Below are 72,089 nucleotides of genomic sequence, written 5' to 3'. Positions count from 1 at the left end.
ATTTCCTAAAATTCAACATCTATTTATTAATTTTAAAAAACCTTGATAAACAAAAATTAGAAGGGAATCTCCTCTGAAATGGGCAATATATGAGAAAAACATCCAGCTAAGTTTTTGTTAAATAATACAACATGGAACATTTTCTTCTTGGCTTCGTAATAATGCAAAAATTCCCACTAACACAACTCTATTCAACATTGCACTAGAGATCCTAGCAAGTTAAATAAGGCAAGGAAAAAAAAGACAGACACAAATATCTGAGACAAGGAAAAATGCTTTTATTCTCAAACATAATTGTATTCATAAAATATCCAAAAAAAGTAGCATGTTGTTTTGGTTACTGTAGCCTTGTAGTATAGTTTGAAGTCACGTAGCATGATGACTCCAGCTTTGTTCTTTTGGCTTAGGATTGACTTGGGAATGCGGGCTCTGTTTTGGTTCCATATGAACTTTAAAGTAGTTTTTCCAATTCTGTGAAGAAAGTCATTGGTAGCTTGATGGGGATGGCATTGAATCTATAAATTACCTTGGGCAGTATAGCCATTTTCACGATATTGATTCTTCCTGTCCATGAGCATGGAATGTTCTTCCATTTGTTTGTATCCTCTTTTATTTCATTGAGCAGTGGTTTGTAGTTCTCCTTGAAGAGGTCTTTCACGTCCCTTGTAAGTTGGATTCCTAGGTATTTTATTCCCTTTGAAGCAATTGTGAATGGGAGTTCACTCATGATTTGGCTCTCTGTTTGTCTGTTATTGGTGTATAAGAATGCTTGTGATTTTTGCACATTGATTTTGTATCCTGAGACTTTGCTGAAGTTGCTTATCAGCTTAAGGAGATTTTGGGCTGAGACAATGGGGTTTTCTAGATATACAATCATGTCATCTGCAAACAGGGACAATGTGACTTCCTCTTTTCCTAATTGAATACCCTTTATTTCTTTTTCCTGCCTGATTGCCCTGGACAGAACTTCCAACACTGTGTTGAATAGGAGTGGTGAGAGAGGGCATCCCTGTCTTGTGCCAGTTTTCAAAGGGAATGCTTCCAGTTTTTGCCCATTCAGTATGATACTGGCTGTGGGTTTGTCATAGATAGCTCTTATTATTTTGAGATACGTCCCATCAATACCTAATTTATTGAGAGTTTTTAGCATGAAGGGCTGTTGAATTTTGTCAAAGGCCTTTTCTGCATCTATTGAGATAATCATGTGGTTTTTGTCTTTGGTTCTGTTTGTGTGCTGGATTACATTTATTGATTTGTGTATGTTGAACCAGTCTTGCATCCCGGGGATGAAGCCCACTTGATCATGGTGGATAAGCTTTTTGATGTGCTGCTGGATTCGGTTTGCCAGTATCTTACTGAGGATTTTTGCATCCATGTTCATCAGGGATATTGGTCTAAAGTTCTCTTTTTTTGTTGTGTCTCTGCCAGGCTTTGGTATCGGGATGATGCTGGCCTCATAAAATGAGTTAGGGAGGATTCCCTGTTTTCCTATTGATTGGAATAGTTTCAGAAGGAATGGTAACAGCTCCTCCTTGTACCTCTGGTAGAATTAGGCTGTGAATCCATCTGGTCCTGGACTTTTTTTGGTCGGTAAGCTATTAATTATTGCCTCAATTTCAGATCCTGTTATTGGTCTATTCAGAGATTCAACTTCTTCCTGGTTTAGTCTTGGGAGGATGTATATGTCGAGGAATTTATCCATTTCTTCTAGATTTTCTAGTTTATTTGCGTAGAGGTGTTTATACTATTCTCTGATGGTAGTTTGTGTCTCTGTGGGATCAGTGATGATATCCCCTTTATCATTTTTTATTGCATCTATTTGATTCTTCTCTCTTTTCTTCTTTATTAGACTTGCTAGCGGTCTATCAATTTTGTTGATCTTTTGAAAAAACAGACTCCTGGATTCACTGAATTTTTGAAGGGTTTTTTGTGTCTCTATCTCCTTCAGTTCTGCTCTGATCTTAGTTATTTCTTGCCTTCTGCTAGCTTTTGAATATGTTTGCTCTTGCTTCTCTAGTTGTTTTAATTGTGATGTTAGGGTGTTAATTTTAGATCTTTCCTGCTTTCTCTTGTGGGCATTTAGTGCTATAAATTTCCCTCTACGCTACTGGCACCAAAACAAAGATACAGACCAATGGAACAGAACAGAGCCCTCAGAAATAATACCACACATCTACAACTATGTGATCTTTAACAAAACTGACAAAAACAAGAAATGGGGAAAGAATTCCCTATTTAACAAATGGTGCTGGGAAAACTGGCTAGCCATATGTAGAAAGCTGAAACTGGATCCCTTCCTTACACCTTATACAAAAATTAATTCAAGATGGATTAAAGACTTAAATGTTAGACCTAAAACCATAAAAACCCTAAAAGAAACCCTAGGCAGTACCATTCAGGACATAGGCATGGGCAAGGACTTCATGTCTAAAACACCAAAAGCAATGGCAACAAAAGCCAAAATTGACAAATGGGGTCTAATTAAACTAAAGAGCTTCTGCACGCCAAAAGAAACTACCATCAGAGTGAACAGGCAACCTACAAAATGGGAGAAAATTTTTGCAATCTACCCATCTGACAAAGGGCTAATATCCAGAATCCACAAAGAACTCAAATTTACAAGGAAAAAGCAACCCCATCAACAAGTAGGTGAAGGATATGAAGAGACACTTCCAAAAGAAGATATTTATGCAGCCAAAAAACACATGAAAAAATGCTCATCATCACTGGCCATCAGAGAAATGCAAATCAAAACCACAATGAGATACCATCTCACACCAGTTAGAATGGCGATCATTAAAAAGTCAGGAAAAAACAGGTGCTGAAGAGGATGTGGAGAAGTAGGAACACTTTTACACTGTTGGTGGGACTGTAAACTAGTTCAACCATTGTGGAAGACAGTGTGGTGATTCCTCAGGGATCTAGAACTAGAAATACCATTTGACCCAGCCATCCCATTACTGGGTATACCCAAAGGATTATAAACCATGCTGCTATAAAGACACATGCACGCATATGTTTATTGCAGCACTATTCACAATAGCAAAGACTTGAAACCAACCCAAATGTCCAACAATGATAGACTGGATTAAGAAAATGTGGCACATATACACCATGGAATACAATGCAGCCATAAAAAATGATGAGTTCCTGTCCTTTGTAGGGACATGGATGAAGCTGGAAACCATCACTCTCAGCAAACTATCACAAGGACAAAAAACCAAACACTGCATGTTCTCACTCATAGGTGGAAATTGAACAATGAGAACACTTGGACACAGGAAGGGGAACATCACACTCTGGGGCGTGTTGAGGGGTGGGGAAAGTGGGGAGGGATAGCATTAGGAGATATACCTAATGTAAATGATGAGTTAATGGATGCAACACACCAACACGGCATGTGTATACAAATGTAACAAACCTGCACGTTGTGCACATGTACCCTAGAACTTAAAGTATAATAAAAATATATATTAAAAAAATTTAAAAAAATTTAAACACTGGAAATAATGCTATTTTAGGAATATTATTGGGTTGAAGATTATGTTACTCAGGGTTCCTCAGAGAGACAGAACCAATAGGAGAGGGATAGGTAGATACACAGATAGATAAGATTTATAAGGGAATTGACTCATGTAATCATGTGGAGTCTCAGAAGTTCCACAAGAGACCATCTGCAAGCTAGGGACCTTGAGGTATGGGTAGACTGACTAAGTTCAATTCCAAAAGCTTCATAACTAAGGGAGCTGGTGGTGTATGTTCAGCACAAAGCCAAAGGCCTAGAACCTGGGGGGCCACTGGTGTAAGTCTTTAAAGGCCAAATAGCCTGAAGTTCTAATGTCTAAGAGTAGGTGAAGAAGAGTGTTTCAGCTTCAGGAAAAAGACAGAAAAAAGAAATCACCTTTCCTCTGACTTTTTGCTCTATTCAGGCCCCCAACCTATTGGATGATGCCTGCCCAACTGAGGGAGGATTATCCCCACTTACTCACCAACTCACATGTCAGTCTTCTCTGGGATATTTTCACAGACATACCCAGAAATAATGCTTTACCAGATCTCTAGGTATTCCTTAATCCAGTCAAGTTGACACCTAAAATTAATCATCACAAGTCCATCCCTTATCAACTTGGCACTTATATACATCTCCTTAAACTATACTTAATCTCCAAATAAAGACAGTAAAGAGGCAATTGGTCTGCCTATCATGATACAATTATCCTGCATACAACAGAAAACACTAATCTCTTTCCCAGAAAAGGAGGTAAAGTTCTTTGGGTGTTTATTCTTCTCCTGATATCCCATAACTTGAATACCATGATGTAAAATTAACAATAGCTAAGTACTGATATAAAGTCAATATATCTTATGTTACTTGAGAAAATAGTAAGAGGAATAAAAACAAAGATATTTGCTTAATATATGTATATATAAACACAAATGTAATCTAACAAAACAAGGAGGAAATACTCATGCCAATTAGTCCTAATTTCTGCAACTGGTCAGAGGGTAGTAGCTGATATTTATAACTACCTTCTTCTACTACCTATTTTGTATTTCCTGTGTCTTCAGCAGGCACCTCAGCTGGTTGCGGTTCTTTACTTGCTGCGGCGATGCAAACCTTCATTCCTAAAGGATCTTGGCCATTCATAGTCTTACCTGGATTAGGTTGTTGTAATTTTCCATTCACCTTAATCACAGGGCATGGTAATAATAAGAGAAACCCTAATGACTATCTTGCATTCTAGACATACTCTTCCTTACCTCCACTGTGGAGTAGTAGTTCAATTTTTGCTTGGTATCCTAAATCAATCACTGTAACCAACACTGTGACTCTATTCTTAGCCTGTTGACTAAGGCATGAGGAGTCCAAAATTGTCAGGTGGCAGTTTTAACTTCCAGTTTAATTAACTAATTACTGTATTTAATTAAATAATTATTGTATCTCCTAGTGGAAGCATTCCCTCTTCAGGAATCAAGACTTCTAGGCCAGCAGAGCATACACTTGTGGAACTGTATTTCCACATTCCTCCATTCCCCTTGCAGGAAAAATTTAAGCCAAACACCTCCAGAAGCACTCATGACCACCACAGACACCTGCACTTCTTGCTACAGGAGTATCTAGCAGTCCTAACAGACCCTGAGCCCAACTCAAGAAGCTGCTTGGAGCTCACACAGCTGCATTGCTCTAGAATAGGAGCCAATGTTATGCATTTCCCACTCCCTATGCATGACCCAAGATGCTAACAGCACAGCACTATCTTCAAACTGGAGCCACTAATAGAGCATGCCTTGCTCTAGAGACTCTGCCACTACTCCATCATGTTCACACATGTGGGTGCAGCACCATGACTCTAGCTACTTGAAATCTAGGCCCATTGGAATAGTCCTAACTCTTGGGCTGCATGCCCAAGCCAATGCAGCCCCCTAAGAAACATGCAGTCCTGCACAACAGGGAGGCCAACTCTGGGCACACCAAAACCCTATGCACAAACACAAGCCTAGAAGCCCCATCCATGGCAAGTCTGGCACCAGCAAAGCTGCATAACTGTTGCCACAAACTCCTGCACCCTAAGCCACAGAGGCACTTGCAGATATCATCACTGTTATGTATAACAGCTGAAGAAACTTCATGAAGACTACACTACTGTGTCCACCCAGAACCAAAGCCAATCTGTCCTACCCAACAATCAATCTAGTACACTTATACCAGAAAAAATTTTTCCCTAGGAAAGCTACTCCATAAAATTGCAAGAAGTGACTGTTCCAATAGATGCACGGATATCAAGGTAAGGATACAAGAAATATGAAATAACAAGGAAACATGACACCTCCAAAGGAACACAATAATTCTCCACTAACAGACCCCAATGCAAAAGAAATCTATGAAATGAATGAAAAGGAATTCAAAATAATGTTCTTCAGAAAACTCAGTAAGATACAAGAGAATACAGATAAAGAATTCAATAACAGCAGAAAAACAACTTATAAACTGAATTATAAATTCGACAGAGCTAGATATTATTTTTAAAAAAAGAACCAAACAGAAATTGTTGGGCTGAAGAGTTTAATAAAAAATACAGTTGAGAACTCAACAACAGATGAGATCAGGCAGTAGAAAGAATTTCTGAACTTGAAGACAGGCATTCTGAAATAACCCAGAGTGGGGAAGATGAGAATAAAAAAGAATGAAGGAATACTATGGGAATAATGGAATAAAATTAAGCAAATATTTGCATTGTAGCCATTTGATAGGGAGAAGAGATAAATAAAGGTACAGAAAACATATTTGTCAAAATAATAGCTGAAAACCTCCCAAGTCTTGGGAAAAATATAGACACCCAGGTCCAGAAAGCTCAAAAATCCTAAGCAGATTCTACCCAAAACAATCCTCTTCAAGGTACATTGTAACCAAATTATCAAAAGTAAAAGACAATGAGACAATTCTATAAGCAGTAAAGGAAAAGCATCAAGTAACATAAAGGGAATCTCCATTAGACTATCAGCAGATTTCCCAGCAGAAGCTTTGTGGACCAGAAAGGAATGGACTATATTCAAAGTGTCAGTCAAGAACACTATGCCTAGCAAAGCCATCCCTCAGAAATGGATGATAAAGGAAGTCCTTCATAGACAAGCAAAAGCTGAGGGAAATTATCATCACTAGAGCAGCCTTACAGAAATGCTTAAAGGAGCACTGCAACTAGAATTAAAAGAATAATAATTGTTATCATAAATACACATGACATTATAAAACTCACTAGTAGAGGCTGGGCGCAGTGGCTTACTCCTGTAATCCCAGCACTTTGGGAGGCCGAGGCAGGCAGATCACGAGATCAGGAGTTCAAGACCAGCCTGACCAGCATGGTGAAACCCCCATCTCTACTAAAAATACAAAAAATTAGCTGGGCATGGTGGCACGTGTCTGTAGTCCAAGCTACTCAGGAGAATTGCTTGAACCCAGCAGGTGGAGATTGCAGTGAGCTGAGATCACACCACTGCACCCCAGCCTGGGTGACAGAGTGAGACTCAGTCAAAAAAAAAAAAACAACTCGCTATTAGAAGTAAATTCATAATCAAAATCAGAATATTCCAAAATTGTACATGTGCTATGTAAATATTTCAAATCCCTAGCATAAAGGCCAAAAGCAAAAATGATAAAAATAAAAAGTACTACAATTAGTTAAGTAACTCACAATATACAAAGATGTAAATTAAGGCAACAAAAATATAAATTGTGGGGTGAGATAATAAAAGTCTAGAGTATTTTTATGCAACCAAAGTTAAGTTGTTATCAGCTTAAAATAGTCTATTAAAACTACAATTTTTTTTATGTTAGCCCCGTGCTAACCACAAAGAAAGAAATTGCAGCTAACACACAAATAAAAGTGAGAAAGAAATCAAAGCTTAGCGCTACAGAAAACCACCATACCACAAAGGTAAACAGAGGAGGAAAAGAACAAAGGATCTACAAATCAACAAGAAAACAATAAATAAAATGGCAGGGGTAAGTCCTTGCCTATCAGTAATCATCTTACATGTAAATGAATTCAATTCTCCAATGAAAATATATAAACTATATGAATGGAGCAAAAATAAGATCCAACCATATGCTGCCTACAAGAGACTCCACTTTATCTGTAAGGACATGTAGTTATTTACTGTAAACCAAAAATAGATTGTAAGGTCTAGTGAATAGAAAGATATTCCATGCAAACTGAAATCAAAAGTGAGTAGAAGTAGCTATGCTTATGTCAGATTAAAAAATGACCTTACAATCTATTTTTGGTTTACAGTCAAAAATTATTTTAAAACCCCAAAAGGTCATTATACAATGTTAAAGGGAAATAACAAGGAAGAGGAAATAACAAGATAAATAATTCAGGAAGAGGATGTAAGAGTTATAAATATATATATACATCCAACATAGGAGTACCCAAATATATAAAGCAAATATTATTAGATCTAAAGGAAGAGATAGACTTCAATGCAATAGTAGGGAACTTCAACAACCCACTTTTAGCAATGAACAGATCATCCAGACAAAATAAACAAAGAAACATCACATTTAAACTAGACCAGGCTGGGCGCGGTGGTTCATGCCTGTAATCCCACCACTTTGGGAGGCCAAGGCGGGTGGATCACTTGAGCTCAGGAGTTCAAGACCAGCCAGGCCAACATGGTGAAACCCTGTCTCTACTAAAAATACAAAAATTAGCCAGACATGGTGGCACACCCCTGTAGTCTCAGCTACTTGGGAGGCTGAGGCAGGAGGATTCCTTGAATCCAGAAGGTGGAGGTTGCAGTGAGCCAAGATCCTGCCACTGCACTCCAGCCTGGGTGACAAAGTGAGACTCTCTTTAATAAATAAATAAATATTAAAAAATAAACTAGACCAAATGAACCTTACAGACATTTACAGAACATTAAATCCAACAGTTACAGAATGCACCTTCTTCTCAAATGCACATGGAGCATTCTTTGGGATAGATCATATGTTAAGCCTCAAAGCAAATCTTAATAAATGTAAGAGGATAGGGATCTTATCACATGTGTTTTCTGATCACATTGGTATAAAACTAGAAATCAATAAAAAGAGGAACATCAGAAACTGTACAAATACTTGGAAATTCAACAACATGTTCCTAAATAATCAACAGATAAATAACAATATTAAAAGGGAAATTTTTTAATTTCTTGAGGTAAACAAAAAAGGAAAAATGACATACCAAAACTTATGGGATACAGCAAAAACAGTTATTAGAGGAGGGTTTATTGCAATAAATGCCTACATCAAAAAAGGAAAAAGACCTCAATTTAAAAACCAATGTTGTAGGCCATGATAAAGATTTCATGATGAAAAATTCAAAAGCAATTGCAAAAAAAAAAAAAAGCTGACAAGTAGGAACTAAGTAAACTAAAGAGCTTCTTCACAGCAAAAAATAAAATAAAAATAAACAGATAACTTACAGAATGGGAGAAAATATTTGCAAACTCTGCATCTGACAGTGGTCTAATATCCAGAATCTATAAGGAACTTAAACAGAATAACAAGCAGAAAACAAATTACTCCATTTAAAAAATGGATAAATGACATGAACAGACACTTCTCAAAAAAGACATACATGTGACATAAAACCAATAAGGATCCCATTTTTTTCTACAAATGCTTTCATTTTAACAGTAGACATTTCACAAAGCTGAGAATTCAACTTTAGTTGTAATTCTCAGGAAATATCCCCTTCATTTACATAGAGCATACACCAAGTAACCAATGGAAACATTTACAGGGTATTTAAATCTCAGAAAATTCAGTAATGGCATTCTTGAGCCCCCATGCTTGGGCCTACTCCCACCCTGTGGAATGGTTTGTGTTTGACTTTTAGCAATTTCAGCCCTATGGCTACAGGAGAGATTCTTCTCTACAGCATACATAGAAGCTCTTTGGTTATATATGTGTAGATGAAGCCAGGAATTTGAATCCCTGAACTCAAACTTTTCTTTCGTTGCTTTGTCCAGCAACATTAGAAGAAACCAACCAACACCATTATATTCCCTGGTTTTACACAAATGTTTGAAGTGTCATATACAGAATTACCAGGTTCATTGCCTTTTGTAAATAGCTGATTTGCATATCCTATACAAATATTTTGTGTATTTCTATAAACATTTCACACCATGGACTATGAGAGTACAGAGTGCTTTCTATATATTAGAAGTAGTGGCCAGGCAGTGGCTCATGCCCCTAATCCTAGCACTTTGGAAAGCTGAGGCAGGTGGATTGCTTGAACTCAGGAGTTTGAGACCAGCATGGGCAATGTGATGAAACCTCATCTCTACCAAAAACACAAAAATTAGCCAGGCATCGTGGTGCATGCCTGTAGTCGCAGCTACATGGGAGACTGAGGTGGGAGGATGACTTGAGCTTAGGAAGTTGAGGCTGCAGTGAGCTGAGACTATGCCACTGCACTCTAGCCTGGGCAACAGAGACCCTGCCTCAAAAAGAAAGGTAGTGTCCTGAGCATTTTTAGGTCTAATCATATTAGAGAGAAAATTCCAAAAACCCCAAAACCAATTATGAAAATTCATCTTTAAAATTCTTTTCCCCAACAACCATTCCTGGTACCAAAATCTTTATTAGTCAGGGTTCTTCAGAGAGACAGAACTAATAGGATATAGATAGATGGATGGATGAATAGTAGATAGATAGATAGATAGATAGATAGATAGATAGATAGATACATACATACATACATACATACATACATACATAGATACATAGATAGATACACAGTTACATAGATAGATGAGAGGATTTATTAGAGTAATTGGTTCATGCAATTATGAAGGCTTAGAAGTCCCACAACAGGTTGTCCGTAAGTTGGAGATCCTGAGATGCTGGTGGTGTGTCTCAGTCCAAGTTCCAAAACCTCAGAGCCAGGGAAACTGACAGTGTAACTGTCAGCCCAAGGCCCCAAACCTGAGAGCACAAGGTGTTACTGTGAAACCATCCTCACAAAATTAATAAAAAGAAATTGTTAGAATTTTAACAAAGGCAAAAGCTTCGAATAGAAGCAATGCTAAGCATCAACCAGCTTGCCCTATAGCCCTCTTCTGAGGCAGCAGAATAGGACCTGGAGGCAGGAAACCTAAGGACTTCGTAGAACTAAATCAAATGGAAACACTTCAGCTATGACAGGAAATATCCCCTTCATTTACATAGAGCATATACCAAGTAACCAATGGAAACCTCTAAAGGGTATTTAAACCCCAGAAAATTTAGTAAAGGGATTCTTGAGCCCCCATGCTTGGGCCTGCTCCCACCCTGTGGAATGTACTTTTATTTTCAATAAATCTTTTCTTCTGTTGCTTCATTCTTTCCTTGCTTTGTTTGTACATTTTGTCCAATTCTTTGTTCAAGATGCCAAGAACCTGGACACACCTGCACCAGTAACATATTTTGGCAAACCAGCCAGGAGGTAAGCCCAAAGTTTAGGATTTGTTTCTTTCATTTTCCTTTCTGCTCCATACAGGGGAATCTCATACTCTCTCTCTCTTTTGCTTTCAAACTTGGGACCCTTGGTGGGTAGCAGCTAAACACAGAGTAAATGGCAGGTTTCTGGCCAGGGCCACTCTGAAGGACTATCTTTTCCGTTGGTGGTCCCTGATCCCTACATGTGGCACAGCTCGGGGTGAACTCACACATTTCAAGTGATGTAAACCATTTCTTATGCTAAATTCTTCCCTTAACCAACTCAGTTGGCTAAGGACAAAAGAAACCTACCCAGCCTCCAGTTCCTATCATTAGTTCATGGCTATCACTAGTGGAATGGGAAGCATGGGAAAGCATGGCCTTATCAAATTATAAGGATGCTGTAAGTTGAGGCCTTCATCCAGGGACAAAAGGAAAGCTCATAGTAGGCCATTGCCTCTGGAGGGAAAGTGGCACTGGTGCCCACCAAAGGTCAGACTGGACCCCAAAGGGGGACACCCTAGGGCATCCTCCAGACCTCAACCTTTCCAAAGGGGATGCCGTCGGCAGAGGTTCTGTGATCTAGTACTAAGCCCTTCTTAGAATTTTTTCTCACAGTTGCAATACTGTTTGGCTCCAATATTGTTTGGAATCTGGAGTTTGCTGTTGAGTCAGAAAGTCGGATGGAGTTGCATGTATTCAGGCTTTTGTGCTGCTGTTCTCAGCAGGGAACCTGGTTGATGTGTGATGCTCTCCTTTGGTGCTGTTTGGTTCCAGTGTTCTTTGGAGTCTGGGGAGGTTTGTCCTTTAAAAATAAAACTGCCATGGAAACTGCTTTACCTGAAATTTTGGTTCACAGCCTTCATTGCGTTATCTATTGGGACAAACAAAGTAATACCAGCAAAACTTTATTGCTATCTCATGTCTAGGATTCCAAGGTAAAAGCTATTGAATCTTCATTTGTGTATGTATATACATGTCTAGATGTGTTTATTTGTATGCACACTTATTGTTATATGTTGTGTCTACTGAATTGGCTTACAAGTAAGAGTGCTCATAAATTAAGTAAATCAATCTAAGCAATTTTCAAGTTCACATGACTTAAGTATAACTTTACTAAACAAGCTGATTTTAAAAATGATTGGTAAAATAAAAATGGAAATGTTTTCAGAATTGTCAGCATACATTTTTGTCTGGATTTTATATTTGTCTCTGCTAGATATTTTAAGATGTCAGGGTTTGGCATAGAAGGTTATAAAACTACAAACCCAGCCAAAACAAAATGATCTTGGTTTGCATGCCTCTTTTTGACAAATGAGAATAATTTAATGTTAGCTAAATCTTCTGAGTTACTGGCAAAATTACCTATATATTTAACTTTGAGACTGTTACTTAGGTTTAGGTGAGCACCTGATGTTCACTGGCTATTAAAAACATGGTTAACAAGGAAGTAACTAACTAAATTATAGTGTCTAATGTCTCAGTTTACAGAAGTAATCTAGATAAACTGTTTAAAGTGAAAGAATTGAGTACAGTGAATGGGACAAATATTTTAGGCAAACTTTTTGTGTAAATTAAAATCTTAAAATTATTTTTGATGCTCATTTAATATCTGGATCATTTCCAATTAAAAAAGAGTTATGATATGAGGAAATATGTTTCTAAAAATTGTGGAATTATTCTTATCTATAAATGCCCATAGGTTACAGTTCAGGACTTCTGGCTTCTTATGGTTTCGCTAAAGTTTTAGGTTACTAAGGATCAGAATTCTAGTTAATACATAATTCTGTATACAAAATGTGTCAGAAAGTGTTGTGTTATTACTGAGAAAAAGAATACTTTTGCCTAATTGAGGAGCTATCTAAAAGTTAGTTCAAATTACAGATTTGAAAAGGTTATTTTTGAAACAATGTATTAAGGGACCAGTAAGTAGGGGAGGACAATGTGGAAAAGTTTAGATAATAAAATATTCTTTAAAAGCTGACAGAGAATTGAATATATTTGCTTAATTAATATTTTCATAGTTAAAGCTTTTAGTCTTGATTAAAGTAAAATGAGAAATATTATAAAGAAATGCATTGGCAGTTTGGCAATCGTTTTTTTAAACATAGTTAAGCATGAAGCCAGATTTAGTGTGGAGCCAAATTTCACATACACGCTCGCATTGCTTTATACTGTGTTTATAGTTTTCTGTGGATAGTGCTGGCACTCGAGTGCTTATTGGTCATGTGCCTACAGTGAATTTCCTGATTGCACAAGATGTATGGTAATATTGGTAGGCTTATGGCTATTGAATTGTGTATCAGGAATAAAACATTCACTACGTGGATTTTTGGGGGCCCTGGGTAACACTGTAACCTCCAGGGTAGATTGAATAGGAAAAACTTAAGGTTGGCTTCCTGTTTGTTTTGTTTTTGTTTTTAATTTTCATTCATTTGCTGTTTATTCTCCTTTGGGCTTTGCTTGTGTATGTATATATACAAAACCATGATTTTTTTTTTTAGGTTCTAATGGAAGGTTTTTATTTGGTTCTGTGAGTAGTTATTTTGTCTCCTATGCATTTCTAGCAGGTCATCATTTGTTCTATTTATCTGGAATCCCTAGGCTACCTTTGTCAGGCCTGCAGGAATTAGCAGCTTTTTAACTTTTTGGAGTTTAAGCTTCCTGATATGTTAAGTGTGTTGAGTATACTTTTGTAAATAGAATTTGAGTCATCTCTCTCTCTCTCTAATTTCTCCAAAATTTGTAAATGATTTATGAATGTTCTTAATTCATATCAATGTGTTTGTTTGCATACAGTCAAGGCCTGCTAGATCTGCTAGGTCTGCTCAGGAGGAGAGAACCCAGAAATGGAAGATGCTGGCAAAAGGGTAAAAATTTTTTACCATTCAGACTCTGGCCTCTCTCTCTCTGTGTGTGTGAACTGGTTAAATGAAAGGTGAAAGTCACTGTTTACCTCCTCTGTAAAATTTTTATTAATACAAAAAAGAATTCTGAGGCTAGTCTTAAGCTGTAGTAAATCTGGTGTGCTTTGTGTACCTTTCTGTATTGTTCTGTCACACAGAGGGGTACCTTAGGATGAAATGTGTACCTAGGACCCCATAGGTCCCCTATTTAAGACAGCCCGGCAAACTGGTCAGTCATGTCCTTGGGAGCTTGACCTTGTAACCATGTGGCCATGCTTTCTCTTTTCACAATGGTGGCCCAGGTTTAGGGTTTAATTCTTGGCTTAGGGAATGAGTCATTTATCATCTGTCTGTCTGTGTATTTATATGTGTTGTATATATAATATAAAAGAGGTTTAATTAATTGGTTTAATAATAAGAGCTTAAATCAAATATTTTTTCAGAAAAGTAAAAAGTGTAATGTATTTTAGTTATTTCATGTTACTTAAATAATCTTTGGGAAATAAAGACAGTTTTAAAGATTATTAGTAAAATAAAAATATCTTCAAAATACAAACATTTGGTCTAAATTATGCAGGTCAGATATTAGGTTTGTTAAATGCTTTAAGGTCATATACTGCTTCTTCGACTTTTAAAAATTGTTCAGTTTATTTTGGAGCAATTGATTCTAGATAAGACCTGGGGACATGTGAAATTAGCCATGCCCCCTAGCTATGCAAAGAAGGTTATAAAGAAAAGAAATTTTATATAAGAAAGTTCTTGTATGGTAAATTCTTGTCCTAAAGTAAAATAACTGGATGTTTCAAATGGGAGATGTTTAGGACAAGCCAGAAAGTCCAAGCATGTTATAGGTGGTCTGTGTAAGTTGTGAAATCATTTATAAAAGAGAATTTATGCAAGAAATGTTGTACAATCTAAAGGAGATTAGGCCTCCTAAATGCTTCATAAAATGCCACTATGACTCTTAACTGTCCAACTTGCCTGATTTACAGCTAAGTAAGGCCTAGGACACATGGAATTAGATGCTGGAAAGAGATAGACCTTATCTGAACTTCTCTGTGGGTCCTGGGCTCCACACCTAGTACATAATTAAAATCCTGAACTTACCAAGGTTTTCACCCAAAGTAAAAGTTGCTAAGAGTTTAACACTGTAACATGTAATTGAGACTACTGAAGAAACAGTTTTACATGAACAGTGTGTAAGCATAGTGAAATGCATTTTTGGTAAAAGGTTATGAGAAGACATGGGAACATGGATTTTTTTTGCAAATAGTTAAATGGTTAAAGCATTGTTTTAAGTTAGGATAAAGCTAAAGGTTTGAACAAACTGTAGAAGGTTTGTAAAAAAAAAACTCATAAAAAATTCTGTGTGTGAACATATTGACTAAATTTAAAGGGGTATTTTCTGTTTTTTACATAAATTAAACATCGAAATAAAAGCACAAACAGGGTTTTCTTAAAGCACTGATGTGCTCTTTAACAAAAATTTGCAAAGGGTTATAAAAGGTTTATGAGAATCTCACCTTGTGGTCAAACTGATTAAGACTGGAAAGATTTGTCTATAAAGTTTTATTGAAAATTGGGGTTAACATTAATAGTATACTAATGCAAGGGTAAAATTTAGCTTTCTCTCTTGAACAAGATTTTCATGTAATATTAAAAGATAATGGCTGGGTGTGGTGGCTCACACCTGTAATTCCAGCACTTTGGGAGGCCAAGGTGGGCAGATCACCTGTGGTCAGGAATTTGAGACCAGCCTGGCCAACATGGTGAAACCCTGTCTCTACCAAAAATACAGCAATTAGCCAGGCATGGTGGTACATGCCTGAAGTCCCAGCTACATGGGAATTTGAGGCAGCAGAATTGCTGGAACCTGGGAGGCAGAGGTTGCAGTGAGCCAAGATCATGCCACTGTACTCTATCTTGGGCAACAAAAGTGAGACTCTGTCTCAAAAAAAAAAAAAAAGATAATTAAAGATTTGTGTTAGCCCTTTGAATAAAACTACTGAAATAAAGAAGGGAAAGACAAGAGACAGATTGTTTGGAAAGCCTTCCAAACAATTCTATCAATGAGTAAAGGTTTTGCCTTTTAAAAAAATTTTGAGTCGTTATTTTGGCTAAATGAATGACTTGTAATCTGGAATTCTATTTCATAATATCAAGTGTTTTAAACTTTTAACATATTTGATAGGCTTCCCAAAATTAAATTTTAGCTTCAAAGTTGTCTTTTTCTGACTTTTAACTTTGAGATGCTGCAGAAGGCCCCTGAAGCTTCCAAAAGAGAGGTAAACAGAATTACTTGACATGTTTAGTTACATGAGAAGCAGTGTCAAAAATAATTTTTAAAAACATTTAATGTTCTCATTGGGTTTTAGTGAATTATATTAATATATGTTAAAAATTGTATAGGATTTCTAAAATTATAATATGTCTAATTATATGCTATCAATCGTAATTATGGATATTATGTTATTGTAAACCACAGAAATAACCAAATTTCCTTGTCAATTGTATTTTAACTATAACTATTTAAAGTCATTTCTACAGTTAATTACTTAATACTGATGCAGTTTCTGAAAATTTCACAAGCACAAAAATCCTAGGATATGGTGTCTTTGAGAAGGTTCATGAAAGAAAGAAAATAACCCTAAAAAGCACTCTTGAATACAAGTTTCTAATAACTTTATAATCATATCATTTGAACTGGGTAAGAATTCCTGGAACTTTAATGAAAAGACTGACTGGGTTATAAAACTGCTAACCCAAGTAGAACAAAAATTAATTAAATACCAAGAAAATACTTTGCCAGATTTTCATGCTAAATCAGCTGATACTGAAATTGTTTAGGTACACAATTTGAATGAACTCCATGGTCTAAGAGTCAAATTACCTATGATAACCCATTAATTTATGATAACTTAATTAACCTTAATGTTAATTAAGCATGGACTCATGAAGAACCAGGATGGCCACCTTGTCCTTCCTGAGTCCTTAAAGGTTTTATTATTAAAAGTTCTGCATTCCCTCACTCATTATGGAAAAGATAAAATAATACAAATTGAATATATTGGTGTGGTGACTTATAAATTGTTAAAATAGTTTACAACCAATGTTTCATCCCATATTACTGGGAAAACAATCAAAGCTTCAGATACATTTGGTCACCTGATGGACCATTCAAACATTTTATAAAGGGATTTTATTCCATTTTTACCTTCAATGCATGTTTTCTGGTTATATAAGTGCTCTCCCACACAAGAGGGCTGATGTTATAACACTAAGTTATTATGCCACAGTGCATTTTCACCAGGTAAAGAAAGCTTTTTATGATTCACTGAAGATAATCAACCCTTTCATAATCTAGAACCCAAAAATTTGATCTTCTGAGAACATCAGAGAAAGACTGTCCTTGCCATCCACATTGCAGCCAAACTTTGGAAACTTGAACTTTGGGTTCCTAATCTCAAATTGAGAAGTGTCCCACCACACTCTTGGAACTGTACACCCATTGGAATCCTTAAGGTAAAACTAAGCAGGGAAGTCTCTCCTCAGAAGAAGATGACATCCTTGATGTGAACAGCTTTTCTCAAGATCATGGATCAAGGCTTCTACTATCATGAGACACTTATCTATGAATATTTTTTCTTGTTTATGTTTCTATGAATGATAGAAATGAAAAAGAGGTCTGTTGTGTGCATTTACGGGGTATATTTTTATTTGTGAAGGATTTTGCAGGCAGCCTTATACATGGATAAGCTTATAATCTGATAGAGAAAAGATTAAGGCCCAGTATAGGTCAGAAACTTTAGTGGTACATATGCTGCTTCATAATCAGTCAGAAACAGAACATTGGTTCACTCCTCTTAACCCACATTATGGGTTAAAGAGAACATTGCCAGGAGGCCTTCACTCTTGTAGAAGGGCATCATTTGTTAGGACCTTTTTCCATGGTTTAGAGTAAAAGAGTCAATGATTACAATGTATCCCTCATAATAGGCTCTGCAGCAGATTCTAGTGTAAAGGCTATGGTTACACAACAGACTTTAAATGTTCTTGTGAAAGTTATGCTAAATAATAGAACTGGCTAAACAAAAAGTGTCTGGAGAAAACAGCAGATATTATAGAGATTCAGTTGTAGCAGATTAACAAAGAGACTGCTTAGTTAAGTGAGTAGACTCTTTATCTAGCTCATTCTTTGATCTCTGATTTTAGGAGGTTTGGTTTATGGGGACCCTGGGTAAGGAGCATACTATCTCCAAGAGGACAGCATTATATAATCATATTATAGTCATAATAATAGTCTCCCTGGCATGCTGTATTCTCTCAAAGGCTTTAAATGTTTGTATGCAGCCATCTCTAAGATGTCAAATGGTCTCTCTTCAACTGGAATGACAAGAGCTGAAAGAAATGTGTGACCATGAGAACACTGTAACCTATGAATGATGTACTGAGACCAGAAACCCAAAATGATGGTAACTGAGAGTAGTGCTAAGGCCCTAAGTTGTGGTCATACTCTCACTATGTGAGGACCTGACCAAAAAGGGAGAATTTTTTTTAAAAAAATTATGGGAGGCCATTGTTTTGGACTGAGCTCATGCACTGTCCCCAACAGACCAAACCAAATCAAAATGGAGTTTCTTGTGCTAAGACTTTAAGGAAACACATAGATCCTAGAACAGACCAGGTTTTGTTTTTCTCCTGCAAATCTCTACAACAAACATTCCTGACAGCATAGGTATCCACCCCCTGAAATTCCATTAAATCTTTTAACCAAATTCATTTTATCTCACCTAGAGACCATCAAGCTTCACATGATCATGCGACAAGGGTTCCAGCCAGTTCCAGGTGAAGACACCACCCCTGGCCATCAAGGAGCTACACTGTCTCCACTAGACAGAACATGGCGAGAGTTCTGTGATCCCCAACAGGTAGGGACTATGCTCCAAGCCAGCATGAAGCAGTTACAGAAGAAAGAGCATCAGACCTGCCACCTCCCATAAAGATTTATGGAGATCACATCTTTAGGGAGGGAAAAGAGGAAGGAGAATAGGGCCTGGAGACAAGGAACCTTAAGACTTCCTAGAACAAAATCAAATGGAAACACATCAGCTATGACAGGAAATATCCCCTTTATTTACATAGGGCATACACCAAGTAACCAATGGAAATGTCTAGAGGGTATTTAAACCCCAGAAAATTCAGTAACAGGGCTCCTGAGCCCCTGTGCTCGGGCCCACTCCCACCCTATGGAATGTACTTTCATTTACAATAAATCTCTGTTTTGGTTTCTTTATTCTTTTCTTGCCTTGTTTGTGCATGTGGTCTAATTCTTTGTCAAGATGTCAAGAACCTGGACACACCCTACTGGTGGCACTTCTTTATAGCTTCTTACTGCTTAAAAGTCACATACTCCTTGTCACCAGGTTCTAACTTCCCTTAAATGTTTCTATAGCTAACATCTTTAAAGAAACTTCAACTTTCCCATTTGAGATATTTCCCAGATTCTGTATTCCAATGGGTCCACTGACACCAGCCAGTTTGAAAACCCTCTCTGAGGAACTGACTCAGTGCAGGAATGCAGTTTCTATGTCTTTATGATTTCCTCCCCCATTCCCCAACCAATCAGTGACCCCACCTCCTTTTCCTCTACCCATCGAAATTATCTTAAAAACTCCAGTTCAAAACCCCTCAGGGTGGCAGATTTGAGGTTTCCTCCCGTATCCTCATTTGGCTGCCTTATGATTATTAAACTCTTTCTCTGCTTCAACCCCTGCTATTTCAGTGTATTGGTATGTTATTGTGCAATGGGTAATCCAACCTGGTGATCTTATAACAGCTGGTATAAGTCTTGGAGTTCAAAGGCTAAACAACCTGGAGTTTGGATGTGCAAGGGCAGAAGAAATGTGTTCCAGCTCCAGGAGAATGAGAGAGAGAGGAAATTGTCTTTCCTTTTTTGTTCTATTCAGACCCCCCACTGATTAGATGGTGCCCACCCACATTGAGAACAGATATTCCCCACTCAAACCCCAACTCACTAATCAATCTCCTTGAGAGACACCCTTACATATGCACCAAAAAATAATGCTTTGCCAGTTCTCTAGGTATTCTTTAATCCAGTCAAGTTGACACCTAAAACTAACCATCACAAAGGTCAAAAATTAAAAGTTTATTATATTAAAATTTATATATATATATATTTTAAATTGTCAATAGACAAGTTAAAAATCACATTAAAAATCTCATTTACTCTTTACCTTAAAAAACTTATGTATAAATGTAGAAGGATTAATAGTATTCAAAATTCACTAATTCCCAACCACCATAGTAATAACTTATTCAGGCAAGGAATGAAAGTACAATAAAGAATAATATATTCACAAAGTAAATGTATTGCTTCAAAGTATTTCTCCACAAAATACTTATCAATTACAAAGAGAGAAATGGTAACTCTACAGTGGGGAATCTTTGTAGATATCATACCAAACTAGTTATCAAATTAACATATGATAATAATAGAACCAATTGATATCTTTTGCCTCCTGATTTGACATGCTCAAAAAGAATCTAAAATTATTTTGATGGTATTTCCAAGTATGCATAATCTGAATCTAATCATGATAAACATCAGGGAACTCAAATGGAGGGACAATACACACATAGCTATCTTACGTTCTTTAAAAATGTAAAGGTCATAAAAGGGAAAGACTAAGGAATTGCTCCAGAGTAAAGGAACAGATTAAGTGCAACTGGTAAACACAATCAGTCATCCCTTTAAAAAGGACTAATAAAAATTTAAAATATTAGCAGTCTGCTTAAGAAGAGAAAGCGCAAATTGCTAACATGAAGAATGAAAAACTGGACTTAAATCAGAAAGACAAAACACTTTACAAAAGAAGATATCCAAAATGGTACTTAACATCATTAGTCAGCAGGTAGATGCAAATTAAAGCCAAATGAAATACTATTATACATCCCTGAATGGCTATTAAAGAAAAATGAAAAATGCCAAGTGATGAAAAAATAGAACAAGAACTCCCATATACTGTCACTGGGAAGATAAATTGATACCGCCGCTTTGAAAAACTGGCAGTGTTACTAAACATGGAGAAATATATACTTGCAAATCAGAAATTTTACTCATAGGTATATAGCCAAAAGAACTATATAAATCACATATTAACAAAAGACATGTAGTAGAATGTTCACAGAAATTTTTCATAACATTTGTCATTTAAAAAATTCAATGTAGAACAAACAATAAAATTGTCATGTAGTCACATACAGCCAATACTATAGTATAGCAATAATAATTGATGATCTACAATTACACACACACACAAATGTTGAATGAAAGAAGCGTGAAAGGAAATTAAATTTTGGGACCCCAAACTCATTTAGCCAAACGGAAGAGTCAAGCTAGGAGCTGGGTTGTGCAAACCTGCCTGCCGCTTTGGTTCCTAAATAAGATGGCTACAAGATGAAAAGCTACACACCTCTCCCGTATTTTGTTCAAAAGGAAATTCCTAGTGAGCTGTTAAAATTTCACCATGGCAATGCAAATTGACAGCTTATCTTTACAGGTGCAGTCACCCATGGGCCACCAAAAATAAATTCATATCTGATTGTTCCCTTGCCACATTTTGTCTATGTTATCTTTTTTTTTTTTTAATTGAGACAGAGTCTCACTTTGTCACCCAGGCTGGAGTGCAGTGGCGCAATCTTGGCTCACTGCAACCTCCACCTCCCGGGTCAAGCAGTTCTCCCACCTCAACCTCCCGAGTAGCTGGGATTACAGGTGCCCACCACCACATCCGGCTAATTTTTTGTATTTTTAGTAGAGATGGGGTTTCGCCATGTTGGTCAGGCTGGTCTCGAACTCCTGACCTCAAGTAATCCGCCCACCTTGGTCTCCCAAAGTGCTGGGATTACAGACGTGAGCCACCACACCCAACCTGATCTATGTTATCTTATGTAAAAGGTAGATTCACTGAGCCAAAACAAAGGCATAAATGACTATTTTTCCCTACCCGACTCTTGCATGAAAATTGCATACTTCTCAATATCCCACCCCTTCCCCTTTAAATTTGGAGCCCTCAAAATCATCTGCAGAAAAAGGCATAGACCTGTCTCCAGGTGTGTCCTTAACTTTGGCAAATAAGTCTCCTAAAACGATTAAGACTTGTCTCATTATTTTTCTAGATTGACAGAAGCTAGACACAAGAGTATATATACCATATACATACATATATATTTCTATACATTTTATACATTTCTCTACATAACTTAAATTGATCTACATTCTTGGAAGTCCAGACCTTAGTTATCCTTGATGAAAGATGGTAATTGCAACAGAGGACATGGAGTATTTTTCATGTTCTGCTTCTTGATCTGGGTTTTGGTAACACAGGTATGTTTCATTACAAAAAATTTATTGAGTTATTTATATTTTTTCTTTATGTATATTTTACTTCAATTGAAATTTTTAAATTATATATTATTTATTTTACCTACCAGATTTTCAAGATAAAAAATTTAATAATACACTGGTCTACCAAGGATACAGAAAAATAAGCATCCTTATGCTTGTTGGCATGAGGATAATGTGGTACAACTTTGGTATAGAGAGTGTTAACATAGAGAAGTGCCAAGATGGCTGACTAGAAGCAGCTAGTGCATGCCTCTCACATGGAGAGGAGACATAGTGGCAAGTAAACACTAGTTCTTCAAGTGGTTCATCCAGAAGGTCACATTGGGATTCATCCAGGAAGTATGGCAAACCATGGAGAGCAGAGTGGAGTGAAGCAGGACAGCCACCCACCCTGGATTGGCACAGAAACAGAGCAGGCTCCCTACCATGGGAAAAGGGTGAGTGAGAGCCCCTGGGGACCCGCATCTCCACTATGGACCTTTTCAATCATGAGCACAGGAGATCTCCTTTGATCCTCCTGGACCTCCACACCAACATGGAGAGCTGCCTGGAGTCTGGACAGAGCCACGACTCAGCCCATGTTGAGCCCCACAGGCCTTGGATCCCTGAGCACCCGAGTGCCAGCTGCTGTAGCCTCACCAACAAGGGAGGCCAGACTCCCTTGTACACCCCTAGTATAGGGGCCACATCCACAGTGCTGAGGAGTAAATGGACTTTAGGCCCCGCCTCTGCTGTACCTTACCAAGCAAGGCCCTCTGGCCTGGGCCCCCAGCACAGCCACCCTACCCCAGCCTGATCATTCTGGCCAATTACGGCTCTCCATTTCTGTAGGACATAGGTCCCAGAGGTGACAAACAGGTCCACTGTAATTGCCACTATCACAATCCCTGTCCCTGCTGCCCTCAGGATGGGGAGGGAGCGAAGAGCCTGAGAACTTTCATGGGCCTCCAACATGCCACAGCTGCCATACAAAAAGGCAGCCAAACTGTCTTCCATGTGGGTCCCTGCCCCTGCTGCCCCTCCCAGCCTGGGCTCCCAGCACAGCCACCCCACCACTGCCTAATCACTTCAGTTGGTGGTGGCTTATCATTTCCCTGGGATGGGGCTTCCAGAGACCACTGACTGGACTTCTGCCATTGCCACCATTGTGGTACCAACTCTTGCTTCCCTGTGCTGGAGAGGGAATAAAGAGCCTGATTGCTTTGCTTGCACCTCCGACAAGCCACAGCTGACCTGTGGAGAGCAGGCCAGATGTCTTCCTCTGATTGCTTTGCTTGCACCTCCGACAAGCCACAGCTGACCTGTGGAGAGCAGGCCAGATGTCTTCCTCACAGCCCCTCCCCGCCACCCCCCACTCTGCTTTTCACCAAGCAGGGCCAGCTTGGGCCTGCAGTGCTGTTGCTCCACGCCCAGCTTTTCATTCCAATTGGTTGTGGCTCTGTGTTTCTCTGGAGTGGAGCCCCCAAAGGCAATTGACAGCCCTCTGCCATCACCACCACTGTGGGTCCCACTCCTGCTATCCCCAAGCTGTTGAGGGAACAAAAAACCTGAACTTGCCCCAGAGCTGTGGTGCATAGCTTGGGAGTGCTAAGCAGGGATCTGTGGTTAGCGCTGAAGCAGCAGCCCACACTCTCAGGCACTGAGAGGGGTGAGTCATGCAGGCTTGTAGGCTGCTACAGGAGCAAAACAAGCCTGCCTCTGCAGGGCCAGCCTGGAAAGTGTTGGCCTGTCTCCCTGCTGTGTCCTCAGCTTGAGGGAGCCCAATGGCCTGGAACACCTAAAATAGAAATGCAGACACAATGCCAATGACCAGAAGGGGCTTCCCCAAGGTGCAGCAGCAGACCTGGTGAGGGGGTCACCTCTCTCCCCACTGCACTGTGCAGAAGGGCTGCAAATGCCAGGAAGCACAAAGGAGCCATGCAGCTGAGTAAGAGCCTATCTCTCGCCATTACTCTTAAGCACCATCTACTGGATGACAGGCCAAACTACAACACCAAAAATATTTTGCTAACATATCCTGTGAAACCAAGGGCAAGAAGTCAGTCACAACTAAAGATCCTGCACAGAGACTTGACCCTCTGAAAACATCCAGAAACAAAGCCAACTGACTATATTCAACTTACACCACGGTTAAGGAAACACCCACCAACCCTCCCAGATGAGAAAGGATTAGTGCAAGAAGGCTGGCAATCCAAAAAGCCACAGCATCCTCTTACCTCCAAGCAATCCACTAGTTCCCCAACAGTGATTCTTAACCAGTTGAAAATGACTGAAATGACAAGCAGAATTCAGAATCTAGATGGCAAGACAGCTCATAGAGATTCAGGAGAAAGTGGAAACTCAATCTAAGGAATTCAAGGAATCAAGGAAAATGATTCAAGAGCTGAAAGATGAAATCATCATTTTAACAAAGAACAAAACTGAACTTTTAGAGATCAAAAATTTACTACAAGGGCGTTATAATACAATTGGAAATTTAAAGAGCAGAATAGACCAAGCTGAGGAAAGGATCTCAGAGCTCAAAGACCACTTTTTCTAATCAACTCAGTTAGATAAAAATAAAGAAAAAAGAATTTTTTAAATGAACAAACCTCCAATAAATATGGAATTATGCAGAGACAAAAATCTATGACTCATTGGCATTCCTGGGACACAAGAAGAGAGAATAAACAATTTGGAAAATATATTTGAGGATATAGTCCATAAAAATTTCCCTAATCTTTCTAGAAAGGTTGACATGCAAATCCAAAAAAATACAGAGAATGCTGGCTAGATTCTATACAATATGACCATCCCCAAGGCACATAGTCATCAGATTCACCAAAGTCAATGCAAAACAAAAAACAAAAAACAAACAAACAAAAACCTTAAAGGCAGATAGATGGGTCAAGTCACATACAGAAGGAGCCCAATCTGTAGCAGTCTGTATACTAGCAGCGGACTTCTCACCAGAAACCTTACAAGCCAGAAGAGGTTTCCTTCTATTTTTAGTTTCCTTAAAGAAAAGAAATACCAACCAAGAATTTCATATTCCACCAAACTAAGCTTCAGAAGTGAAGGAGAAATAAAATCCTTCTCAGACAAGCAAATGCCCAGGGAATTCATTTCAACTAGACCAGCCTTACAAGAGGTCCTTAAGGGAGTGCTAAACATGGAATTGAAAGGACAGCACCTGCTAGCACAAAAACACACTTAAGCACATACCCCAAGGACACTATAAAGCAATCACACAATGAAGTCTTTATAACAACCAGCTAACGTAATGATGACAGGATTAAAATCTCACATATCAATACTAGCCCTAAATATAAATGAGCTAAGCACCACACTTAAAAGGCATAAAGTAGCAAGCTGGATAAAAATATAAGATGCAACCATCTGTTGTTTTCAAGAGACCCATCTCACATGCAATGCCATACACATATAAACTCAGCCCACAGACTTAAAGTAAAGGGATGGAGAGAGATATACCATGTAAATGAAAAACAAAAACAAGGAGGAGTCACTATTCTTATATCAGATAAAACAGATTTTAAACCAATAAAAATTAAAAAGGACAAAGAAGGGCATTACATAATGATAAAGAGTACAATCCAACAAGAAGACTTAACTATCATAAGTATCTACACACCCAACATTGGTGCACCAAGATTTGTAAAACAAGTTATTCTTGGCCTACGAAAAGACTTAGACAACCACATGATAATAGTGGGACACTTCGACACTCCACTGACAGCATTAGACCAATCACTGAGGCAGAAAGCTAACAAAGAAACTCTGGACTTAAACTCAACACTTGATGAACTGGGCCTACGGACATCTATAGAACACTCCATACAACAATGACAGAATGTACATTCGTTTTATCTGCACATGGAACATATTCTAAGATAAACAACTTGATTGGTCATAAAGCAAGTCTCAATACATTTTTAAAAATTGAAATCATACCAAGAACACTCTCAGACAGCAGTGCAAATAAAAATAGAAATTAATATCAAGAAGACTTCTGAAAACTACACAAAAACATGGAAATTAAACAACATGGTCCTGACTAACTCCTGGGTGAACATAAAAATTAAGGCAAAAATCAAAAAATTATATGAAATTAATAAAAATAGGAATGCAACATGTCAAAATCTCTGAGATACAGTTAAAGCAATGTTTAGAAGAAAGTTTATAGCATTAAACACCTTCATCAAGAAGGTAGGAAGTTGAATTAACAATCTAACTTTGCACCTAAAGGAAGAAAAAAGGAACAAACCTACCCCAAAAGATCAAGGAAACCAAGAGTTTATTCTAAAAAAAAAAAAAAAATTGATAGACCTCCCTACCTAGATTAACAAAGAAAAAAAGAGAGATCTAAATAAGTACAATCAGAAATGACAAAGACGTCATTCCCACTGATCCCACGGAATTTACAAAAGAACTTCGGAGAATACTCTGAACGACTCTATGCATAAAAATTACAAAATCTAGAGGAGATGGATAAATTCCTGGAAATACACAATCTCTCCAAATTGAATCAAGAAGGGATTGCGACCCTGAATACACCAATATCGAGTTCTGAAATGAAATCAGTAATTTAAAAATTCTACCAACTAAAAAAAGCCCTGGACCAGATGAATTCACAGCTGAATTCTACCAGACACACAAAGATGAACGGGTACCAATCCTACTGAAAGTACTCCAAAAAATTTAAGAGGGGTGGGGTTCCTTCCTAATTCATTCTATGACGCCAGCATCAGCCTAATACTAAAATCTGGCAGAGACACAATGAAAAAAGAAAACTTCCAGCCAATATGCCTGATGAACATAGATGCAAAATTTCTCAACAAAACACTAGCAAATGGAATTCAACAGTACATCAAAAGTTATTACACCACAATCAAGTAGGCTTTATTCATGCGATTCAAGATTGGTTCAACATATGCAAATCAACAAATGTGATTCACCACATCAACAGAATTAGAATCAAAAACCATATGATTATTGCAATACATGCAGAAAAAGCTTTTGATAAAATTGAATATCCCTTCATGATAAAAACCCTCAACAGATTAGACACCAAAGGAACATGAGTCAAAATAATAAGAGACATCTATGATGAACTCACAGCCAACATCACACCAAATGGGCAAAAGCTGGAACCACTCCCCTTGAGAATTAAAACAAAACAAGGATGGCTATGCTCACCATTCCTATTCAACATGGTACTGAAAGTCCTAGCCAGAGCAATCAGGTGAGAGAAAGAAATAAAAGGATCCAAATAGGAAAAGAAGAAGTCAAACTACCTCTCTTTGCCGAGATATAATTCTATACCTAGAAAACCCTAAAGTCTCTGCCAAAAGACTACTAGAACTGATAAACAATTTCAATAAGGTTTCAGTGTACAGAATCAATGTACAAAAATCAGTAGCATTTCTATACACCAATAATGTCTAAGCTGAGAGTCAAATCAAAAATGCAATCCCATTTACAATAGCCACAATGAAAATGAAATACCTATGAATACAGCTATCCAAGGAGGTGAAAGATCTCTGCAAGGAGAACTATATATAACAGTGCTAAAAAAAATCAGAGATGACAAAAATAAATGGAAAAACCTTTCATGTTCAGGGATTGGAGGAATCAAAATCATTAAAATGGCCATATTACCCAAAGCAATTTACAGATTCAACACTATTCCTCTCAAACCACCAATGCCATTCTTCAAAGAATTAGTAAAAACTATACTAAAATTCATATGTAACCAAAAAAGAGCCTGAATAACCAAAGCAATTCTAAGCAAAAAGAAAAAAGAAGTATCACATTACCTGACTTCAAACTATATTATAAAACTATGATAACTTAAACAGCATGATAGTGGTACAAAAACAGACACATAGAACAATGGAACAGAATAGAAAACTCAGAAATAAAGCCACACACAACCATCTGAACTTCAACAAGACCAACAAGAATAAGCAATGAGGAAAGGAGTCCCTTTTCAATACACGGTGCTCAGATAACTGGCTAGCCATATGCAGAAGAATGAAACTGGACCTTAAGTTTCACCATATACAAAATTTAAGCTCAAGATGGATTAAAAATTTAAATGTAAGACCTCAAACTCTAAGAATCCTAGAAGAAAATTTAGGAAATACCCTTAACAATATTGGTCTTGGCAAAGAATGTATGACTAAGTCCCTAAAAGCAATTGCAACAAAAACAAAAATTGAAAAGTGGAACCTAATTAAACTAAAGAGTTTTGCACAGCAAAAGAAACTATCAATAGAGCAAGCAGACAATCTACAGAATGGGAGGAAATATTTACAAGCTGTGGATGACAAAGGTCTAATATCCGGAATCCATAAGGAACTTAAGTCAACAAGCAAAAAACAAAGAATCTCATTTAAAAATGGGCAAGAGACATGGACAGGCACTTCTCAAAAGACAGATACTTCGTGGCTGGGCATGGTGGTTCACACCTGTAATCCCAGCACTTTGGGAGGCTGAGGTAGATGGATCGCTTGAGGTCAGGAGTTCAAGAACAGCATGGCCAACATAGCAAAACCCCATTTCTACTAAAAATACAAAAATTAGCTGGGTGTGGTGGCATATACCTGTAATCCCACCTACTGGGGAGGCTGAGGCAGGAGAACCCCTTGAAGCTGAGAGGCAGAGGTTGCAGTGAGCCAAGTTCATGCCACTGCACTCCAGACTGGGTGACAGAGTAAAACTGCATCTCAAAAAAAAAAAAAAAAAAAAAAAAAACAGACACTTCTCAAAAACATACATGCAGCCAACAAACAGGAAAAAATGCTCATCATCACTAATCATCAGAGAATGCATATCAAAACCACAGTGAGATACTATCTCACACCAATCAGAATGGCTATTATTAAAAAGTCAAAAAACAACAGATGCTGGTGAGGCTGTGGAGAAAAGGAAACACTATACACTGTTGGTGGGAATGTAAATTAGTTCAGCCACTGTGGAAAGCGATTTGGAGATTTCTCAAATAACTCAAAACAGAACTAGTATTGGACCTAGAAATCCCATTACTGGGTGTATATCTGAGGGAAAATAGATCCTTAGACCAAAAAGACACATGCACACTGATGTTCATCACCATGCTATTCACAATAGCAAAAACATGGAATCAACCTAGGTGCCCATCAATGGTCAATTGAATAAAGAAAATGTGTTACATATACACTATGGAATACTATGCAGCCATAAAAAAATGAAATCATGTCTTTTGCATCAATATGAATGGAGCTGGAGGCCATTATCCTAAGTGAACTAATGCAAGAACAGAAAACCAAACACCACATATTCTCCCTTGTAAGTGGGAGCTCAACATTGAGCACACATGAACATAAAGATGGCAACAATAAACACTGCAAACTACTATGGGGGGACGGAGAGGAAGGATCCATTTGGTTTGAAAAACTACCTATTCGATACTATGCTCACTATCTGAGTGCAACATATCCATGTAACAAACATGCATATGTTTCCCCTGTATGTAAAACAAAAGTTGAAATTTAAAAAAAGAGAAGTTTCAGCAAGATTTGTTCAAAAAAAATGCCCTTCAACCCAGTAATCTACTTCTAGGAATTTACCTGAAAATACACTTTGGCAAAATTGTTCCCTAAAAGGATAGTTACCTATGCACTGTTTGTGAGAGTAAAAATCTGGAAACAACTAAATAGTCCATAAGAAAGAATTTATTGACAAATGAAACTGTCTGTTTAGCTGGTTGTTTTAGGGTATGAGTAGAAATCAGGTTCGTTCTTTTGCACCAATGACCCTTTAAATACATCCTGTCAACTAGAACTTAGATAAAATCTCAGACAACTCTCAGAGATTTTCTAGTCACTCTCAAGTATTCACATATAGATTCATTCTCCAGGTGTTACAAACTTCCAGACAAGTCCAATATGAAAGCTTTAAGCAATCACTCAGTTTTAAGTTCTCCAAGGTGAGCTTCTTTCTGAAGTCTACCACATTTGTCTAGAAGAGTAAAACTCCCTCACATTTTCAACTCCAAAAGATATCAATAAGTGAAAACAGTAATATGCTATGTGTATAGTATGCTAAAATTTGTAAGGAACAAAAGGAATACATAAGCTTATATATGCATATTCATTACCCAAGAAACAAATCACAGTGATTATCTCTGAAGAAAAGAACCAGGTGGCTTACTTTTAAAGTGATGTAATTCTACACCTTCTAAATTTTTATCATGTTTCTCCAGTGCCTATTCAAATAATAATAATAACGATGAAATAAAAAGGAGGTCCAAAAAACATTGTCAGGTGGAAACAACATAACACTGTAACCTCATTTTTATAAGCCATATTTCAGTTAGTGATAAACAGGAATTTGATTTTAGTTTTATGTAGTTTTATGTTTTATAAATTGCTGTATTATTTTAGTCTTTCAATTGCATTTACATTTAATGCTTAAAAGTTCTGTAAGGATATTAGAAAATAAGTAACCTCTAAGGTCACAGCCCTTGGCTTGCTCTGATCTAATGGAGAAGGAAAAACCACTCCAAGAAAATAGACATATATTTAGGAGAAACGACACAAAATGTGAATATCCACAGCTGATAATGTGTATAATGTGTATTTGTTAAATAATTTAGTGTAAGGAAGCCTATCTTAGGTTTTAGCCAACAGGATTCAGATATCGAATGAGCAAGGGGGCCTGATCATAAGCAATAGACGTAGTTATTACATTTTAATTTAATGAGCCTTAGAATGGCTGTGATGAAGACTAGAGAAGGGTGATCCTTTACAGGAGTCATGGCTTCGGAGTCCTAAAATAACATTTGTAAAAGGCAAACCCTTGCTCTAACCTATAGTACTTTAGGAAACATTGTCCTTGTATAGCCACGTGAGATTCTTTGGCATGACAGCATTTCAAGTCTGCCTCAATTTTTTTACCTAAACTTAACAAAGTCATAAGAAATACCTTTCTACAGCAGATCACTGCACAAACTTTCCCCAATTCTAGCCCCTCCTACACAGCCCCGAGCAACTCACAACCTATCCCAAAGGGTGTAGGTGTAGGCAGGACAGGAAAAGAACATAATCAGGGAAGACTAGTCAGCACCATTGCATCATTACATCTATCACTCTTAAAGGGTTTTGTTTTTGTTGTTGCTTCTCAGAATAATATTTTAGCATTATAAATTAATTCTACTTTGTCTACTATTTTCTAATTCACTATTTTCATGATTAGTACATTATTTCTTTAAAAACTTAGTCATTTTTTACTAATATATTAATTGTAGATAAATTTCATTTCATTCTTGCTTCTGTATTGTCTGCTTTTAAATTTTTCTTGCTTTAATCAGTTTAGTTCTACTGATTATGGCCTCCTTGCTTATTGTAAATCTTCCAGCTCAAACCATATGTGTAAACAGGCCTATGGGCTGAGTCCTGGCCCTGTCCTGGGGAGTTAGATGCTGGGCACTGTCCTGTGCACTCCAGTATCACAGTGAGCAAGCCAGAGTGGCTCCCACTTCTACAAACTCACAGTCTGGAGGGAGAAAAGAAACTAAATACAGAAATCTTTACAAATGCCAAAGATGCAAAACACAAACATCCCTATTTATGGGAAATGTAAATGTAGACTGTAAATGAGACATTAAATAAAGTATTGGATGTTCTAAGAATAAAGTTCCTCTACACAAAGTAGGAGAAAACACAAACAAAATTGAGAGAAAAAGATGTAAGAACATATACAGAAAAGATCAAAAAGCTATGCGACTGCCCTTTCACATTAATGTACTTAAAATTTAAGTTTTAAAAATAATTGCAAGAAAAACTAAAACATGTGACAAGGCGAGTAACCAAAAATTAAATTGGAAAAGATGTCAAATAATTTTTTTTTTAAATCTCCGGGGTACAACTGTTAAGTTCTTTTAAACACTTGAAGATGCTGATTTCAATACTAATAGTGACCAAATGTATTTCAAATGTACAAATATGTGGCTTCTACATAAAGTAAATGACATAACTTCTTCAAGAAACCTAAAGGACAGTAAGAACATGAATGCTACAAAATAAGAATCTATTTTAGTACATGTTCCAAACCCAAGATTTGTTCCACTTTCCCTCCTAGTCATGCTGAAAAAGTGAAACAGTCAACCTCTTCCCCACAAACCTGCTGTGTTTTCTGTTAGAATGAGCATAGACTTTAGCTGTGGTCGATAGGTAGCATCGTTGTGGTCCTGAGCAGTATTCTTGCTGAAGAAAAGGAAGTTATTGGTGCCTTCTCTGAGATCAGCAGCTCAGGAGTGGACCACGGAATCACCTTTTGTGAAAGCACCACCCCTCTTGTCCTCCCACCCCACACTCCTAAGACTGGGCTGGCCTGGGTTGACTTGCACCCTCTGGAAAGGATGGGAAGTTGGCTGGCAGTTCTCAGTTATGCTCAGGGCAGGGAAGATAAAGGATTTTTAATAGGACTGTAGTATATTCAGACTACGGAATAGTATCCAGTGCTAAAGAGGAGCTATCAAGCTATGAAAAGGTATGGAAAAACTTAAATGAATACTACTAAATAAAGGAAGCCAATATGAAAAGGCTACATACTGTATGATTACAACTATATGACATTCTAGATAAAGCAAAACTATGAATATGTAAAAACATCAGTGGTTGCCAGGGGTTAAGGGCCAGGGAGGGATGAATAGTCAGAGCACAGAGGATTTTTAGAGGGATGAAACTATTTTATATGATACTATAATGATGGACACATGTCATTATGACTTTGTGCAAACCCATGGAATGTACAACACCACGAGTGAACCCTAATGTAAACTATGAACTTTGGGTAATAATGATATGTCAATATAGGTTCATCAATTACGGTAAATGTACCACTCTGATGGGAATAAGGAAAGCTATGCTTACGTGGGTGCAGGCGAGCTACAGAAATTCTCTGTTTCTCCTGCTCAGTTTTGCTGTGAACCTAAAACTACTCTTAAAAATAGTCTATTTAATTATATGTATATTACATATAATATGTATTATTTAAATAATACATATATTATTTATATTTATTTAAATATGTGATACTATTATTTAAATGTATAATATATTGTTATATAGTAATTGTATCTTAACATAATTATATTAAATATAAGTATATTAAATATAATATAAATTTTAAATATAAATATGCATATTAATATAAATATGTAATATATGTAAATTATATATATATTTGTTGAATGAATCAACCTAAAATAATGTGTCAGCCAAAAACTATAAAATTAGTATGCTTACTAACCACAGTTGGTTTACTTTTTGCCTTTTCACTATTGCTGCCCCCATCAACAAGGACCAGAGTCTTTGTAGGAGCAGATTTGGCCCTGAAATCCAAGTCACAAAATCATGTCTGCAGGACTGGTCCTCTCTTTTGTATGAATAAGCCCACAGAGCTTTAATTCGATTATCTGTTCAAGTACTCTTACACATACCAATTAACATTTTTCTTCTATGTTAATGGTGGTCCCTGCTAAGTGCCAGTAATTATTTTTTGTCCCCAGATGCCAATTATTATTTTAAATCTAAAAATTCATAAGAACTTGGGACATGAGCACCCCAAGAAAACTTTATTTCCTCCAGTTCTGAAGCTCTTTCCTTGGGTCATAGTATTCTTGAATGATTTTACACACACACAGGCGCACACACACACACACAACACATGTGACAACCAGCACTTGGGTCATTTCTGCCCTCCTTAGTTTCAGAGGAGGGTAAAGTTGTGAAAGCTGCTTGTTCATTTTCCACACTGGCAGTACTATTGAAGTTTATCCTGAAGAAACAAATTGCATCACAGTCCTATCAAAATCCTTTATCTTCCCTGCCCTTAGCATAACAGAACTGCCAGCCAATTTCCCATGCTTTCCAGGGGTTACAAGCCAACTCAGGCCAGCCTAGTCTTTGGAATGTGGGGTGGGAGGACAAGAGGGGTGCTCTCACAAAAGGTGATTGCATGGTCCACTCCTGAGCTGCTGTACTCAGAGAAGGCCCCAAGGACTTGCTTTTCTATTCTTGCGGCAAGAATATTGCTCAGGACCACACTGATGCTACAATCTATGCTCATTCTAACAGAAAACACAGCAGGTTGGTGGGAAAGAGATGGAATGTTTCACTTCTTCAGCATGCCTAGGAGGGAAAATAGAACAAAGTCCATCTTATTACTGGAAATAAATGTTTTGCAAACACACAATAAAATTTACGGGGAATGAAGCATTAAAATTCTGTGGAGGGAAGATTCTCCCTTTCCTTGGAAGCAATCCAATCAATGTAGAATGATGGAAATAAACATGAATTATATTTCCCACCCTGCCTGTCAGCCACAAAATCCTGTGACTTTAGGCAAGGGCAAGGTGACCAGGACTTGTGAGGGCCTATATACACCAGGCAAACTGTGAGGCACATGCTATGCACATTCCCCAGAATGATAAACCGTGACTCAAAGAAGTTCACTCACCTACCTAACATCACATAGCTAGTGAGTGGTTTAAAAAAAATGAAATTCAGACCTATTTACCTTCAAGCCTATGGTTTTTTAGTGCAATGCACTAAACTTAACTTCCCAAGGCTTCAATCTTCTCACCTAAGCTGTCTTCCATCTCAAAAGTTCTATGTAAAGAAGATATAATATTATAAATTCTCAGTAAGTAACAGTACTTTTTACAGAAAATAGAGATTTACATTAATTAAAAATAAATCCTTATTATTCCTCTGAATAAACTGCAAATATCTTTTAATTCCACACTTTTATTTTATCTTAGATGCAAAAGTATTCATATCACAAAATACAAGTAAATTCTCTCAAGTAGTAGGTTTACCCAGAATAGGATTGAAACCAAGATTACAATTTCTTTTTTTGAAATCAATGTTAACTATTAGCTTCTTTGCTTGAGACACCCCTATAAAGCATTGTTAACATTCACAGCAGAAATGGAATGGAATTTGGAAAGTCATCCATACTCAGAGAAAAATGCATCATCAAACCTGTGCAACTATTCTCAGAACTTTCTTAAGTCAAAATTGCATCTTTCTCTGTTTGCATCTTTCCCTGCCACCCTATCCTCCTGCCATTGTGTTAGCCATTGAATTAGAAAGGTAAATGAAAGTGAAAAGCTTCTATTCACTGTAAGATTTATAATTTTATTCTTTATTTATTCATGTAATAAGTTTCATGTAAAAATCCTGTCATTGAAAACCATACACCACACATTCTCACTTATAAGAGGGAGCTAACATTGAGTACATGGGTCACAAAGAAAGGAACGATAAACACCAGGGTCTAATTGAGAGTGGAAGGTCAGAGGAGGATGAGGTTCAAAAAACTGCCTATGGGGTAAAATGCTCAAAACCGTCTACCATGATGAAATAATCTGTACACCAAAACCACGTGATGCACAATTTACTGATGTAACAAACCTGCACGTGCACCCCTGAACCTAAAATAACATTTGGAAATAAATTATTTAATCTTGTAACTACAATTTTAAAATTTACATTAAAGCTGGATGTGGTGGCTCATACCTGTAATCCTAGCACTTTGGGAGGCTGAAGCAGGTGGATCACTTGAGCTCAGGAGTTTGAGACCAGCTTGGGCAAAATGGCGAAAACTCATCTCTACAAAAAATACAAAAATTAGTTGTGTGGTGGCATGCACCTGTAGTCCCAGCTACTTGGTAGGCTGACGTGAGTGGATCCCTTGAACCTGGGAGGCAGAGGTTGCACTGAACAAAGATCGCACCATTGCCCTCCAGCCTGGGCAATAGAGCATGACTCTGTCTCAAAAATATATATATTGAGATAATTTGTTTTTATAATATTTATGTTTATAATAGATATGTATAAATCATCCTTCACAAATCAAATTATACTATAAGTGAAATGAGATAGCCACTGATGGACTTAGGAGAAGTCTGCTGAGGGTAGGGTATACAGGTATTTAGCATCCCAGTGCCTCCCTGTGCTGTCCAAACAGTACAAATATGATGAGCTTATCATTATTTTTCACGCCTTAATGGGGTGATTGAAGAGCTCATAATAGGAATTAGAGAAGTGTCAGCTCAGACTTTCTTGTTAACTTGTGTTTGCATTATTAATATTATCATCAATCAAGGATTTCCTGGCAATGACCTTTTTTAAGCCACATGTCCTTTTTGTGAAGGTTAGTTTCATTGAATTGAAATGATATAATCTATAAACCTATAGAACCCAGCCTAGGCAAGCTGCCACAGGCCACAGTATGCAAAGAGCAGATAACTTAAGTGAGGGTGCCACAGCCAAGCCCTCCACATCCTTTGGGGTCACCACAAATGGCCTGTGCCTCAGACCTTTTGCCACAAGACTTATGTCAATATCAACTCATATATTAAATACAATAAAGTTTAATGCAAGTCTTACATTTAGAACAAAAATATGGTACAAGGATAATATTTCTTCTTGTTCCTCAGTGGATGGTTTAACTCACTGACTCCTCTTATAAGATCACTAGTCTGGTATATGACCAGCTAACAGAGCATAAGTAAAACCACACCTACATAAAACCAGAGACAATTCTTCATTTCAAACTACCCTAATTACTTAGAATGTGCTAGATCCACTTTCTTGTTTCACCTCATTCCTCCCTTCCCTGCTCAGTGGTAGTCACCCACAGAGCAACTCTTCTCAGGTCTTCAGGTGATCCTGATGGGGAAGAAGTGCACTAAAGCCCCACTGTCTGTCATCAGTGGGTAGTGTCTGGACTGTGATGTTTATGCATCTGGACTGCACTAGCTTTTAGTCATCTCTGTGCTCTCCCAGTTCCATTCACCCCATAACTGCCTAAGATCAATGAGTGCATGTAGATTTCCACACTTCTTGCAGCCTGCTCTTCAGCAGCATCCACTTTGCAATATATTTGCCCAAGATTTAAATCAGTCTCCATGTCCCATCTTAAATACTGCTGGAGTAAAACCGCACCTCTGGCATACTGATGCATCTGCAAATCTCCAATTCCCACCTGCAATGTTGCTTGGCAATTCATACATTCATTCAATAATGTATGTAGGAAGGTATGTATGAATGTATGAACCAGTGTTGTAATGTCATCCAGATGGCTAATTAGAGGTGCTCAATACATGTCTTCTCTACAAAGAAGAACCAAAACAACAAATAAATAACTGCACTTCGAGTAGAGTGTCTAAGGGAGAACACTGGAATTCTGCAAGGAAAAGATGAAAACCCTCTGAAACATGGAAATTTGAGATGGCAGCATGAAGAAGGAAGTAAAGTGACGAGGTGGAATTGGCTTGGAACTAAGAGACATTTCCCATTATAGGGGAAATGTAAGCAGGCAAGTCCCAGAAGTCCCCATTACTAGCATGAATACCTGCAATTCTAACTACAGGAGAACTTCACAATTCTTTTAGGCCTTGAGCCAGTTTAGGGAGCTGCATGGAACCAACACAGCTATATTGTTTCAGTGAAGGAACTCACACTGGATCCCTTTGGGACCAGTGCTGCTGTGCCATGGTGCAATTTTGAAAACAGAGCCATTGCTGAAGTGCATCCTGCCCTGGGGCTCAAACCTCCTGCACCGCCACATCATGGGACCTGCTGTCATCCTACCACACTCATACAAAAAGATGCAATGCCATGAACCCAGCTTGACCTAGCAGTACAGATGTGACACTAGCACCTAAACTCACACAGAGTCCTAAACCTCATGGGACAGCCAGTCCAGCACAGTGGGGAGGCTGTCCCCAAGACTAGGGGAGCCAATGCATACACTCCCCAGGACCTGAAACCCACCTGCCTAGGGCCCACCACTGTTAGCAACCTTGTCCCCTTCACCACCAGAGCCACGGTGTACTGCATGTGCCCCAGAAACCAGGGACCACACTGCCCAGCTCCTGCCACCACCAATGACCCCACAACCTTGACTTGAGGAGCTGCTACACCTAGCAGCACCCACTCCCTGCAGGGCTTGAGAAATAGCCTTTCCAGTGGCTCCCAACCACAGTAAAGCCATGCCACTCCCTCCACAAACACCCAGTCTTGGCCACTGAGGCACTCACAGATACTGGTGGCATTGATTACAGTCAAAAAAAAAAAATTACATGATTACAGCACTGTGCTCACCCACAACCAAAGCCAAAGTACTTTACCCAACTGACACAGTAGGATGCACTTACAGAAAAAAAAAGTCTTTCTTTATGAATTCTACTAGATAAAATTGGAAGAGGTAACTGTTTCAGCGTAGGGACCCATAAAACATGAAAAAGCAAGGGAACATGACACCTCCAAAGGAACACAATAATTCTCCAGTAACAGACTTCAAAGCAAAGAAAATCTATGAAATGCCTGAAAAGGAATTCAAAATAGTAATCTTAGGAAAACTAAGCAAGATACAAGAGAATAAAGGTAAATAATTCAATGAAATCAGGAAAACAATTTGTGATTTTAATGACAAATTCAGCAAAGAACTAGATATCATAAAAAGAACCAAACAAAAATTGTGGAGTTGAAGAATTCAATGAATAAAATAAAAAATACAATTGAGCGCAACAACAGACTAAGTCAAGCAGAAGAAAGATTTTGAATGTGAAGACAGGTCTTCTGAAATAAGCCAGTCAGACAAAAAATAAAGGATAAAAAAGAATGAAGGAAGTCTATGAGACTAATGGAACACAATTAAGTGAACAAATATTTTCATTATAAGAATTCTAGAAAAAGAAGAAATGAAAAAAAGGCATAGAAAACCTATTTAATGAATTAATAAGTGACGTTCAAGTTTTGGGAAAGGTATAGACATCCAGATTCAGGAAGCTTAAAGGTCCCAAATAGATTCAACCCAAAAAAGATCCTTTCCAAGAAATATTACAGTCAAACAGCCAAAAGTCAAAGACAACAAGGGAATTCTAAAATTTATCACAAGGAAAAGGTGTCAACTCCCATATGAGGGAATCCTTATTAGACTAACATCAGATTTTTCAGCAGAAATCTTAAAGATGAGGGGAGAATGAGATGATATTTTCAAAGTGCTAAAAGAGAAACAGCAGTGAAGAATACTATACCCAGCAAAGTTTGTCTTTCCTAGACAAGAAAAACAGGAAATTTGTCACCACTAGACTGGCCCCACAAGAAATGCTTAAGGGAGGCCTACATCTAGAAGTAAAAGGATGATGACTACCATCATAAAATATGCAAAAGTACAAAACTCAGTAGCAGGCAGATACAGAAATTTGAAGGAAAAAAAAGGAGTCAACTTTTATCACTACAAAAATACCACCAAACTATAGAAATAAACAATAAAAGAGGAAGAAACAAAGGATATGCAAGATATCCTGAAAACAACTAAGAAAATGACAGGAGTAAGTTCTCATGTATCAATAACCTTCAATGAAAACTGATTAAATTCCCTAATTAAAAGATATAAACTGGCTGAATAGATAAAAAAGCAAGACCCAAATGTATGCTGCCTATAAGAAACTCACTTCATCTAAAAAGATATACACAGACCAAAAATGGAGTAATGGAAAAAGATATTCCACCCAAACAAAAATAAAAAATGAGCAGAGGTAGCTTTACTTATATCAGATAAAATAGACTTTAAGTAAAATCTGTAAAAAGAGACAAAGATGTTATTGCATAATGATAAAAAGATTTATTCAGCAGGAGGATGTAATAATTATAAGTTTGTATCCCTACACACTGAAGCACACAGATATGTAAAGCAAATATTATTAGTTCTAAATGGAGAGATAAACTTCAATACAATAATACTTGGAGATTTTGACATTCCACTCTTAGCACTGGACAAATCATCTAGACAGAAAGTCAACAAAGAAATATCAGATTTAAATTGCCCTATAGACCAAATGAACCAAATAGACATTTACAAAACATTTTATCCAATACCTGCAGAATACACATTCCTCTCATCAAGACATGGTACATTCTTCATGAAAATCCATGTGTTAGACCACAAAGCAAGTGTCAAAAATTTTTTTTAATCAAAATCATATCAAGTATGTTTTCTGACATTGGTATAAAACTAGAAATCAATAACAAGAGTAATTCTGGAAACTGTAAAAATACATAGAAATTAAACAACATAGTCTTTAACAACAAGTAGTACTTTTCCTGTGGCAGCAGCTGGGCTGAGAGGAACATGGCTGTCTCCTTTCTCCACCATGGCATGTGCTCACCCACTGATATCAGTGTACTCCCAAAAGGGGGAGTCATCTGGCAAAAATGTTACTATGCGTGCTGTATTCAAGGCTCCTATTTGACCAGATATTGTGAACTTTGTTCACACCAACTTGCACAAAAACAACAAAAGCCCTACGTTGTCAGTGAATTAGCAGGTCGTCAGACCAGTGTTGAGTCTTGGGGTACTGGCAGAGCTGTGGCTCATATTCCCAGAGTTTGAGATGGTGGGACTCACCGTTCTGGCCAGGGTGCTTTTGGAAACATGTGTCATGGAGGCCAAATGTTTGCACCAACCAAAACCTGGTGCCATTGGCATCACAAAGTGAACACAACCCAAAAATGATATGCCATCTGTTCTGCCCTGGCTGCCTCAGCCTTACCAGCACTGGTCATGTCTAAAGGTCATCATATTTAGGAAGTTCCTGAATTTTCTTTGGTAGTTGAAGATAAAGTTGAAGGCTACAAGAAGATCAAGGAGGCTGTTTCGCTTCTTAAGAAACTTAAAGGCTGGAATGATATCAAAAAGGTCTATGCCTCTCAGCAAATGAGAGCTGGCAACAGCAAAATGAGAAACCATCACTGTATCCAGTGCAGGGGCCCCTGCATCATCTATAATGAGGATAATGATATCATCAAGGCCTTCAGAAACATCCCTGGAATTACTCTGCTTAATGTAAGCAAACTGAACATTTTGAAGCTTGCTCCTGGTGGGCATGTGGGACATTTCTGCATTTGGACCAAAAGTGCTTTCCAGAAGTTAGATGAATTGTATGGCACTTGGCATAAAGCTGCTTCCCTCAAGTGTAACTACAATCTTCCCTTGCACAAGATGTTCAATACAGATCTTAGCAGAATCCTGAAAAGCCCAGAGATCCAAAGAGCCCTTTGAGCACCATGCAAGAAGATTCATTGCAGAGTCCTAAAGAAGAACCCACTGAAAAACCTGAGAATCGTGTTGAAGCTAAACCCATACGCAAAGACCATGCATGAGCCAGAACACCATTCTTCACCAGGCCAGGAATCACAAGCTCTGGGAGGATAAGGCAGCAGCAGCAGCTGCAGCACTAGAAGCCAAATTGGATGAGAAGGGGATTGCATGCAAGAAGCCTGTGGTAGTAAGAAAGGAAAGAAGGCTGCTCTTGGTGTTAAGAAGCAGAAGAAGCCTCTGGTAGAAAAAAAGGGCAGCAGCTACCAAGAAACCAGCCCCTGAAAAGAAGCCAGCAGAAAAGAAACCTACTACAAAGGAAAAGAAGCCTGCTGCATAAACTCTTAAATTTGATTATTCCATAAAGGTCAAATCATTTTGGACAGCTTCTTTTGAATAAAGACCTGATCAAAGAGGCAGTGAGAAAAAAAAGGTAGATAAATAAATTAAAAAGAAAATCCAAAAATGTATTGAAACAAGTGAAAATAGAAACACAATATACTAAAACATATGGGATACAGCAAAAGCAGTTATTCTAAGAGGAAAGTTTATAGCAGTAAACACCTACATGAAAAATATATATTTCAAGTAAACAATCTAACTATGTATCTCAAGGAACCAGAAATGCAAAAACAGACTGAATCCAAAATTAGCAGAAGGAAATAAAGTATAAAGATCAAACCAGAAATAAACAATATAGAGACTAAAAATACACAATCAACAAAATGAAGGGTTTTTTTAAAAGATAAACAAAATTGACAAACCATTAACTACATTGATGAAGAAAAAAGATACAAGACCAAAATAAATAAAATCAAAAGTGAAAAAGGATGCATTACAGCTGATACCATAGAAACATAAAGAATTATTAGAGATTATTATGAATAACTATATGCCAACAGATTGGAAAAGCTAGAGGAAATGGATAAATTCCTGGACATATATAACCTACCAAAATTGAATTAGGAAGAAATAGAAAACCTGAACAGACCAATAACAAACAATAAGATTGAATCAGTAATAAAAAGCCTCCAAACAAATAAAAGCCCAAGACCTGATAACTTCACTGATGATGTCCATCAAAATTTTAAGAACTAACACTAATTCTTCTCAGACTATTCCAAAAACTTGAAAAGCAGGGAATTCTTCTAAATTCATTGTACGAGGCCAGTGTTATTCTGATACTAAAACCAGATAAAAACACAGAAAAAAAACACAGGTCAATATCCCTGATGAACATAGATGAAACATTCTCACCAAAATACTAGCAAGCTGAATCCAATGGCACATCAAAAATATTATACACCATGAACATACTGTGAGAATCAACAAATGACCTTTAACTAAATGGAAAGCCTAGCAGTTACCATAGTGTCTGGTATACTTAGAAGTGCAATAATAATACTTTCCTTTATTTGTTAAGACCTCAGCTTGAATACAAAGTAATAGATAAATCAAAGTGATCTATCATTTACATGTTAGCGTAAAGAATAATGTGACCATAGGGTGTACTAGAAGGAATTATTATTAAAGAAAGAGGGATACAAGAAAGAGGCATTAAAAACAAACTATGCATACGTGTCCTTGCTCTATTAGAGTGTTATAGCAGCCAGCAGACATCACAGCCTGTCTTGAGTGTCTGCCTGCATCCCAGCCATTTAGTTTGCTAAATATCATTGGGTAGACATTTTTTATACATCAAAGGCTCATAAGGGTCCTGACATTTATACTACTCAAGGTAATGGATTGTCCCTATGGCTTCTATATGTTTCTGGGCTCCAGCTGGCTGGTGCAGGAACAGTTGGCCTGCACAGTGCAGGAGCTACCCTCATTTGTGTGCTTTTCTATGTCTGTACAAACCCAGTGACTGAAAGCCTCAACCAGTGGCTCTTCAGAAAGGGGAAAGATCAACATAATTGAACACACACACACACACACACACATATACATATATAATGCTCATAATGTGTGTATAAATACATATATATCATTAAGTATATCTTAATTTCTAATGCATAAGTGAAACAGGATCTGTAGAGATTATTAAAAGGCTCTGGGTTCTAAAAATTAATAGGATCTAGAGATTTGTTTTTCTAACAACTTGTAGACTGAGCTAAGATGAGTAACCATTCACTCCCTTCAAACTAAATAACAATAAAAAGTGAATTCAAATAAAGATGAGAAATTTCTGGTCCAGAAATGAAGAGCGAACTTAAAGCCAGAGCAGCCCATTCGTGACCCAATGACGAGAAGACCAGAGGAGATATTGGGCTGAACAGATCCTATAGTTTGGATATAGAGATCCATCTAGTTTGGAGCTTTACAACCAAACTAGATGCAAGTACCACATGAGATGAAGATGTCAGAGAATAACCCCTGCATAAATCCAGAATATTAAGAAAGCTACCCTCTGAGTAAAAAAGCGACTAGAATAATTTTGCCTTGTGCCCTAAAGAAGCATCAGAGGAGGCCTATATTTTCTTAGGACTCTGAGTGATAAGCTTCCATGAAAGACAGAAACACCAGGCATATGGCATACATGGGTTTGGAGTTCAAATTTATACCATGTGCATGTTGAATAAATTCCTAAAACTAAAACTTAAAAGACCATAAACATGCTAGAGTACCTAGCAAAAGCAGATGTAAAACTGCTCTTCTATACTTCAGGTTGCAGTATAGACTCCCACAGGTAAGGAAAAAATAATTACTGAAGATGAGATCATAACAAAAAAATTACAAATCATATACATGAAAATGATACAAAATGAGACAGTATCAGCAGTCACAAAAAAAAAAAAACAGGATGAATAGCTCTCCACATATTGGGTTAACAGACCAATCTCTAATGCAAGAAAATAGAATAAAAAGAGCAACCTAAAAGAATATATAAAGTTTTAAATTATTAAAGATATAGAAGAAACCTAAGTCATAAGGAAATGACTGAAAAAAAGAATTTCTATACATGAAAAAGATAGTCATAAAAATTAGACTAAATGTAGCTGAAAAAAGATATAGAGGACTGGAAGATACATCAGTGGAGATTACACAGAATGAAACAAATAGAGATAAAATGATGAAAAATACTTTTTATAAGATGTTAGCATTTAAACACACACACCAGTGTCACTATAAAGCAACCACGCAAACAAGCCAACATAATAACCAGCTAACAACACAATGACAGGATCAAATCCACACATATCAATACTAATCTTGAACATAAATAGACTAAATGCCCCCACTTAAAAGGCATAGAGTGGCAAGCTGGATAAAAAAAGCAAGACCCAATGGTATGCTGTCTTCAACAGACTCATCTCACATGCAATAACACATTATAGGCTCAGAATAAAGGGATGGAGGAAAAGCTACCAAGCAAATGCAAAACAGAAAAAAGCAGGTTTGCAATCCTAATTTCAGAAAAAACAGACTTCGAACTAACAAATATCAAAAAAGACAAAGAAGGGCATTACATAATGGTAAAAGATTCAACTCAACAAGAAGACCAACTATCCTAAATATATATGCCCCCAACATAGGAACACCCAGATTCATAAAGCAACTTCTTAGAGACATACAAAGAGACATTGACTCCCATGCAGTAATAGTGGGAGACTTCAACACTCCACTGACAGTATTAGACAGATCACTGAGGCAGAAAATTAACAAAGATATTCAGGACCTGAACACAACATTTGACCAAATGGATCTGATAGACCTCTACAGAACTCTCCATCCGAAAACAATAGAATATACATTATTCTCGTCACCACATGGCACATACTCTAAAACTGATCACATAATTGGACATAAAACAATCCTCAACAAATGCAAAAGAACTGGAACCATACCAAACACACTTTCAGACCACAGCACAATAAAAATAGAAGTGAAGGCTAAGAAAATTGCTCAAAACCATACAATTACATGGAAATATAAACAACATGCTCATGCATGACTTTTGGGTAAATAATGAAATTAAGGCAGAAGTCAAGAAGTTCTTGGAAACTAATGAGAACAAAGATAAAACATACCAGAATATCTGGAACACAGATAAGGCAGTGTTGAGAGGGAAATTCATAGCACTAAATGCCCATATCGAAAAGTTAGAAAGATCTCAAACTAACAACCTAACATCACAACTGAAAGAACTGGAAAAGCAAGAACGAATCAACTCCAGAGCTAGCAAAAGAAAAGAAATAAACAAAATCAGGGCTAAGCTGAATGAAGGAGATTGAGACATGAAAACCATTCGAAAGATCAACGAATCCAGTTTTTTTTTTTTTTTTGAAAAAAATAATAAGCTGCTAGCTAGCCTACTGAAGAAGAAAAGAAAGAAGATCCAAAAAATCACAATTATAAATGACAAAGGGAGTGTTACCATTGACCCCACAAAAATAAAAATAACCAAGAGAAATAAATACAAATACTTCTATGCACACAAAATAGAAAACCTAGCAGTGATGGCTAAATTCCTGGACATATCCACCGTTTCAAAACTGAACTAGGAAGAAACTAATTCCCTGAACAGACCCCTATAATGAGCTCTGAAAATGTAACAGTAATAAATAGCCTATGAACCAAAAAAGTTCAGGACCTGACTGATTCACACCCAAATTCTACCAGATATACAAAGAAGAGCTGGTACCACTCCTATTGAAACTATTCCCAAAAGTTGAGGAGAATAGATTCTACCCCAATTCATTCTGCATCATACTGATACCAAAACCTAGCAGAGAGACAACAAAAAAAGAAAACTCCAAGTCAATACCCTTGATGAACATTGGTGTAAAAGTCCTCAACAAATACTTGCAAACTGAATCCAGCAGCACATCAAAAAGCTAATCTACCACAATTAAGTAGGCTTCATCCTCAGAACTCAGGTTAGTTCAACATACGCAAATCAATAAATGTGATTCATCACATAAACAGAACTAAAGATAAATACCACGTGATTATCTCAATAGACACAGAAAAAGCTTTCAATAAAATTCAACTCCGATTCATGTTAAAAACTCTCAATAAACTAGGTATTGAAGGAAAATGCCTCAAAATAATAAGAGCCATCTATGACAAACCCACCACCAACATTATACTGAATGGGCAAAAGCTGGAAGCATTCTCCTTGAAAACTGGCACAAGACAAGGATACCCTCTCTCCACTCCTATTCAACATAGTATTGGAAGTCTTCGCCAGAGCAATCAGGCAAGAGAAAGAAATAAAGGGAATCCAAATAGGAAGACAGGAAGTCAAACCATCTTTGCTTGTAAGACAACATGATTCTATATCTAGAAAACCATAGTATCACCCCAAAAACTTCTTCACCTGATAAACAGCTTCAGCAAAGTTTTAGGATACAAAATCAATGTACAAAAATCACTAGCTTTCCTATACACCAAAAACAGCCAAGCCAAGAGCCAAATCAGAAAGATAATCACATTCACAATTGCCACAAAAAGAATAAAATACCTAGGAATACAGATACCCAGGGAGGCAAAAGATCTTTACAATGCAAATTACAGAACACTGCTCAAATAAATCAGAGAAGACACAAACAAATGGAAAAACATCCCATGATCATGAATAGGAAGAACTGATATCATTAAAACAGCCATATTGTCCAAAGCAATTTACAGATTCAATGCTATTCCTATGAAACTACCAACAACTTTCTTCACAGAACTAAAAAAACTATTTTAAAATTCATATGGAACCAAAATAGAGCCCAAATAGCCAAGACAATCCTAAGCAAAAAGAACAAAGCTGAACGCATCATGTTACCCAACTTCAAACTATACTACAGGGCTACAGTAACCAAAATAGCATGGTACTGGTACAAAAGCAGACACATAGACCAATGGAACAGAATGGGGAGCCCAGAAATAAGGCTGCACACCTATGACCATCTTATCTACAACAAAGCTGACAAAAACAAGCAATGGGGAAAAAACTCCGTATTTAATAAATGATGCTGGGATAACTGGCTAGCCATGTACAGAAAAATGAAGCTGGATACCTTCCTTGCATCATACACAAAAATCAACTCAAGATGGATTAAAGACTTAAATGTAAAACACAAAACTATAAAAACCCTGGAAGACAACCTAGGCAATACCATCTACACATAAGGACAGGCAAAGATTTTGTGACAAAGACACCAAAAGCAATTGCAACAAAAGCAAAAATTGACAATTAATTAAACTTAAGAGCTTCTGCACAGCAAAAGAAACTATCAACAGAGTAAACACACAACCTACAGAATGTGACAAAATATTTTCAAAGTATGTAAATGACAAAGGTCTAATATCCAGCATCTATAAGGAACATGTTTACAAGAGAAAAACAACTCCATTAAAAAGTAGGCAAAGGATATGAACAGACCCTTTTCAAAAGAAAACATGCATGTGGCCAAAAAGCTTATGAAAAACAGCTCAATATCACTGATTATTAGAAAAATCCAAGTCAGGCTGGGTGTGGTGGCTCACACCTGTAATCCCAGCACTTTGGGAGGCCAAGGCGGGCAGATCACCTGAGGTCAGGAGTTCAAGACCAGCCTGACCAACATGGAGAAACCCCTTCTCTACTAAAAATACAAAAAAAAAGTTGGCCAGGCATGGTGGCACATGCCTGTAATCCCAGCTACTCGGGAAGCTGAGGAAGGAGAATCACTTGAACCCGGGAGGCGGAAGTTGCAGTGAGCCAAGATCGCGCCATTGCACTCCAGCCTGGGCAATAAAAGTGAAACTCCATCTCAAAAAAAAAAAAGAAAGGAAGAAAAATGCAAATCAAAACCACAATGAGATACCATTTTATACCAGTCAGAATGGCTATTACTAAAAAGTTAAAAAAACAACAGATGCTGGTGAGGTTGCAAAGTAAAGGGAACACTTAAGCACTGTTGGTAGGAGTTTAAATTAGTTCAGCCATTGTGGAAAATTGTATGGTGATTCCTCAAAAAGCTAAAAGCAGAACTACTGTTTTACATGGCAATCCCATTATTGGGTAAATATCCAGAGGAATATAAATCATTTTACCATAAAGATACATGCACACAAATGTTCATTGCAGCACTATTCACAATAGCAAAGACATGGAATCAACCTAAATGCCCAGCAAGGAAAGAGTGGATAAAGAAAATGTGGTACATGTACACCATGGAATACTATGCAGCCATAAAGAAAGAACAGGATCATGTCTTTTTCAGGAACATGGATGGAGCTAGAGACCATTGTCCTTAGCATACTAATGCAGGAACAGAAAACCATATGTACACATGCGCAGGAAGAATACACACCACTTCCAGGAGAGCGGTCAACTTTAGGGCAAACAAGAAGGGAATGAGATGGAGGAGACGGAGCATTAGCTGTGCTTGTAATGCTGTATGCCTTCAAGAATGTTAAAGCAAACATAGCAAAATGACAGTATATGTTAAATCTAGCTGCTGTACACAAATGTCTCATATCAATGCTTCCCAATTATTTTTACTTTGTAGCACATCATTAAATGTAATAAAATGTTTATGACACAATGAGTCAACATATGAAGCTGCTGAAAGTTTAATGCGACTGGCCAGCAAGAGTCAGCAGTCCCAGGACACTTCTTGCCACCACCATGGACTGAGGGATTCATAATATCTCAGCGCACCCATCACCTATTTGTCAGTCCTCAGTGACCTTCTGTACACAGTTGGGAAGCTCTGCTTTATATTATTTTTTACACTTTTCTCTATGTTTGAGCTAGTAAAAAGCTAACCAGACAAGAAGATATGTTTCTCAGAGTTCTCAGCAGAAGATTCCCAACAAAATAGGTTGGACAGAAGTGGATGATAGTTAAATTTCTTCCTAAGCAGGATAAAGCTAGAGCTGTGTGGTTTGTGCTCCTCAAAGCCTTCAGAGCGGAAGCAGTGGAGTTCAAGCTGAACTGAGTCTGTGTGGAAGCAAGTTGCTGTGGTAATGTGTGTGACAGTGCAGGCGGCCACAGATGAAAAAGCCAGAGTGGGACCTAGGGGATGTGTTCTAGTGGTAGGGACAATTACGAAACCCCTGAGCTCTGGATGCAAAAACTTGGAGCTGGCTTTGCTTTTTTGATTGCATTTTTTAAATTGTAGTAAAATATACAAAACATAAAATTTTCTACTTTAACGATTTTCATGTGCACAGTTCTGTGACATTAAGTACATTTACATTATGCAACCATAATCACCATCCATCTCCAGAACTTTGTTATCTTCTCCAACTAAAACTCTGTACGGATTAAACAATAATGCCCCATTCCTTCCTCCCCGCCCAGCCCTGGCAACCATTATTCTACTTTCTGTGTCCATGAATTCGACTCTACTGAAATCATGCATAGCTGTTCTTTTGTGACTGGCTTATGTCATTTACCACAATGTCTTCAAGGTTTATTCATGTTGTAGCATTAGCCAGAATTTTCTTCCTTTTTAAGGCTGAATAATATTCCATTATATGTTTATACCACATTCTGTTTATTCATTCACCCATTGATGGACACTTGGGTTGCTTTTATGTTTTGGCTATTGTGAATAATGCTGTTATGTACATGTATTTGAGATCATGCTTTCCATTATTTTGGGTACATACTCAGGAGGAGAATTGCTGGCTCATATGGCAATTCTGTTTTGGGGGTTTGGAGTTTTTTTCAAGAACTGCCTGCTTTAATGCATTTTTAACTGACCTGTTAAATAAGATTTATTTCCCATGCATTAACATAAAGTGGTAAATCATGCTATTAGCATGGGGAAATTTGACTAGAAAGCCTACTAACGACTTATTTTTGGAAGCACTAAATACCGACTCACTCTTTTTAGACATCAGAAGCCATCTCATGTTATCATTCCTTGCAATCCTTTTTCTCTAGTCTCATTTATTCCATCTTGATGGTATAGATGAGTGACATGGACTCTATGTAAGAATCTCATCTTACAAGGAGAGATGGACATGTAAAAAAAATTGAAATACAGGGAAAATTTTAAACATAGTGAAATAAAATGTACCTCAGATACAGTGGTAGCACAGAAGAAAGTGCTGAGTGGGTGATTGAAGAGGAAATTTTCCTAAATGAGGAGGCACAAGTGGTGGTGTTGGGGGTGGTGGTGAACTGGGGCCAGAGAGAAGAAATCAGGATAACACAGTATGCATGTCAACAGTTCTCAAACAAATCTGAGCTATCAAATTTAATATTTCTTTGAAAACTCCTAGTAAAATTAAATGCTTAATTTATAGCATATTATTTTACCTAATATGAACTTTTAACTCACTCTTGCTATGTGAAATTAATGAAAATGACTCAATTTTTAAAATGTTGGGGATGGACGCGGTGGCCCATGCCTGTAATCCCAGCACTGTGGGAGGCTGAGGGGGTTGAATCACCTGAAATCAGTTCAAGACCAGCCTGGCCAACATGGTGAAAACCCGTCTCTACTAAAAATATAAAAAGAAATTAGCCAGGTGTGGAGGTGCACACCTGTATTCCCAGCTACTCGGGAGGCTGAGGCAGGAGAATCACTTGAACACAGGAGGCAGAAGTTGCAGTGAGCTGAGATCGTGCCATTGCACTCCAGCCTGGGCGACAGATCGAGATGCCGTCTCAAAAAAAAAAAAATGTTGATAGCATGCTAATTTCTATAACTGTAGCCAATTTATGAAAGCCAAGCCTAGAAGAAGGAAAAACAAGGAGGAGTCTTTATATATGGACCATCACAAAAAGGTAAACTTTATCTAGGAGACAGCACAAGAGACAGCACATTCACTCTTTCACTTCCAGGAATATAGAAGTGCTTTTGCCTGTGACACAGGACATCGGAGCCACATTTGACTTTTCTTCTTACTTAAGGTTAGTTTTATTGTGTTTCATACATTCAAAACAAAAGTTTTGTGAATGCTTTAGGAATGACATGATCTCAGTTACAATTATATAGCTATCTCCTTTTATTCCATACCTACTTATAAAAGAGAAGTGCAGATGTGAGAAGTGATCTACCATTTAAATAGTACGCTTTCCTCCTCCCCCAGAAACATAATAATAGAGATCCTGTTACCTGTATATGAGCTTAAAAGATAGGCTTAGATATGGTCCATCAAAAACATATCTGAGAATACAAGAAAATAAAGGCAGTTTCACAGGAACAAGAAAAACATGATTTGAAAATATCAGTAAATTGAATAAATCTGTGACGTTCTCTACCACCTACAGCTTCCCATGCACAGAACAGAAATATGCTAAAAGAAAGCACTAAATTAGAGGCCTACAACAATGGGATGCTGAGTTTACTTTTTTTTTTTTTTTTTTGTAAAACTGGAGAATATCAAAGAATTCTGTGCTTTTGGATCTTTTTATGTTTGTTTTTATATTTTTAACTTTATCTATTGGTTTTGTGATGAGGTTCTTCTCCACTAAAAAGGTGTCATTCTGCTACTGATGGCATAAGGTTTCACTAATTAAGGGAGTTTCTATTACATTGTATTACTATAAATGCTTTTTATCTACAGAACCAGTGTAGATTAGGGGGAGATTAGAGGGTGACTATTCAGGTACTTGTACTTCTCAATAGTTACAGTGAATGCTTGTTAGCATCTTTAAATATTTCCAAGCAAAATAATCGGGATAGAACTGTACCTTACCAATATTCCAGCCCTTACCTGCTTGTTTGCTTGTTTTTCCATATACCATGAAATTTGGGAGCAACATATGGCCTTAGTGGCCATCCTTTTTGTTACAGATTAGGACACAGAACCAAAGAGGCTAACTGGTTTGCATTAAATACAGAGCCAGTTGAAGGCAGCACCAGGATGGAAACGTAAGTTCCCTGGCTCTCTGGCCAATGCTTTATTTACCACATGATTATTTCTTTCCTTATGGGTTTCCACTTGACTTAGACATAATACAAAGTTGTTTTTTTATTTTCACAGTACAGGCCAGAGTGGGGGAAGAAAGGATTCAATGAGTTGATAAAGCCCTGAGGATGCACGTTCTTCTGTAGTTTATAAAGAGCCAAGAGAGAAATTTGAGTATGGCAAGAGAAGGGGAAAGTGATAATCAATTTACTACCTGGCAATTTTAAATATATGGCATTTCATCTCTTAATATGTCAGAAGTTTCAATGAGTTTATGGTCATAGTTTTCTGTAGCCCATACAGTGGAGCTTGATCTTGACATTATTTGCTGAGGCAGGATGATCTCCCATCTAAGAAAATTTGTCATTAAAGAATCAAATGATCTCAATATGGAGCTGTAAACATCTTAATTGTAGGACAATTTTGTGTTTCATGGATAGCACAACTGGGCAACATTAGAGACAGTCCATGGACCCATGAGCAGGTTTCAGGGAGTTCACGAATCTCTGATTTGTATGCAAAATCTTGTGTGCATAATGTATATGCGATTTTCTAATTAGAAGTTCCATGTCTTCTACCAGCATTTCAAAGTTATTCATGGGCAAAGAGAAAAAAGTTCAAGAATTACTGCTTTTAAAAAAGGATAGCAGTAAAATTTTACAATTCTATTGCATGCCGAAGTCTCCCACCTACTGAGTGTCAAAGTCAAGACTCTAAATCAAGTCTCCTAATGGCTATGAATGTCTTAGAGCAGGGAGGATATAATAATTTATTATCATAACAGGTCCAATATTGATTTGAAGTATGAGCCTGAGTTTTTAAAAGAATGCAATAGCTATTAGATTCTGCTCCTTTAAATTCCTTAATAAAGTATTATAATGACTTATTTAATGATAATGATTTATTTAATGCTTACCATGTTCAACAACTATTTACTTTTCTTAATCTAGTAAACATTTGTGTTTTCCTTTATGTGCAAGACCCTGGCCTAATCAGGAATTCAACAGAGGCCTTTTATATAGTTCTTAGGAGTTTATGGTCTATTTTAAAAAACATTACATACACAATTTATGTAACGATATGTGGAACACAAAACCAAATGCCAAATTAACATTTCTGTAAAACATACAAGAATGTTAAATAAATGTCTTGTTTAAAATTTCAAATGGAGTAACATCCTTGTATTTTTACATTACCTGAGCCTGATCAAGATAAGAGGCTTTCAAAAAGTTCATTGCCTAAAAATTTTTTTAAACATTACTATAGGAAGAACTAAATAACCTGAGATTTAAAATGAATTTGGACAAAACCTGTGTTTGGAAAGAAGATTGTCATTTTGGGATACCCTGAAGGGAAATGGTATCCTCAGGAGGTTCTAATGGTTAGATGTGAACCCACCCAAGTTGCTTACAACATATGCAAATGGCTATGTCCCGTATGATGACCACGATGGGGCTAATGCCCCTTATGCATGGAGCTCAGAAAAGCTCAAGAACACTGTCAAGAAGGATCACTAGGAAGCAGAGAACATGGACAGTTGGTCCATACTGTCATCTCCAAAGCTATAGCTCTTAGGGAAAAAAAAGTGAGTAGTAATGACCAGCTTTCCCTAAGAACACTGTCTAATACTAGCTTAGATTTGATATCCCTTGTAATAAGGTATTATAAGATTTGATGAACACACACTTCTCAAAAAAGACATTTATGCAGCCAACAGACACATGAAAAAATGCTCATCATCACTGGCCATCAGAGAAATGCAAATCAAAACCACAATGAGACACCATCTCACACCAATTAGAATGGTGATCATTAAAAAGACAGGAAACAACAGGTGCTGGAGAGGATATGGAGAAATAGGAACACTTTTACACTGTTGCTGGGACTGTAAACTAGTTCAACCATTGTGGAAGACAGTGTGGCGATTCCTCAAGGGTCTAGAACCAGAAATACCATTTGATCCAGCCATCCCACTACTGGGTATATACCCAAAGGATTATAAATCATGCTGCTATAAAGACACATGCACACATATATTTATTGCAGCACTATTCAACAATAGCAAAGACTTGGAACCAACCCAAATGTCCATCAGTGATAGACGGGATTAAGAAAATGTGGCACATATACACCATGGAATACTATGCAGCCATAAAAAGGATGAGTTCCTGTCCTTTGTAGGCACATGGATGAAGCTGGAAACCATCATTCTGAGCAAACGATGGCAAGAACAGAAAAACCAAACACCGCATGTTCTCACTCATAGGTGGAAATTGAACAATGAGAACACCTGGACACAGGGTAGGGAACATCACACACCAGGGCGTGTCATGGGGTGGGGAGTGGGGGACGGATAGCATTAAGAGAACTATATAATGTAAATGATGGGTCAATGGGTGCAGCACACCAACATGGCACATGTATACATATGTAACAAACCTGCACGTTGTGCACATGTACTCTAGAACTTAAAGTATAATAATAAAAAAAGAAAAAAAAAGGAAAAATATATTTGATGGAGCCTGACTATGGGGTAATGACAAAGGATAGAAAGTGCTGCATCCATTCCTGCCAAGCCATAGTAAAACACAAAATGTTCCAAGGAGCATGAGGGTCAGGATATAAGAACCAAATCAAACAGATTGTACCAAATGAGATAGAGTATAAAGGTTTAAGGAAAAGAGTGGGATGAGCCTTTTGATGGTAGGCTGAAGTAAAACAATCCATTCACTGTGGCATTTTAATGGCCCAGAGTTAACGAAGTGAACCAGTTTCTGACAGCACTGTTGATGCTAACTAGCTAGCATCAATGAGTTGATAAAGCCCTGAGGATGTATTTTCTAACTAGTTAGCATCAACAGGTAAGATTCATCCATGCCACTCATTCATTCTACAAACATTCAATTCTTGACAATAATTTCTAAATCTGAATCACTTCTACAAAAAAAATTGAAAATTCTTACAAGATTTTTCTTTTAGTAAGGTAAAGTTTAAGCATCTTCCTAAGATTGCAATAGATCTGTACAAAATCTTTGTCCCTTTCAGTTCTCTGAGAAGATGATATTAGGAGAAAAGCTTATATAAGCTGAAGTTAATAAAACTTACCACCACTTAGGAAATGCTGATGTCCCAACTAAGCTACCTGACAGTGGAATCTGATTTTTATCCCCATAGGAGCAATTGATCTTCTGAAACAAAAGACCATGCAAGTGAAAAGCATTGCAGAGATTGGAGTTGGGGTCAGTGGACTGGCTGCCACTAAGCGCTGTCTGGAGGAAAGACTTCAGTCCATTTGCTTTGAAGAAAAAGTAGCATTGGAGGAATCTGAATATATGAGGTAAGTTTGGTTGACTTCCAAATCTCTCACCTGGGAAAGCCACACCTGTGGTTCACCCACTCTACCCTAATAACAGCACTGGACATTCCTATTTCTCAAACAAGCTACTACCATGCTTTCAACAAATGCTTACCAATCTTCTCCTATGTCAGGCACTTATATATATAACATATTTATAACATATATATAGCAGTTTACAGTAAACAAAGTATATAATATAACATATGTGTTATAACTGTAAACAAAACAGACAAAAACACCTGCCCTCATAAAAGAGATAAGCAATAAACAAGATAAGATAAATATTAATACATAAAATGTGTTGTATATTAGATGACGACACTTGTTAGGAAGAAAAAATAAAGTCCACAAGAGGGATATAAAATGTGGTGCAGTGTAGGGTTTAATGATTAGGTAGCCAGAATAGCCTCACAAGAAGGTGATTTTTCAGTAAAAACCAGGAGGAAGGAATGGGCATGCAGATGTCTGCAGGGAGAGAACTGAAGCAATTTGAACAACATGCAGAAGGATGGCTAGTATGCTTGAGGGACAGCAAAGAGGTCAGTGGAGCTGGAGGGGAGGAAATGATGGGGCGAACAATAGATGATATCAGAGAAGGAGCAACAGCCAGATGGAAGCCACTGAAACATTGTGAGCAAACCAGAGACATAATTCAAAAGGATTTCTGTGACTGCTGTGCTGAAAATATATGACGATGGATAAAGGCAAAACTGGGGAGATAAGTTCAGAGGCCTTTGCAACAACCTGGGCAAGAGATGATGGTGGCTTGGATCCCGCTAGTGGTAGTAGACTGGTGAGAAGTGACTGGATTGTGGATACATCCTAAGGACAGATCCTGCAAGATAGAGAAGACTGCAGGAGAAATTGGTTTGGTTGGTAGAGCGAGAGGAAGGAGGAATTTGGGATGCCATGGTGATTCTGTCTGTACCCCGCCCTTATTCTCTAGCCTGGACCTCTTCAGCGTGTGCTGCCCACTTCCAATTGCCAGAATTTGCATCATTTGCCTGTGGGCTTTCCTCAAAGCTACTCTGCTCACAGGAATAAGCCAAAAATGCCTGGGAGCCTGAGATCAAGCTTCAAACAACAACCAACAGGATTTGGAGTATGTAATTATTCCATCTTCCCTGAGGAGATTAACTCTGAGGTCTGTGTTCTACAGCATTTCCTCGAGTTTCCCCACGGAATGAAGCCCCAGTCAGCCCCAAGTAGCTGACTTGATAATGCATTCCTTCGGTCTGTCTTTCATTCCTTGTCTTGCTCTCCCACTCACCTACTGAGATATCTTCTATCTTCCAAAAAAAAAAGAATAGGTATGGCATTAAGTCCTTGTTTTAGGGTCTGCTTCTGAGAGAACCAAACTAAAACCAAGTAAAAAATTTAAGTAGGCAATTGAAGATATATTTATGGAGTTCAAAGGGGAGATCTCAGATAGAGATAAAAATTTAAAGACATCAGAGTATAAATGTTACATAAAGTTGTAAAAGCATATGAGATTGCCCAAGGAGTGGGTGTAGTTAGAAGAGACCAAGGGAAGAGTCCTGGAGAACTGCAACATTTAGAGGTCTCCAAGATGAAGAAGAACCCTAAAGAAACTCAGAAAGTGCAGTGAGAAAGAGAAAAGGAAAACAGGCAAGTGGAGTGTCCTGGAAGCCAAAAGAAAGGAGTCATCATCTGGGGGAAAACTGCAGATATGTCAATTAAGATGAGGATTTACAAAATGGCCATAGGATCAGCAGCTAGCTTGGAGGTCACTGACCTCGGAAAGAGGTCATAAAGTTGTGGGGTAAAAACCTGATTAGAATAGATTCAAGAGATAAAGAGAGATGAGAAAATAGAGACAGCAAGTATAGACAATCCTTTAAAGAAGTTTTACTGTAAAATGAGGTAGGTAGAGGCTGAAGATTCAGGGAGAAGTGGAGGTAAGGGTTTTTTCTAAGATGAGAAAAATGACAGCATGTTTTTATGTTGATAAGAATGATCTCATTGAAAGGGGAAAGATAAGCTGGAAATTTTAAAAATTAAATTTAATTTAAAAAGAAAGGGGAAAGTTAATAATGCAAGTTGGGGAGGGGGATAGAATTGCTGGTGTGATGTCCTTATATAGGTGAGAAAAAGTGTAATCTATGACTCAGATGAAGGGATTGGCTTTGGTTAGGAACCTTAGTAACAGAAGAGTAAAATATATGGGCACAGATGCAGCTAGCTGAGTAGATGAGATGGCTAGAGCTTTTGGAAGTTCTCTTCTGGTTGTTTCCATTTTTGGTAACATAGAAGCAAGGTAGTGAGCTAAAGGTAAGAATGAGGAAGGAGATGCAGTTTGGAAGACAGAGAAGGTGTGAAATAGCCATTTGCAGAGTGGAATAAGAATGGTCTAGAGAAAGACAGTTTGATTGATGGGCAACATTAAAGGCCTAGGAAACTGGCTCAATATCATAGCCATGGAAATATTTTAGCAGCTCTGCTGGGAGGTGGGATCTGGATAGGGCTTCCAAGGCTTTGAATATCCAGGCCTTTGGGTTTATGTGACCACCCTACCAACAGGGATCTTTTCACATACAAATATTTCTAGACAGACCCCTGAAAGTCTGCTCTTGTTTGTAGTAAGGCAAAACTTATATACATTCAAAGATTTCCTAAGCCATTTCAGTGTCATTTAATGTGCAATGAGCCATAAATTCTATTCAAAGGAGAAGCTAGACTTGGAAATAATAATGTACAATGTTAAAGGTTTATTTATTATTCTACTTTTGTTAAATCATAACATCTTCTTCATTAAATATTAATTTATTGTTCACAAAGGTAAATGTTTTATACCTTGGTGGGTTCACAATGTAATTGTTGCATTTTTTTTTTGATTCTCCACCATTGTTATTTGTTTCTACTCTAGCTTTTATTTCTCAATTTATCTTTGCACCTTCTTCCCCTCAAAGGAAACCCAAGGAATTTTCACTAGCCTATCCTCCACTTCTTCCTCTTCAATATCACATTTTTAATAGCTGTAAGATTTATTTTTGATAGCTGTGTGATTTATTGTATGGGTCTTATTTTAAAGGGATTATTCTACCCTTTATAAAATGTAAATATTTGTATTTTTTTCTTTTAGACACCATCATATCATGAAAAAAAATCTAGACATTGGATATAGAAAACATAGGTTCAAGCATTAACTACCCTACTTAATTGATATATGACTTATGAATTTAACATTTCCAAACCACAGTTTCTCAAATTAAAATGGAGATAATAATTATATCTGTATTATATGTGTTGTAAGGATCAAATAAAATAGTTTGTGGGATAGACTTTTTTAATAGTAATAAGTTTTGTAAGATTGCTATAACAAAGAACTACAAACTGGGTGGTTTAAACAGCAAAAATCTATTGTCTCACAGTTCTGGAAGCTAGAAGTCCAAGATTAAGGTGTTGACAGGATTAGTCCCATGTGAAATTTGTGAGGAAGAATCTGTTCCATGCCTCTCCCTTATCTTCTGCTGGTTTGCTGGCAGTCTTTGGTATTCCTTGGCTTGTAGAAACATCACTCCTATCTCTGTCCCAATCTTCACATGGAGTTTTCCCTGTGTTTGTGTCTATCCCCACATTTCTCCTTTTTATAATGACATCAGTCATATTAGACAAGGCCCACCTTACTCCATTATGACCTCATCTTAACTAATTGTATTAATACATCTGTAAAGACCCTGTTTCCATACAAGGTCACATTCTGAGGTACTGTGGCTTGGACTTCAACATATGAATTTATAGGGGACAAAATTCGACCCATAACAGGACCCACACTTCTTGTAAAGAGATTGCCAGCAATCTCTTAGATTGCTTAGAAAGTAGAGATGTATCTTTGCCTGTGATGCCTTGGTTCCTCCTCAGATTCAGCATCTGAAACCCAAAGTATGTTCTTCTTCATGATAAAGTAGGATCAAAGCCTTAAATTCATTGAAGACATTATTTATCTTCAATATTTGGCCTTCTTCATTATTGCAGATAATGAAGAATCAACTGCTTTCTACTTTCAACAAATTATTACACCTGGAAGCCTCATGTTGTTCAGTTCAGGCGTCTTTATGCCCTGCAGGGGAATCCTGAAGGCTGAAAGCCAAGTGTGTACAAATCTGCTATCTGCAATGCCTCTAAGCAAATTAGAACCTATAATGACTATCCTGCTCCTGATCATTGTCCCAAATATTTGCGTAATTCTAAAGTTATAAAGTATGTCAGGATGTATGCCAGGCATTTCAACCTTAAAAAATACATCAAATTTCTGATAAGAAAAGATTGGGTGTAGCATAATGACACTCTTCACTGTAGAGTCTGTAGAGTTCATGACTATCAAAGCAATGTTTTTTCTCACTGCAGGGATCACCACAATTTTCACACATTGTTGATACTGTTTTAGTTTTAACGTGTGCCTCTTAGGAGAAAGGGCAGAATCATGCGTTTAGAACACTGTGGACATGGTTTTCAATTCGAGTTTCTTAGTTACACTTGGTTACATGTATAAAAGTCTAGGAGTTTAGTAAATCAGGTGCATTTGGTTTCCTATACAGCCATAACCACAGCCTGTTTTCAGTAAAGTAGGCAGCAATAAAAGTCTCATGAGAAAATTCCTGAAGATTTTTAATAGAAAATTAGGCACTAGATCCTACCCCAGGTAAGAAGAATAAATCATTTGTTCTTCAAATTCTGGAAAAAAGATGGAAGTGTAAAAATAGTGGTCAAAGATTAAGGTTGTCTCTTTGTTCCCAGTTGAAGGTGTGTATTGTGAAGAAAGATTATGACTTATCTTTCACCAACCAGTAGTGGTCGAGACTGAGGGAGACAGGAAGCCCTCATCTTGTTTTTTTTTTTGAGACAGAGTTTCGCTCCTGTTGACCAGGCTGGAGTGCAATGGCACAATCTCGGCTTGCTGCAACCTCTGCCACCTCCCAGATTCAAGCAATTCTCCTGCCTCAGCCTCCCAAGTAGCTGGGATTACAGGCAGGCACCACCACGCATAGTATTTAATAGAGACAGGGCTTCACCATGTTAGTCAGGCTGGCTTCAAACTCCTGACCTTAAGTGATCCACCTGCTTCAGCCTCCCAAAGTGCTGGCATTGCTGGTGTGAGCCACTGAGCCTAGCCTAGGAAGCCCTCATCTTTGATGGGGTTATGGTGTGCAGCAAGCAGTACACTGACTGCTTTTTGCTACTGCAGTTCTTCCAAAATAGTTCATCTGAAAGACTATTTCTGGAGATTCATGGTACATTATTCCTGAATGTACTCTAAGTGTATGTTTGTGGAAAGCAGTATCTTTTCCTCTTTTTCAACTGATTCAAAAGAAATGGTGTGATTAAAGCCATAGAAAATCTTCCTGTTTGAAGAATTTGCTTTAGTTGTAAAATTATAAAACCTAACTCATAGGGTAAACTGAGAAATAGGCCCCAGCACCCTAAGTGAATAGCAACCTTGAGTTTTGCTGTTTGTGACCATTAAATACAGTATTAGGAAGACAGATTTTTACGGTAAAATTTGTTTTTCAAAGAAAGAGGATTTTTTCCTTTTTCTTTGCCTTGACTAGAACTTAGCCATGAGATTGCTAAGCCTTGGCCTTGACATGGTGATGCTATGCTTATACCTCCACGTCCTACCGCTTGAGCTATGAGACATTTAACCAAATGTTTAAATAAAATGTACTTTTAGTTAAGGAAAAATTTTCCACAATGACTGTCAAAGGAATCTTCAAGCATGGAGGGTAAGAGCATGGATGCTCCAGTCCCAGCAATCTGGGTTCAAACTGCTGGTCCATTCCTTACTAGCTGGGTAACCCTAAATAAGTTATAAAAATTTTCCACACAAGATTCCTCTCCTGCAATGTAAATAATTGTGTGCAAATCACAGTTAGTTGTTAAGATTAAATGAGTCACTCTAGGTAAGCCTGTACCTACTGTACCTATGACCTACTATACCTACAATATGTAAGCATTATTTATATTTGCTATTGTATGCTTTTATTTCAATTCCTATAGATTCCTGAATATGAGCAATTCTTCTCTCTTCACACAAGTATCAAAAAGTTCAGCAGTCTGTATTTCCAAGTTGTGACTAAAGAGCACCCAAAAATTTTGTAGAGAAAATAATTGGGTTTCTTCAAGATGGCTGACTAGAAGCATCTCAATCATGCCTCATTCATTAGAAAATTCAAAAGAGTGTGTAGACAATCTCACTTTGAGTACATTATTCAAAAGGGAACATGGAAGTTCAACAAAAAAAGTTACAAGACACACCTAAAACTAGAAAGGAGAAAGAAAACAGGCAGCCTGCTTGGCTGGGATCAGCTGGGAACCACGAGTGATTCCCCAGTATAAGAAAGGGTGGATGAGAGTCTTTCTGCAGTCCATTTTCACTGAACCATTTTCCACTGGATGAATCATACAATCCAGGCCATGGAAACCACCATGACCTTCCCAAGATCTGAATCTAACTTAGAGAGCAGCCAAGAGACCGTGAGAAGAAATGGCTCCACAGAGGGAACTCTGAGCCCCACACTTTTTCTGTAACCTAAGCAGATACAGTAAGATGCCATTCTCAATCCTAGCTTAAAACAGACTGTGCACTGTCCTGGGAACCAATGATGCTGGTGCTGGGAATTAAGGAAACTCAGGCTGCTGCTTGCAAAACTAGGGCATGAGCAGGAGGTAGACTTCTGCTACCAGAACTGAGAAGTCAGTGTGGCATGGACTGCAGCCACCAGTGCTAGAAGCAAACACAGATTCCAGGCTTTGAGCAGGACAAGAATTGCCACAGAGGCTTGGTCTTGAGCCAGGTTAGGGCTCCTATAGCTCTGGGCTGAGTTGCAGGCTAGGCACAAACTGCCAACACAGGTCTGATGCATTGGCTGTGACAGGCAGGACTGGGTAGCCAGCCCCTCTGGGACTGTGGTGTGAGAGAGACATAAGTCCCCCAACCACTGGCCGAGGCTGCAGCCCTTAGAGCTAGCCTCCCTCCCTTCATGGCAGCACCTCAGCACAGCAGGGACTGCACCTCACCCAAGCATTCTGCCAGGAGCTTGATGATCACCACACCCCTACCCATCATGGCCAGTGCATGCACTTGCCACTGGGAGACCTCAGTGCAAGCTTACTCAGTCCATCTCTGCCTGGCTTCGCCCCCCTCCCCTCTGACACAGAGTGTAGGATCTAAGGTCCTGGGGATTAGACAACCCAATCCACCACCTGGGACACCCTAGCACTCCTCCTGGGACACTGAGGTTGGGCATAAACACCCTACTACCACCACCTCCACTGGCTCCTACCTGCAAACACCTCCGCTGGCCTGAAGGCTGGCCCACACAACTCATTGTACCCACTGCCAACATAAGCACACAGCCCTTGGGAACCAGAAGAACATCTCAACAATGCTACTGCCATTGCCCATGCCAATCCATCTGCCCAAGGGCTCCAGAGGTAGCTCACCTCCCCAGTACATTGCTAAGCTGTCTATAGTCAAGAGAAAAAGTGAATTATAAAGCAGCAAGAGATAACATTCTCGTCATCTGTAAAGGAAACTCCAACAGACTAAAAGTGGACTTCTCAGCAGAGATGCTACAGGCTAGAAGAGAATGGGATAATATTTTCAAAGTGCTGAAAGAAAAAAAGTGGGCAGACAAGAATTCTATGTTCAGCAAGATTAACCTTCATAAATGAAGGAGAGATAAAGTATTTCACAGACAAGCAAATTCATCATGACTAGACAGGCTCTTGAAGAAATACTCAAGGGAGTCCTAAGCTTGGAAGTGAAAGGATGACATTAACCTCATGAAAACACACAAAAGTAGAAAACTCATTGATAAACCAATCACACAAAGGAGGCAGACAAAGGAATCAAATGGCACCATCACAGTATTCCACCAAATCAAAAAGACAATTGGAGAAAAAGAAAGAAACAGCTAGAAAACCATTAACAATATGACAGGAACAAAATCCCACATGTCAATATTAACCTTGGATATAAATAGATTAAATGCTCCACTTAAAAGATACAGATTGGCTGAATGGTTTTTTTAAATGATCAACTATATGCTGCTTACAAGAAACTCACTTTACCTGTAAAGACACATAGGCTGAAAGTAAAGGAGTGGAAAAGATATTCCATGCAAACAGAAACTAAAAGCGAGCAGGAGCACCTACGTTTATATCAGATAAAATGGACTTTAAGTCAAAAACAGTAATTTTAAAAGAAGACAAAGAAGATGATTATAGAATGATAAAGGGATCAATCCATCAAGAGTATAGAACAATTCTAAATTAAATGCACCCAACACTGGAGAACCCAGATTCATAAAACAAATCTTGCAAGACCTAAAGAGAGAGAGACAGAGCAATACAATAATAGTAGGGGACTTCAATACCCCACTCGGAACATTAGGTGGGTCATTTAGAGAGAAAATTGACAAAAACATTGAACTTAAATTGTAATTTAGACCAAATGAATTTAAGCATTTACAGAACATCCTACTGAACAACTGCAGAATATACATACCTTTCGACAGTCAGTACATGAGTCATTCTCCAGGATAGACCACATTTGGCTACAAAACAAGTCTCAACAAATTTTTAAAAATCAAAAATGTATGAAATATCTTCGAAGTCTACAGGGAAATAAAGCTGGAAATTAATACTAAGAGAAACTTTGGAAACTATATAGATGCATGAAAATTAAACAACATACTGCTGAACAACCATTAGGTTAATGATGAAATTACCAAAACCTGTGAGATACTGCAAAGGCAGTGCTAACAGGAAAGTTCATAGCATTAAATGCTTACAATAAAAATGTAGAAATATTACAAATTAACAATTAACCATGTACTTCAAGGAACAAGAAGAGCAGGAGTCAACTAAATGTTAACTTAGTAGAAGAAAAGAAATAAAGATCAGAGCAGAATTAAATGAAATAGAGACTAAAAGCACAAAGCATAAATGAAATGAAAAAATGGCTTTTGAAAAAGATAAACAAAATTGATAAGCCACTAGCGAGACTAACCAAGAAGAGAGAAGACCCAAATAAATAATATCAAAAATGAAAAATGACACATTACAACTGATACCACAAAAATACAAAAGATCATCAGAGACTATTAAGAACAACTATATGCTAACAAACTGGAAAACCAAGAGGAAATGGATAAATTTCTGGAAACATACAACCTCCCAAGATTGAACCAGGAAGAAACAGAAAACCTGAACAGATCAATAACAAACAGTGAGATTCAATTCGTAATAATAAAAAAAAAAAATACCAAGAAAGAAAAGCCCAGGGCCAGACGGATTCAAAGCCAAATTCTTCCAAACTTACAAAGAAGAACTAATACCAATCCTTGGGTAATTGTTCCACAAAACCGAGGAGGAGGGAATTCTCCCTTACTCATTCTATGATGCCATTATCTCCCTGATACTAAAACCAAACAAGGACAAAACAAAAAAGGGAAACCATAGGCCAATGTCTCCGATGAACATAGATGCAAAAATCCTCAACAAAATAGCCGCAAACTAAATTAAAAGCACATCAAAAAGATAATGTATCATGATCAAGTAGGTTTCATATCAGGAATGCAGAAACTAAAACCGAGCAGGAGCACCTACATTTATACCAGATAAAACAGACTTTAAGTCAAAAAGAGTAATTAAAAAAAGACAAAGAAGGTGATTATAGAATGATAAAGGGATCAATCTATCAAGAGTATGGAACAATTCTAAATTATATGCACGCAACATTGGAGAACCCAGATTCATAAAACAAATCTTATCAGACCTAAAGAGAGAGATAGCGAGCAATACAATAATAGTAGAGGACTTCAATACCCCACTCACATTAGGCAGGTCATTTAGACAGAAAATTAACAAAAACATTGAACTTAAACTGTAATTTAGACCAAATGAATTTAAGAGGCATTTACAAAACATTCTACTGAACAACTGCAGAATATACATACTCTTCAACAATCAGTTCATGAGTCATTCTCCAAGATAGACCACATGTTTGGCTACAAAACAAGTCTCAGCAAATTTTTAAAAATCAATGCATGGATGGTTCAACATATGCAAATCAATAAATGTGATATATCACATAAACAATCAAGGACAATAAACCATATGATCATCTAATAGATGCAGAAAAAACATTTGATAAAACTTAGCATCAAAATACACACGGAAGAACCACACCTCAAAATATATATGACAAACCCACAGTTAGCATCATACTGAATAGGGAAAAGTTAAGCCTTTCCTCCAAGACTGGAACAAGACAAGGATGCCCACCTTCACACTTCTATTCAACATTATACTGGAAGTTCTAGCCAGAGCAATTAGGCAAGAGAAGGAAATAAAAGGCATCCAAATTGGTAAAGAGGAAGTCAAATTATCCCTGTTTGCTGATGATGTGACTTTATATCTAGAGAAACCTAAGACTCCGCCAAAAAGATTTGATCATGAATTAAAGTTGCAAGATACAAAATCAACGTACAAAAATTAGTAGTATTTCTATACACCAATAATTATCTATGTAAGAAAGAAATCAAAAAGACAATTCCATTTAAAATAACTACAAAAAAATACCCAATAGATTTTACCAAGAAGGTGAAAGATCTCTACAAAGAAAACTACAAAACACTGATGAAATAAATTGTGGATAACAAAAACAAATGGAAAAACATTCCATGCTTATGGATCAGAGGAATTAATATCATTAAAATGACCATATTGCCCAAAGCAATTGACAGATTGAATGCAATCCCTATCAAAATACCAACATCATTTTTCATAGAACTAGGAAAAAAAAAACAATTCTTAAATTCGTGTAGAACCAAAAAGGGCACAAATAGCCAATGCAATCTTAAACAAAAAGAACAAAGCTGGAAGCATCATGTTACCTGATTTTAAATTATATTACAAAGCTATAGTAACTGAAACAGCATGGTACTGGCATAAAAATGGATACATACATCAATGGAACAGAATGAAGAACTCAGAAATAAAGTCACACATTTACAGCCAGCTGATCTTTGACAAAGCCAACAAGAACATACATTGGAGAAAGGCCACCTTTTTCAATAAATGGTGCTGGAACAATTAGATTGCCATATGCAACAGTAAAAAACTGGGCCCCTATCTCTCACCATATACAAAATCAACTCAAGATGGATTAAAGACAGACATTTGAGAGACCAAGGCAAGAGGGTCACTTGAGGCCAGGAGTTTGAGACCAGCCTGGGCAACATAGACCTGTTTCTAAAAAAAAAACACACAAAAACAAAAAACAAAACAAAACAAAAAAACTACCAAGGTGTGGTAGTGCATGCCTATAGTCCTAGTTACTTGGGAGGCTGAGGTAAATGGCCACTTGAGCCCAGGAATTCAAAGTTGCAGTGAGTTACGATCACCCCCACTGCACTCCAGCCTGGGTAACAGAGAGAGACACTGTCTCAAGGAAACCAAAACAAAACAAAAACTCCAACTATAAAAAATATCAGAAAAAATCCTAGGAAAAACTTTTCTGGACATTGGCCTAGGCAAAGAATTTAGGACTAAGACCTCAAAAGCACATGCAAAAAAATGAAAATAGACAAATAAGATTTTATTAAACTGAAAAGCTTCTGCGCAGCAAAAGAAATAATCAACAGAGCAAAAAAACCAACCTGAGAATGGAAGAAAATATTCACAAACTATTGATCTGACAGGGAACTAATATCCAGAATATACAAGGAACTCAACAACAAAAACAATTCCATGTAAAAGTGGGTAAAGGATATGAGTAGACATTTTTAAAAGGAAGACAGACCAATGGCCAAGAAGCATATGAAAAATGTTCAACATCGCTAATCATCATAGAAATGCAAATTAAAACCACAATGAAACATCACCTTGCTCCAGTCAGAATGTCTATTATTAAAAATAAATAAACAACATGTTGGCAAGGATGCAGAGAAAAGAGGATGCTTATGCACTGTTGGTGGGAATGCAAGTTAGTACCACCTATGGAAAAAAGTGTGACAATTTCTCAAGGAACTAAAAATACAACAACCATTCAGTCCAGAAATCTCACTACTGGGTATCTACCAAAAGGAAAAGAAACCAATGTACCAAAAGCATATCTGCACTGGTTTGTTTATCACAGCACTGTTCACAATAGCAAAGATACGGAATCAATCTAAGTGTCCATCAACAGATGAATGCACAAAGAAAATCGGGTATAGATGTACAATGGAATACTATTCAGCCATTAAAAAGAATGAAATCATGTATTTTGCAGCAAAATGGATGAAACCGGAGGTCATTATTTTAAGTGAAACAAACCAGGCACAGAAAGTCAAATATCACATGTTCTCACTCATAATTGGGTGCTGAAAACTGTGTACAAATAGACGTAGAGATTGGAATGATAGATAATGCATACTTGGAAGGGTGAGGGCATGAAGGGGTGTATTTGTTGAGAAATTAGTTAATAATTAGCTAATAGGTACAATGTGTGTTAACTGAGTAATGAATACTGTAAAATTCCTGATGTGGCCACTACACAATCCATGCATGTAACAAAACTGCACATGTACCCCATAAATTTGTACAAATATTTTTAAATAGAATTGTACTCAGCATTGGGAATTCTGGAGCAGATATTGCATGTGAACTCTACTACATTACCAAGCTGGTTTCGTACCCATGCCTCTTCCTCTAGACCATGAGCTGAGTACAATAAGGAACTATTTTTATTCACTTTTGCATTCATAACACCTGTTCAGGATCTGACCCAGAATATGTACTCTGAAATATTAATCATTAATTAATTTAAACATTCTGTTCCTAGATGCAAACAATCCTTCAATGTTCCTAGATGCAAACAGTTCACAGCTCACTTACAGCCTAGACTTCTAGGCATTACTAAGGAATAGAGGCTTCATCCAACCAGGCCATTCATATTTAAATACTTGAAACCTATTTTATTAAAGATAATTAGCCTCCCATAAAGCCATTTACTTTGGTGCTTGGGGAGACATTAGGACATATAAATATTTTGCATACTTCTAAGTTGAGACTTCTGCAAAGAGAGACAGAGAAAAAAGAGAATTTTAAGCAAATTTCTAAAGTGTTAGAGAGGATGTAGGAGGTAAAAATGACAAAAACAGATAAAATAATCCATTACTCAATTAAACATTTCTGAGCTAGTAAAATACAGATCAGCAAGATGAAATGATTGTTCTGTATTTTTTTTTCTCTTTTTCAAGTGTTCCTTAGCACAAGGTAGAGTGCATGGATATGGAACAGAATCTGAGATAAGAGGTCACCCACAGATATTGCTGTCTTCACTCACTTTAAGAGTAGTCTCTTTGACTTCCTTCCCATTTCTTGATCAACTACTTGTCAGAAAATTAAATTAAATGCCAAATTTAACTATGCTATTTATTCTGCAAACCACAGCATGGATATGGTGCAGGATTTAATTCAAAATTCACAATTGGGGTAGGTTAAACAACCAGACATAGAATGTAAATTTTTTTTGGTAGGGAGAGACAGAGTTTCCCTCTGCTTCCCAGGCTGTAGTGCAACAGGGTAATCTCGGCTCACTGCAACATCTGACTCCTGGGTTCAAGTGATTCTTGTGCCTCAGCCTCCTGAGTATCTGGGATTACAGGCATAAGCCACCACGCCCTACTAATTTTTGTATTTTTAGTAGAGACAGGGTTTCGTCATGTTGGTCAGGCTAGTCTTGAACTCCTGGCCTTAAGTGATCCGCCCACCTTGGCCTCCCAAAGAGCTGGGATTACAGGCATGTGCCAAGTCACCTGGCCAGAATGCAAATTTTAAGCCTGATGGGTACCTTACAGAGTTCCAGTTTTAAAAGCATTACAAGAACCTTGATTGAATCAGTACTGTGTGGAGGAGATGTGCACCACCTCTTCTTAATTTATTTACCTCTGGGAGATGGTACTCAGTAAGCACAGGAGGGAGAAATTCAGTCCCTAAAATGTCACAGCATCTTCGATTGTTCCCACTTTATGTACATTGTACTACCTTTGTTCCCCCTTGGCTATTATTTATTTTTGATTGTTGGCACAAAAGATGGATGCACACACAACTTTACATCTCCCATCATGATACTTATTACTACATTGTAACTCCGAGAGATAATACCTCTGTAACCTCAACACCTATCATGCATTTAGCACTCAGTAAATTTTCACTTAACTAATTCGATATGGTTTGGCTCTGTGTCCCCACCCAAATCTTATCTCAAATCTGCAGGTGTCCAGGGAAGGACCTAGTGGGAGGTGACTGGATCATGTGGGCGGTTTCTGCCATGCTGTTCTCATGACAGTGGGTGAGTTCTTAAGAGATCTGATGGTTTAAAAGTGTTTGGTAGTTCCCTCTCTCCCTCTCCTGCCACCATGTAAGACACGTCTTGCTTTCCCTTTGCATTTTGCCAGATTGTGAGTTTCCTGAGGCCTTCCCAGCCCTATGGAACTGTGAGTCGATTAAACTTCTTTTCTTTATAAATTACCCAGTCTCAGGCGGTTCTCTATAGCAGTGTGAAAATGGACTAATACATAATTCATCAAGAAAAACTTACATAATTTGGCCAGGTGCAGTGGCTTATGCCTGTAATCCCAGCACTTTGGAAAACCAAGGTGAGAGAATCACTTGAGCTCAAGAGTTTGAGACCAGCCTGGGTAACATAGGGAGAAAATCTCTATAAAAAATAAATTTAGAAAAATTAGCCAGGCATGATTTCACATGCCTGTGATCCCAGCTACTCAGGAAGCTGAGGTGGGAGAACCACTTGGGCCCGGGAGGCTGAGAGGACAGTGAGCTGCGATCGTGCCATTGCACTTCAGCCTGGGTGACAGAATGAGATCCTATCTCAAAAAGAAAAACTCATATAATTTAATGTAAATTCTTTCTTAATTAGTTAATATAAAGAAGGATAGCCATACACTCCCACAGACACTGTTGCAACCACACGAGTCTTAATATGATCATTTTTGTCCTCTCATTTTATAATGTAGTAGGTCTTTCCACCTGACTACATTAGTAACATTTACCTTTATACAGTCACTTTTTTGTTTTTTCTTTTTTTATTATTATTAAACTTTAAGTTCTGGGTTACATGTGCAGAACATGCAGTTTTGTTACATAGGTATACACATGCCATGGTGGTTTGCTGCACCCATCAACCCATCACTTACATTAGGTATTTCTCCTAATGTTTTCCCTCCCCTAGCTCCCCACCCCCCACAGGCCCCGGTGTGTGATGTTCCCCTCCTTGTGTCCATGTGTTCTCATTGTTCAACGCCCACTTATGAGTGAGAACATACAGTGTTTCATTTTCTGATCTTGTGATAGTTTGCTGAGAATGATGGTTTCAAGCTTCATCCATGTCCCTGCAAAGGACATGAACTCATACTTTTTTATGGCTGCATAGTATTGCACGGTGTATATGTGCCACATTTTCTTAATCCAGTCTATCATTGATGGATATTTGGGTTGGTTCCAAGTCTTTGCTATTGTGAATAGTGCTGCAATAAACATACGTGTGCATGTGTCTTTAGTGTAGAATGTTTTATAATCCTTTGGGTATATGCCCAGTAATGGGATGGCTGGGTCAAATGGTATTTTTAGTTCTAGATCCTTGAGGAATCGCCATACTGTCTTCCACAATGGTTGAACTAATTTACACTCCCACCAACAGTGTAAAAGTGTTCCTATTTTTCCACAACCTCTCCAGCATCTGTTGTTTCCTGACTTTTTAATGACTACCATTCTAACTGGCGTGAGATGGTATCCCATTTGGTTTTGATTTGTATTTCTCTAATGACCAGTGATGATGAGCATTTTTTCATATGTCTGTTGGCTGCATAAATGTCTTCTTTTGAGAAGTGTCTGTTCATATCCTTTGCCCATTTTTGATGGGGTTGTTTGCTTTTTTCTTGTAAATTTGTTTAAGTTCTTTGTAGATTCTGGATATTAGCCCTTTGTCAGATGGATGGATTGCAAAAATGTTCTCCCATTCTGTAGGTTGCCTGTTCACTCTGATGGTAGTTTCTTTTGCCGTGCAGAAGCTCTTTAGTTTAATTAGATCCCATTTGTCAATTTTGGCTTTTGTTGCCATTGCTTTTGGTGTTTTAGACATGAAGTCTTTGCCCATGCCTATGTCCTGAATGGTATTGCCCAGGTTTTCTTCTAGGATTTTTATGGCCCTAGGTCTCACATTTAAGTCTTTGATCCATCTTTTTTTTTTCTTTTTATTATGATGATGATGATTATTATTATTATACTTTAGGCTCTATGGTACATGTGCGCAACGTGCAGGTAAGTTACATACGTATACATGTGCCGTGCTGGTGTGCTGCACCCACCAACTCGTCATCTAGCATTAGG

At 37.6% G+C, this 72,089-nt stretch overlaps 1 pseudogene; it reads left to right on the top strand.

Annotated features, from left to right (window-relative positions):
* The first annotated feature begins 40,478 nt into the window (after positions 1–40,478).
* On the top strand, positions 40,479–41,890 carry LOC100457812 (large ribosomal subunit protein uL4-like; annotated as a pseudogene).
* The last annotated feature ends 30,199 nt before the right edge of the window (positions 41,891–72,089 follow it).

This window comes from Pongo abelii, chromosome 1 (assembly GCF_028885655.2).
Source record: "Pongo abelii isolate AG06213 chromosome 1, NHGRI_mPonAbe1-v2.0_pri, whole genome shotgun sequence".
Taxonomy (NCBI): Eukaryota; Metazoa; Chordata; class Mammalia; order Primates; family Hominidae; genus Pongo; species Pongo abelii.
The sequence above is the reverse complement of the archived record's forward strand: the minus strand, read 5'-3'. Positions and strand labels throughout refer to the sequence as shown.